The sequence below is a fragment of the Opisthocomus hoazin genome, chromosome 4, assembly GCF_030867145.1.
Source record: "Opisthocomus hoazin isolate bOpiHoa1 chromosome 4, bOpiHoa1.hap1, whole genome shotgun sequence".
Classification (NCBI taxonomy): domain Eukaryota; kingdom Metazoa; phylum Chordata; class Aves; order Opisthocomiformes; family Opisthocomidae; genus Opisthocomus; species Opisthocomus hoazin.
Genome location: NC_134417.1, coordinates 88,420,900 through 88,492,988, shown reverse-complemented (window position 1 = coordinate 88,492,988; position 72,089 = coordinate 88,420,900). Strand labels below are relative to the sequence as shown.

The 72,089-nt window shown below is 38.7% G+C and overlaps 1 protein-coding gene across 1 annotated transcript; it reads left to right on the top strand.

Annotated features, from left to right (window-relative positions):
* The first annotated feature begins 15,194 nt into the window (after positions 1-15,194).
* LOC104337205 (sodium channel protein type 5 subunit alpha-like) lies at positions 15,195-60,979 on the top strand. The gene is given in 26 exon segments (XM_075417930.1): positions 15,195-15,467; positions 16,913-17,031; positions 18,383-18,472; positions 19,544-19,672; positions 22,572-22,663; positions 24,759-24,965; positions 25,573-25,636; positions 26,271-26,415; positions 27,737-27,931; positions 29,443-29,631; positions 34,164-34,266; positions 34,984-35,222; positions 35,344-35,496; positions 36,678-37,031; positions 37,804-38,256; positions 43,206-43,317; positions 44,400-44,554; positions 49,708-49,922; positions 51,438-51,525; positions 53,651-53,905; positions 54,306-54,359; positions 55,327-55,468; positions 57,353-57,453; positions 58,252-58,516; positions 59,888-60,828; positions 60,830-60,979. Coding segments are annotated over 26 exon segments (5,283 nt in total).
* The last annotated feature ends 11,110 nt before the right edge of the window (positions 60,980-72,089 follow it).

Genomic DNA, 72,089 nt, shown 5'->3' with positions numbered 1-72,089 from the left:
TGAAAGGAAACATAATAGCAGTTTTCAAATAATGAAGAAGAAATGTGGAATCATCTTCATGTCCATGATGAGTAAATCAAGAAGTAACAGGCTGAGATGGCAGTTCAGGAAATTCAGACGAAACACAAGAAAAACCTTTTCTGACAACGAGAATAGTGAAGTACTGGAGTATGTTGCATATGATGGTTTTGGAATCACCATCTGTTGTAACAAGAGACTAGGCAAATATCTCCAGGAATTACATCAGTTGAGTTGACGGTGTTTTGGGCTAAAGCGTGAACTAGATGGCTTTAGGACACCACTTCCAACCCCATTTTTTTGGATATAATTATACAGCTACAAGTAGGAAATGTTTTTCATAAACAAAGGCCTCTTTAATGCTCCACGAAAAGCTGTGATAGGTTCTGTAGTTGGGATAAGAGCTACATAAATTCAAGATATGAAGAAGACATGCATTTTAAGCCTAGCTAATCACTGAAAAAAAATCCCCAAAGGACATGATAGATTCCTCATAGCTTGAAACCAAAAGTATTGTAGCCTATTTATAATTTATGGGCATGACTCAGATGTAGTTGTTTGAAATTACTGTATTTAGTCTGTATTTTATGGGATATGAAGCTTGGTGATCTTAAATCCTGTTTAATTTTATTGTGTGACTAAATTTCCTGGGACATAATATTCTATGTGTCTGCATAAGGAAGATGCTGAAGTAATACAAACCACTGTTTTAGACTCCATGTCCAAAATCTGCTGTGAAAGCCACCAAAATACGTTCACAGACAATGTACAATGAGCACAGTGTTTGCTGTGGTTCTCTGGAAGTGGTGTGTCTGTAACTGCACCTCCTCCTGCTGCATGAAGCCCTGGAAAGTTGCAGAATATCATCTGGAATAAAGTTGTGATTTTAGATGACAGTCAGGCAGATCCCCAGACTTGCTGTATTATTTTTCTTGCATTGTTTACAGTGAGGGAATATTTGCAGAAATCTTATGAAAAATACTGCAGATGAGTTTACAGTTGCTCTTTTTTTGACTGCTGAATGAGGCGTTAGTTTCTCTACTGGCACAGAGGGGTGAGGGAGAGTTCTTTGAGTCACTAAGGCAGTGGCATGTCTCAGCGTGTATCGCAACTGGGCCACGTATGAGCGAGAGGCTCTGCAGATAAATTGTTATTTCAGCATGAACTTTGTTTTGAATTTGCTTTCTTACATTACCTACTAAATACTGTATTCTAGTTCACTAGCATGTATAGTTTGTTTGCTTGTTTTTAATTTGTCAGTCTGTTTTGTATTATGTAACTTTCATGAGTTGCATTCTTAACCTGTTGAAGTTTAGTCTTACAGGGAACTACAGTAAGAAATAGGTTTGAAACCAAAAGGCTCAATCTTTGCTAGTGCTCTTGCATTTGACATTTCATGGCTGTGTCTGGAGCCATGCAATACAAGGTGAGACTTCAAGAATAAACTGTGTTAGCAAGATTACAGCAGAAATGCTGGAACTCTTTCAGAGATTGTAGTAGCAATATTTTGCATGCTTTTAGCATCTTACTTTTGAGAAATACAAAATTCTTCAAAACTACTGATGCTGTTTTTCAGAATACTAAGAGGAAACAGATGGAGTAACTTGAACTTCAGGCACTGAGCTAATTTTCAGACTTGTTCAGTGCACATTAGGTCATTAGACAGAAAGCTACTTTGAGTAACTGCATTTAATGTGCACTTACCATAAAAGCTATTTCCTGTTATTCTGTAAAGCCAATTAGCTTTTTACCAAATACCAAATTTCAGGTCCATATGATTTCTTATTTCATTGTGCAGCACGAAAAAAGGGAAATGACAATCATATAAATTATTATCTTCATAAATACATCATGTACTTTACACTATTAGATTCTTTTCTAAGAGGAATTGGGGTACACCTTTAGTTTATGTCACAAATGCTTATTAGCCAGAGCCCCTCATTTTTTCTGTGACAGACTCATGCCTTTAGATATTTTGTATAATACAGTAGTTCTCTGTGTGTTTTTTGGTTTTGGTTTTACAGTATACGTAATATTTAGTTATTCTGCATTCCAAGTATATCAAAGAAGATGTGTTCCCCCACTACTTTTCTTTTTGCCTGCTGTCTCATATTGCTCTTGTTCCGGGGATATGATATTTTGTAAGAGACATTCCTGGAATCTCATCTGGGTCTTGAAATCGGGGAGAATCCTGAAGCTTCTGGCCAGCAGTTGAATTAATTCAGCTCTTGAAGGATGCGTTTGAGTTTGCATCATAATAAATGTGTGTGCATTATTTAGAGATAGCTCTTAATATGATATGTCAGAGATTGTAGTGTTTCCCAAATTGTTGGCATGCCTCTCCCTGTATGCCAGTTTAGGTTGCAGACAGGAGGAAGGATCACAAATTCTCTAACGTTGCAGCTGCAGTAAACAGAAATCTCTGCAAAAAATATTCATTGCCAGTGTATCCAATGCAAATGCTTGAATTGCCAAGGATTATGAAATTTTATTGCTGAGCAATGAACTGCCTCCATTACATAAACTTGTAAGAAACGTCATTTATGAGCTGTAAGCATCAGGGTTAATAACTGTTACACTGCTCCAAATACGTGTTAGAAATAAATATTGTCCTATGAAAATCTATCCATTCTCAAACTGTGTATGTATGTATATAGAGCTAGGTGGGGATTAGAAAACAAGGGTCTAATGTAATCAAACACTAATGACATTTTGTGTTTGAGAAGGCCACAAGTGTTCACAACTTGTTTTGGTAGTTAATTGTCCATCTTGTTAAAGACGTGTGCCCTTTTTTTGGTTCATATTTGACTAGTTTCAGCTTCTGCTTATGTTTGTTGTATTGAAAAGCCATCTGCTATTAAAGCTCTAATTCATCTGCAAGTCCTTATGATGTGATCAAGTCAGGTCTCCACTTCTTATTTGAATGATTGAACGATGGAAACCATCGCTGAATTTGCCATTTTATGCTGTACCACATTTTTCAAAGATATTTACCTGAAACACATCACCAAGATGGCTTTGCTTAGCTTGTCTTCCTTTTAAACACACAAGCTTGTTTTCCCAAAATACTCTAAAGATCTATACGCAGAATGGGAGGTGTCATTTATTTTTTGTTCTGTTTGGCATCAGTGCCTTTACAAATGCGGTCATCAGGGGGACCGTATTTGTGCAGTTCCCTCTGCGTGTTCTGTGTTGCTGTCATGTGGCTGTCCTGCCAAAGGGCAGCTGAAGAGCCATTGCACCAAAAGCAGAACAACTCTCCCAGGCACTGACCAGTGATAATTCTGTTTCGAGCAGAGGCAAGGAAACTGTGTGGTTCACACTGTGTATGTTTGTATGTAGCACTGTTGCTCCAGGGCAGTGTGCAGTTTTGAGGGCTTAAGAGAAAATCAGGTTCTTAATGTAGAAAAACTAGGATTTTATATTGAGAAATTCTGTCTGTCATGGTATCACCTATGCAGGGTTGCCAAATTTTAGAAAGTCTCATTAATGAGGAGGAACTGTTTATTTTTAACTCTAAAGGTACTTGGAAAACGTTTTTCATTGCATGTGGCAGGGAGCCAAAAATAACAGCTGATTTCTGTTATTACCAGCTTTTTGCTATGATTATGGTTTGTGTTTATTTGTATTATGCCCACCAGAGACCTTCTCTATTCATGTGGTGTTGCTATCTTTAAGGAAACTAAAAATATACCATACCTGTGCTCCATCTGATATGATTTCCATTCCCTGCTCTCCAGAGATGGGGATTTTGCTACCAGGAGAGTATTTTGATGTCTGTGTTCATACCTGTTTGTCGTTCTGTGGACAGTTGAATTTTCTGTGGTTTGTGGGGTTTTCTGTGTGAAACAGTGTTTTGTGTTTGCTGATTCTAACAGAGCATCATTGACATCACTGTATTTGTCTCAGAATCACTTGTGGTCGGCGTCAGTTAATGGGCAGTGAACCATAACCAGTAGGTACAATAAGCTCAGTAATTAGCAGTTATGATTTGTCTCTGTGAGAATCTTAACCTAAATTAAATCAGTCAAAGGATACTTTACATAAGATTCAATAGGGTTCTTCATCAGTGGGTGACACGATCCAGTTATGTATTATATAATTTTGTTTTGCAGGATCCATTTCTTGAAAATATGAAATGTGGTCCTCAGGCTCGAGTAATTTCCCTTCCAACTATTTTTATTGAAGTTACTGGATATTTTTAGTGTGTAAGTAAAGTGAAGTTGATTTGTCCATTGAATTTGTTATGTGTTTCTTTTCCTTCTGTAAACGCTTTTTTACTCAAACTTTCTGTGCATGAGTGTTGTGTAAATATTACACAGAGAGGCTATTGAGTAAGTATACAAATTTCAGAATTAGATTTACAGATACCTCAGTTGACGATAGTGACTTATTTGTTTGAAATTTAAGTTCCATTCCCTCTTGCATCTGCTTGGTATCTTGTATCCATCTTATAATTTTAGCCAGTTACAGATGTAGTATCTTAAAGACCATCATCATAGAATAATAGAATGGTTTGGTTTGGAAGGGGCCTTATAGATCGTCTTGTTCCAACGCCCCTGCCATGGGCAGGGACACCTTCCACCAGACCAGGGTGCTCAAAGCCCCATCCAACCTGGCCTTGAACACTGTCAGGGAGGGGGCAGCCACAGCTTCTCTTGGCAACCTGTGCTAGGGTCCCACCACCCTCAGAGTAAAGAATTTCTTCCTTTTATGCAGCCTAAATCTCCCCTCTTTTAGATTAAAGCCATTACCCCTTGTCCTGTCGCTACATGGCCTTGTCAAGAATCCCTCTCCAGCTCTCTCACAGGCCCGTGTTGGTACTGGAAAGCTGCTCTATGGTCTCCCTGGAGCCTTCTCTTCTCCAGGCTGAACAGCCCCAGCTCTCCCAGCCTTTCCTCCCAGCAGAGGGGTTCCAACCCTCAGATCATTTCTGTGGCCTCCTCTGGCCCCACTCCAACAGGTCCAGGTCTGTCCTGTGCTGAGGGCTCCAGCGCTGGATGCAGGACTCCCGGGGGGGGTCTCACCAGAGGGGGGCAGAGGAGCAGAATCCCCTCCCTCGCCTTGCTGCCCACATTGCTGGGGATGCAGCCCAGGGCACGGTTGGCCATCTGGACTGTGAGCACACACTGCTGGGTCCTGCTGAGCTTCTCATCACCCAGCACCCTCAAGTCCTTCTCCCCAGGGCTGCTCTCAGTCCGTTCTCTGCCCAGCCTGTGTTTGTGCTTGGGATTGCCCCGACCCATGGGCAGGACCTTGCACTTGGCCTTGTTGAACTTCATGATGTTCGCATGGGCCCACCTCTCAAGATGTATCTTTAAACGTTGTGAGGAGAAGGATTAGGTTTTTAATGATCTGAATTTCAGACTTCTCATGTACACTAGGGGTTCCCTGGTCAGTGAGCTATTGAAGGAAGGTCCCAAACAGATACGAAAAGGAGGGAAATCATGCTGAATTTGTTAGGAACTTTAATAGCACTCTCATTTATATAGATGGGAAAAACAGGAAGAGAAATTTTGTATGAACCCTTCTCCCTCTAAGACAGAGGCACGCGTTGCGTGTCTATTATTCCACTGAAGACAGGAGGCACAGATTTCTAGGATTATGCCTCAGAGTATTTGTCAGTAGATAGAAGTTAGCAGGCGAGGCAGCTGGATAGAATTTGAAGATGAGAGGGTCAAGCAATGTGCACAAACTGTCAAATGCCTTGATATCTTTAATGATGGTATTTATCTGATCAGTAATTTAAAGCAGCATTTAGTGTTTGGAGTTACGGCACAGTCACAAGATACATGTAATTATGCAAAAATCTGTTTTTTCAGCTCTTGACATCTGAACACTCTTAGTCATTAGACTAATGGTGATGTATTAATGCTACCAAGAAAAGAGTATATTTCTCTTGTGCTCTGGCAATAGATGGGAAAAAGAAGAGTGCTATATTTTACAGTTAATGGAAGAGACAGACCCATGTCAAGCACATGGTGACTTAATCAACAGAGTTAGTCATTTCTGTAATGAACATTATCTTTTTATTGTTAAACTTCAGCTTTTTTTTTTATTTTTTTCGTTATACTGAGGCATAATGAATGAAACTGGAAAGAAAACAATGTTCTTGCTGTGAAGCTAGTTTTCTGCCCCATCCCCCTCCGCCTTAAGGAACTTCCCTTCTAATAGGAAAAAGTAAATTTTACATAATAAAACAAGAAAAGTTACTTGTCTAAATGTTTTGCTCTTAGTTGCAAGTCTTTAGGCTTTCTTTGAACAGCTACAGATAAAAATCCTTTTGTTTTCCATGCCTTCCTCTTTTTCAATTGTAGGTATCACAGCGTGCAAAAAGGGCAGAATGAGTGCAACTCTTTTTGCTCCTTTGGGTTCTGTCTTTGCTCCCTGTGCCCCATTTTGCATAGGGACAGGTTGAAGAAGAAGATACAGCAGAAAAAATATGTCCAGGTAAGGATCTTTTTTGTATTTAGTGATACTAGCTGGTACAGCATTATAATTGTGGCTGCTTTTGACCATAGCAGATACAGTGCCGTTATAGAATGACATTTTACTGATCTTTAAAATTCTGCTCTCTTAATTGAACTTGTCTCAAGAACATACTATTGCTTTCTGGAAAAATAACTTACACTGGAACTTAAAATGGCTTATTGTTGCTTGCATCACAGAGCACTTAGCGTTTGATTTCTTTAAAACCATCTTTAGTTGTTTCCTTTGCTGATGATACCTATCAAGCAGTTTAATCGCAATTGTTTTTCTGTTTCCATGCATTAGGGCTGCTTGGCTTTTAAGGACAGCATCATTCCTTCAGTAGAATTCTTCCAGCAAACCCCATAGTAACTCTCTTATCGTCAGGAAAGGCGATAGGAAAGGTTTAAAATCTACCCAATAAAGAGTACAAAAGTCTTTGGACAATAATAGGTTCTACTGATGTAACTGTAAGAGAAATAACTGTACTTAGCAATAGGGCTTACCATTAATGTACACCTCTTACTATCCAATACCTGTTGCTGGCAGGCTTTATACTGAACTTCTATTTAAACAAATATAAGTGATATAAGTGATTTCAGATATGAGGATAAATGTTGTGGTTTTTATTTTGCTCAAACAAGGTTCAAACAGAAGGTATAGCATAATGTGATATTGAATATATTTTGGGCTCTGATCTTGTACATAAGAGATAGTATATCTGACTTTGAGATTTTGTCTTTATAAGGTATAATGAACATACATGGTCATAGCTGGGGAGTAATAAAAAACAGAAGTTAAGGAATGAAAAACAGTAATATGTAACTCTAATTTCTAACCAAAATCCTTTAATGAAGGGCAAATTTTATGCCAATATGTAATGTATGCCAGGAAGTTCAGCTAGTTAAAACCTCAAAATAAAATGTGAAACAGGACATCGTTTGCTTTCATGAGGTTTTATGTATATGTAAGAATGTATAATATCCATGTATATTTTGCATTTCTGATTGAACAAAAAACCCCTCTTTGCTTGTAATGAACGTAACTATGATTTCAGCAGAAAGAAAATAATTGATTAATATTTAGGTGATTGTTCTTCAGAAGTATCACCCACACACTTTTTCCTTTATTACAGTGTTCCCAGTGAGATCACAAAATTTCATTTACTGCTGCCAGAACAACCAGGCTCCTCCCTCCAGCCCTCCCCCAGGCATCCCAATACAAAAGAAAACTTTCTGCATGGGAGCTGGCTAGGTAGATAGGATGAAAATGAAGACTTGCTGTCTCTTTGAAGATACAAGCTAGGTGAAATTAGCTTAAGATATCAGTGTGAAGGGTTTTTATTTTGAAGGGGACATTGTAAGTATTTTGTTTTTCATCAATATTTGTATACTATGAGAAACTTCAGTTGCTAATTTTCTTGTTTTAAAGTTATGTATGTTTGATCACAATATTCAGGGATGTATGTATACAAGTGTGTATATATATATATATATAAAGAAACGTGCACACATGTCTTTAAGTCTTGGTTGTGGCTTTATTGTAGGTACAGGTAGCATGTACATAAGAAAATGTGCCTTAAATGTAGAACTACTGTATTGCTGTAAACATGCAGCTCTTCCTATAGTTTACAAGTAGCAGTATAATATTTTACTAAACATTAGTATATTTCTCATATTGATTAGTGACTACTTTTTGTCTTGTTGTTTTGTTTTATCGGCTTATGCACAGTAGTCTTCAAATTGGCTTGGCTTTAGTAGTATCTAATCTGAGTTATATTTCTCTTGAGATAGTGGAATTTCTTCACCTACACAAATCTGGAATGTTTTTCTCACAAAAAAAACCTGGTGATTTTTTTCAGAATATTTCAGTAATGTACTGTCTAGCCTGTTGCGTACATTTCTGATTTTGGAGGTCATGAGTGAACAGATTTTATTCTATTGATATTGTGAATAACTTTTTATATTACATCTGTTAAAAAAAAACACCACAAAACCACAACACTCCCTCCGCCCCGGTAGATACTTATCCAAACACAAAGTTTTTGTCTGGGGGGAGGAGGGGAACGAGTGGGAAGTAGAGAGCAGGGGACAAAGCTTTAGGTAGAAGAAATGGCCGTGTAATTTAGAAACAGCAGTAGTCCCGTAAAATGTCCAAGTTTGATTTTACAAAGGACTACAGTCTGTTAAATCTGTTGATAATTATTAGTAGTTAAATAGAAGAAAATTTGTAATCAGAGAGCAGAAGTATTTTCTCTTTATTGAAACTGAGTAGGTGATAGCAGTAGCTTTTTGCAAGGTGTTATATAACACAGATAAAAGAATTCCTAGCCTATTTCTTAAGGTGTTGCTGTGAGCTGCTTTCTCTTTTTTTCTTATTCCAGATGAACAGTTGTTCATCTGGTAGAAAAATGTTGGAGCTATGTATAAAATAGTGTTTTGATTCCTTTTTTAATAATCTTTTTAGTGGAATGTAAGTTATTATTTTTAATAATGAGCATTCATTACAGTATACATGTCTAGTGCATCCATGGTGATGACAAATTTGGAGATGCTTATAATATTGAGAATTTTCAGATCAGTGTTTCCTATTGTATATGGTGAACTGTGAATGTAAAGTTTGAAATTTGAAATAGCTGATGCAGACCATTGGTTTTGCTGGCATCCAGTTCTGCTGTGGTGGGTCATGTAGGAAGGTGACTCCAGAGTGTTAGAGGTCTCTGTTTAACAGCAAGGAAAGTTGTGGCAGCTATGGAATGATTCAATGCAAGATTGATACATATATTAAGATGGCTAAATGCAGCTGTCTGTCTGTGATCGAGGTGTTTAATCTCCCATTACAGTCAGGGGAGATTTAGTTAATGTTCTTACTGGAGTTTTAGGTTATTTTAGTCTCCCTTTGATCATTTGAGTATCTCTACTACAGCCTTGATTGACTATACATAGCACCAGATATCCAGTGACAGCAGTGGGAGGTAGGATGCCATGTCCACATGTAGGATCTCAATGAAAATGTCTTTATCTACAGACTGTATCCAAGCATAACTTCTTTGTGTTGCTGTATATCTGGCCTATGTGTTAATATAAACTTGTATATTTTTAAGGTCCTAAAAAGGCTACAGATTTTGTTGATATAGCTGAAAAGGCCATCTTGTTCCGTGAACCAAAATGGTATGTGGTGTATGCACTGAAGTGTGATTAAGTACTTCGTAAACTACTTGGAAATATCTGGTTCTAGATGTTTTGTTATTATCATTGTCTGAACTGTGTAGAAGTTTTATTAAAATTTGATGTTAAATATGCCCACTTAGAATCATAGAATGGTTTGGGTTGGAAGGGACCTTATAGATTACCTAGTTCCAAGCCCTCTGCCATGGGCAGGGACACCTTCCACTAGAGCAGGTTGCTCAAAGCCCCGTCCAGCCTGGCCTTGAAGACTTCCAGGGAGTGGAATGACTCACTAAAAATGAGTTTTGACAAATACACAGATTGAACAAAACCAGCTTTTTTGAAATACCATGGATAAGTACTGAAAAAGAAGCAGGGCTCTGACTAGAGCATAGATTTTAATAATTCCAGTCCTATGATGGTGCATATCATGGTAAATATCACTATGTATTTTATTCTTTTTTTTTACTTAGTCATTGAAGATACTTTTTGACATGTGTTAAACATGTAGTTATTTGGTTTTGTGCTTTATAACAAATCCTGCTGGAGGGACACATTTTTATTCTTTACTCCCATGTGAAAGAATCTACTAACCAAACCAACTAAAACCAAACTAAACAGATAGCTTAGCCTTGATTTTTTTCAGATCCGTGTGCACACAGGAAATATTCAGTAGGTGGCTATTGACAAGGGAGCGGACAGAAATAATTTGAGACTCAGGATTGGTTATTATACATGCTGGAACTAGATTGAAACACAAATAAGGTAATTTTTGTATTTATGTTCCTACTAGTTTTCCTGTCTTGGCAAACTCCTCCTCAAAACAAGGCCCTTCCTGACTTTCATAGTGTTTTGCTGAGCAATTCTATTAGTTTAAATTCCTTTCTTATGGACTGTTGAATATCTTACAGTCAATAGTTTGATTGCTCTTACCTTGCTACACATAAAAGGAACTCTGCGTGCTTTTGGGAAGTTGAAAGGAGTTCAGAAATTCACGTAAATGGGACCAAATAAAGGTGTTGCACATAGGGCTTGAATTTGTATTTTTTTTTTCAGTCTAAAAGTCTAAATCTGTTAGTTGTCATCTCTAGTGATTAGTTATTACCCCAGTGAGCATTTTGTAATTTGTGTCTGTGAAACATCATATTAATAGACTCGGTTTTTGGCAGTACATTGCTATTTTAGAAAAAAATATCCTAAACAACAGTTTATCTCTTAAGAAATTTTTTTAGGATAATTGTACTTTAGTAGTGCCCATGTGTTCATTTTATTTCATGACTTGTTGTTCATCTCTTCCTAATACTTTGCAGATCATGTCTTCAGTAAATTTCATCTGTATATCTGGATTTCCTTGAGTTTTGACATAAAAAGATTCTGTGTCATTTCCACAGTACCCAAAGTCAGCCTTAAGCCAGTTAGACTAACCTAAAACTGTGCTTAGCTATATACACTGAATTCAGTTCATCTCAAGATGAAAAAAATAACTAATTTCCATTTTAATTTAAAAAAAGGTGAATTTGAAGACCTGTTATTATATTCCTGATCCTATGGAGTGTTCCTTTAGTAACTGAAAGTCCCACCAGTGCATTTGTACCTGTTACTGATGGACCACTCTCTATTATAGGACCAGAGATGTCAAAACCTGTTGTAGGATTTGCAATTCTTAATTTAATATAAATGGAAATTTCTTACATATCCTGTATTGGAAATTAATAGATCTGGACTCCAGCCTTGTATTTGCCTTCAGCAGCGTGCTTTAGGTAGTGTATTGTTACAATTTCCCCACGCTAACTTGTATTTACACACTGAAGTTTGTTCTCCCAGGTTCTAGAATAAATCCCACTCAGTAATGCTTTCGCTTACTTCTGAGAATGCTTATTCTATAGCATCCCTCCCAGAATCCTTTACCAGGGAGACTTTTATATCCAATGCGAAGTCTGAAATTATTTCTAAGGGTAACGCTTTACCTCAGTGTCTTGACTTAAAAATTCAGCTCGTTCAGCAGCATGTGATGAGGTGGCTGAGTTCAGCCGAGCTTCGGGAATTTCAAGTAGTCACTCTGTCTTTTCAAATTGTTTTCGTCATCTGTTTCACAAGGCTTTCTTAGCTTCCTTTTTCTAACCTAAGTCACAGTCTATAAATACTTGGCAGTTTCCGAGAGGCCCAAAAGTCTGTTGTTCCATATGAGCACATTGCTGGTACAAGACTTCTGAAGAAATCCTTTCGCGTTGTCTGTGAATGTTTGTCCAATTATGACTTCTAGGCACTGCTGCTGAAGGGGATGTCTATGTGTGTCTTGATCACTGCTTTTGACAGAAACAGTCTTCATTTTTTTTTTTTAAATTCTGCTCCCAAATCCTTAATGCTAAAACAATGTTTGTATTTACCAATAACATTTTCTTTGTTTCATTTATTATAGTCAATGTAGTTACATAAAAGCTCAGTCTCTCTCTGTTGTCCTTAAAAATGCATTGAAGATAAATTTAATCTTCTTAGAATTATTAAAAATTGAAAAAGAAAGAGCAAGTTGATTTTCACTTTATCTTTTGACCTTTTGATTGGAAATGGGTCTGTGTGGCTTTGTAAAGTAACAGTTCTTTGATTATGTGCTTCCAATTTGTTACTGTGGTAAATTTTGATCTCCAAGTTGCGGTCCCTGATCAGATCTGAACTTGCTTGTAAAGTTCCAGAGGATGAAAAAAAAAACCCAAATCACCTAAACCAAAGCAAAATCATTGCACAATCATTCTGGCTCCAGGCCTTTGTGCATTTTTAAAGAAACATATCTGTGCATTTAAAGAAGAGAGCTGTAATTGCAAGAGTTGATTCTTTAACATGGTCCACATGTGAGCTCACAAAACTGAAGTAGCACAGCTGTACCTCGGGCAATCAAAAATGCAGAGTGTTTTAAAGATTCGTTGGTGATAGTAAGTGTTTATTAGATGGAAGCAGTTGGTTTTGACATGAGTCACGAAGGACAAGTCATCCTGTAATGGGTCAAAATTTTCTTCATCTTTTGTGAATGAGAACTGCAGTCATGTAAATTTCTGTCGTCTACAAGTAATGTGTGTAACTGAATACTTACAGTGATTTGCCATAACCCACTTCAGTGCTTCTCATTACCTCGCCACCCTTCCCATTTGTCAGTGATTTAAGTTCAGGCAGAACAACTGAAAATAAATTGTTGAATATACTCGACTAATCCCCAGAAGAACCGCAATATTTGTGAAGATGTGAGAAGGTGAAGTTGCTTTATCATATTCACCTTTTCCTGGGCTGATATGGGAGGCAGAATTGACCTGTCAGCATGAACAAACAAGTCAGTGACTTGAATCAAAATGCGAGTAGTTAATAGTAATTAAATTTATTTCCTCTGATGTGTGGGAAAGAGTAGTTATTAAACAAATAGACATAACCAAGATCTCCAGAAACAGCAGACACTTTAGGGCAGAGCCACAAAGCATTCAGGCACCTGCAGAATTCTAGGAGAGAGTAATCTTCCTATTGACACACAGTTGTGAGGAAGGCGATACCAGATTTATGTGATGGTTTGGTTTGTAGTAGTCCTTTATGGTGTCTAGGTTGTTCAAATTCTGCATAACAGTCAGTGGGTCTGGAGCTTCACAAGAGTTAGTCAGTGGTCAGATCACCTCCTAGTGAAGCTTGTGCTGGAAGTGCAGATCCCTGTTTTTTCCACACACAGAGAATGGGGGTGGTCACAAGCAGAATTAAGCATAGCGGCTATCCCAGTTCTGTCACTGGTGTTACTGGAACTTTTTGAGAACTGTTCACTAAATGATTCGCAATTACCAAGTCATGGTGTGAAAGTATGCAGGACTCATTGTCGGCAAAGCTAGTGAAATAATATCAAGCAGCATGCTACACCTTGTAGTGTGATGCACCGTACCTTTAGTAGACTTGTGCTAAGTCATGTCAAGGCAAATTAATTTCAACAGATGTCTTGTAGAAACTTCAGGAAATCTGGAGGTATGTTTGAAACTCTGAATTTTCCCAGGTACCACATCTTGGTTTTGGCCTAGGTTTATAAAAGTTTGTAACACAGTTTGTTATTTAAGGTCAATGCAAATATCCTTTCATCAAACCAAGTATGGTAAAGCCTTAGTGGTAGACACATTCTCAGTTTGCTGTTCAACAAAATTAGGAAAAAGCCTTCTGTGCAGAGCTTTTCAGCCATAGCTAAATGGCACGAGGGAGAGCGCCTGAAGAACAGGAAGAGCAAAGCACAAACATGACTAACAAATCAGCAGAATCAAAGGAGAGCAAAGCTCAAGACCAGTAAGGTAAAACCTGCCGTTTCTTGTGTTGTTTTTACTACAAGCCATAAATGTCTCCTTGGATGTACTCGAAACTCAACTGCACAAAGCCTTGAGCCAAATTCAGTGTTGGCCTTGCTTTGAGGAGGGGATGGATCTGGTGAGTCTCAGGGTCCTTTCCAGTTAGACCATTTTGTGACCCCTGTGAGCAGCAGGGGTGGCAGAGGTAGAACTAACTTCTGTTTGCAAGAAGTACAGCAGTACAGTAATTCAGGTGCAAGGCTGCTGATAGTATAAGCTGCTACAGAGAGAAAGAGTTAGGTGATTGTCAGAGTTCTGACAGAGAAGTGATTTTGTCACTTTCTAGGTTGAAAGGTAAAGGAAAAAAGTATCTCTTCTGCAACCTGAGTTATACAGGGTGGATCCAGAATCAATTGTTGATCTTCGTCAATTTGGTTTTACGTTACTCTTTCTTCTAAGTGAATGTGTTTCTAATCTGTTTTGTTTTATATCCTGGGGTGCATCAAACACAGCATAACCAGCCGGTCAAAAGAGGGGATTATCCCACTGGTATTTAGCGTTGGTGTGACCTCACCTGGAATACTGTGTGCAGCTCTGGGCCCCACCGTTTAAGAAGGATCTGAAGGTCCTTGAATGCATCCAGGGAGGGCAGCAAAGCTGGTGACAGGGCTGGAAGCCATGTCTCATGAGGAGTGGCAGAGGACTTTGGTCTTGTCTTGTTTGGAGAAAAGGAGGCCGAAGGGTGACCTCATTGCTCTCTACAGCTTCCTGCAGAGGGGATGTAGAGAGGGAGGTGCTGAGCTCTGCTCCCTGGGACCCAGTGATCGGGCATGTGGGAATGGTTCAAAGCTGCGCCAGGGGAGGTGTAGACTGCACATTAGGAAGCATTTCTTTACCGGGGGGGTGGTCAAACCCTGCAGCAGGCTTCCGAGAGAGGTGGTCGATGCCCCAAGCCTGTCAGTGTTTTAAGAGGCATTTGGACGATGCCTTAGTAACGTGCTTTAACTTTTGGTCAGCTCTGAGCTGGTCAGGCAGTTGGGCTACGTGATTGTTGTAGGTCGCTTCCAACTGAAATAGTCCTGTTCTATTCTATTTTACGTTCGTACGGGGTTTTACAGAAGGAAGAAATAATTTATCTAAAGGTTATTAGTTTGAAGTTGTATAATGTTTCTGTTATTTTCTAATTGTCAATAGCTTTCTCTTTTAAGTTACTTCTAGCACTGGAAATGAACATATAGAAGGAAAAATGGATCCCTTGTTTTGTCCATCAGAAGCTAACAACTTTCGGCGTTTCACCCCTGAGTCCTTGGCAGCAATCAAGGAAAGAATTGCCGAGAAAAAAAAGCAGCAAGCCAAAGTTAAACAGGAGAGTAAGGGGCAAGGAGCTGAAGAAGATAAACTTACTCCTCAGCTTGATCTGAAAACCTGCAAAAAACTGCCATCTCTATATGGGGATATTCCTGTGGAGCTTATTGGGGAACCCCTGGAAGATTTTGATCCATACTACAATGATCACAAGGTTAAAGCTTTCAAAAGTGTTTTTGTATCTGATTTTGTCTGCTGAATGCTTAAGAGAGAGTAAAAGCTCTATTCAGGAGATACTGGTTTTTGATTGTTCTGTATACAGATTTTCCAACCTTATCAGCATTTTTGGGGGCATTCAGTGCTAAGGTGTGCTCCATATTATGTGATGAAAAGGTATTTTAAGTTGCAGTCAGCGATCAATTAATTCTGAAAACATGATTTAGTTGATAGATACACTTTGATGGGAAATATATCTTGGAATAACTGATGCTTTGTTTTCCAGAGCAGTTTCTGTGATATCTGTGGGGCTGAACTCACTGTCATATAAACACTGCCTGTCAAACAGTAGATCATGCTGGAATTGCTTCCTGCAGATGCTTATGCTGAATTACAAATACTATACAAATTAGGGGAGATGTATATGAGATATTTCCAGTACTCTGTATAGCAAAAACATATATTTTCATTATAGTAAATAAATTTTCTGTTATGTCTCATCAGCTTTGTTTATTGTACCATATTTATATTGCATATACTCCATGCTATTGCAAAGTGTTTTGTGTTGTTGCCTGTTGGGAGTGTGTAAAGTAGACGCTCTAGGAATCCCTTCTAAATTAAATGTCTATTGTATGATGGCTTACTATTGAGGAGGATTTGGTCTGAAGAGCAGAAGGTTCCATCCAGTCCTGTGTTGCTGTCTTCTATTTGTATCAGCAAGTCACTGGAATATAATAACTTAATCAGAAACATGCAGACAGCTTTGTTCTTCCAGTGATTTTTTTTTTCTAAAAGTAATCAAAGTGATGTTCTTGATGAAGAGATACTAAGGCTGATTCAGTTGAAGAAATTTACATAAAAGTTAGTGGACTGTGTTTTTAATAATTAAATTAATAATTAAAGAGATTTCATTTTTACTTCATGTGACAACAGTACTGAGCTGCATGGACCTTAAGGTATCTTAGAGGGAATTTACAGTGTTATTTGATAATGTAGAGATATTTCAAAATTAAAATTTTTGCTTTGACTGGGCTGGATTCTGGTGGTCCTACACAATATGTATTTTGTAAATAATCTTTTGTAGCCTATAAAACTGTCCAAGAGTAAGGTACTTTGAGTATGATTAACACGATTGTTGCAGTCCCAGAATAGTATCCTTTAATTACTTTTACTAAGTGAATATGATCCCTTGCTCTTCAGATTCACTCCCATTACTACTTCTTACTGACAGGCAAGAATGAACTTCTCTATAGCTCCTGGCTTTGTTTCAAAATGTAGTATCATCAGGTCACAGCTCCAAGTAAGAATACAGGAAAGCTTTACTTATAATTGTAGTTAAGTATAGTTCAAGATCCAGATTTGAAAACCTAAATATTTAATTTTTTGGGGAAAAGTTTATTTTATTGAAATATTTCGTATAATATGAATCTTTTTTTTTAATAGACTTTTATGGTGGTAAATAAAGAGAGGACTATTTTCCGGTTTACTGCCACACCTGCCTTGTGTATAGTTGGTCCTTTTAATCCAGTCAGAAAAGCAGCAATTCATATTCTGATCCATTCATATCCTTTTATTGGTTTCCATTATTTCTATTTTTAAATATACTGTACTGCTTTCTGTTGTTTTGTTCATATTAAGATAAATGTAAGCTCATGTGGCTGTGATAGATTTTTAAAAAGTTGTACTGAGTCTTGTTTTACAACAGCTAGGATATTTACATGGTGTTGGTACAAGTAAAAATGTCAAAAAGTTCATATTTAAAGTCAAATTTTCGTTTAGAGGCTGCTGTATTTTTAGCAGCTTTTTGTAAACTTTTTGTAAATCTCCACTGGAGTGGCAAGCTTGAATTAAAAAAAAAGAAACCCAAACAAAAACGCCAAACCAAACCAGTGACTCCCTAGTTATTAAAACATGAAGGATGTGATTTAAGGCAATGCTTTTTTGAAAGAGTCTGATGTTATCCTAAGAAATGTATTTCACACTCAAGTTTAGGAAGTTCTGAAGAGTGCCCATTTTTTATATTTTTGCAAAAATATAACAGTAGTTTGAAGAATGTAAAAATGTGAAGGATCGCAGGTGCAAAACCATAGGCTGAGTAGTTTCTGCTCTTTCTGCCAGACATCTCTTTTCAGTTAGAATTATTATTTTGTAGAAATAGGTCCTTTTGTGGGAACTTATGTCTGACTTTGAATATGTATTCATGCTGTTAGAGATTACCAAATTTTCTGTTCAGTTTCAAATAAACCATAAATTCAAGACCAATGTTTGTTTAAAAAAAAAACCCCATACTTCTATTAGGTGACAGGTGAACTTTCATGAAAGGATATTTTCTCCTTATGTATGTTTTCATTGCCTGGCACATAAAATGAGAAAGTTTTCTGAACTCGTTGCAGAGCATGGGTATCTCGTGTAGGAATGTGTATATGCACTCCCATTTTCCAAGAACACTGGTTATTGATAGTTAAGTTTTTTCACCTGGTTTTCCTAGGCTTAAAAACCTTAGTTATTGTCAGGTTGTGGCCCATTTCTCTCTATTCCATGCTCCTGCTGGAAAGAAATGGAGGTTTCTAAAGTTTCAAATAACAGTAGACAGCAGAGGACTCAGATTTGTTTCATTTATTTATGTTCATCATCTTTTCTGCCAAACATATTATGCCCCACTAATGTACTAACTTCCAAGACTATCTCCACGTGGAGATAATTCACTGGGTTTTTTAAGTCATGAAGTTTACCCAGCTGAACAGAAGTTTGATCTAACATCAGTTTCTGTGGAAAACACAAGAAAAATTCTGAGCATATTCAAAACCAAAGTAATTATTTGAGTATCTGTATGTATTTTTATGTGTAAATCAGCAACTTTTCTGAAATTCATTGCTTTACAATGTAGCACTTTTTCCATAACTTACTATTCACGTTATTTGTTAGCTTTATTCAATGTACTGTGGTCCTCAATTGTGTTTCCATGGCTGTGAATAAGCTTCCAGAAGCACTCACCTGGACTGAGTAAGTATCTCAGCTGCCATTTGTGCACTCTTTTGCTAAGGATACTAACATGTGGTACTGAAAAATTTAAATAATGTGATGATTTAATTCTGGGGCTTAAAAATTCTCAGACATCTGAGGAAGGTTTAAGATTATTATTATTATATCACACAGTCTTCAGAGCTTCAGTGCCTTTTGTTAGAGGCTTACATCATATGCCCTTTCCTCTGCGTTGGCTAATTTTGCCATCTAGTGTACATAGAAGGTTGCTCCATTTTTCCTTTTAAGGATTAAGCCTTTTAGAGAGGCTGTGCAGCAGGATTCTAACTTAAGATCTCTCATTCTAAGGCAATAACCCAAATATCTGTTATGGCCGGCTCATGCAAAAAGTATAAAGGGATAAATATTCATTCCATTCTTTCTTGCTGTTTCCTGGGTAGACCCTTAGTTCACTTCTTCGTGTTTGGAAGCCATCTATTTATAATGTCTTGTTACCTTTTGTAATTGCGCACTGTATCCAGTGTAGCTTGAGTTAATGTTCTGGAATTAAATCTTGAAAATATGCCTGGGGCCTCAGCGGTCCTATAATTTTAATTCCTCTTATTTTGAGGTAAGCATCATGATAATGATAGGTTAATTTTATGTAGGATTTCTTTCAGTTACAGAGTATTTATCAGAATAAATGTATAAAATGTGCAACTTTACAGGCTAAAAGAAGTTTTGCTGTTATCATTCTGCCAAAATGTTGAGACTTTGAAATTTTCCAGCCTGTTTTAGAACATAAACACAGTCTTAAATATTTTTCATAAGGAAATGTGAGCTATCCTTCATCCAGAAATAGTGTGGTATGCTGATATGAACATTAGTGATTATAGATTTACATGGAAATGGTACTAAAATTCAGGAAGGCATCTTCTTATACCCATGATGTTTCTGAAAGTAATATAACCTGTCTATTTTACTTCACATTTTCTACCTTCATCTCCATCCAGTGACTAAATCATAGAAAAGTTAGAAATGTGCCTGAAAGTGTCTCAATCATCTCATTAGTATTTTTATTTCTGTAACTTTAATATACACTTTCCTCCTCAGATATCTTTTTACTGGCATATATACTGGTGAACTATTAGTAGCACTGTTAGCAAGAGGTCTTATCTGGAATGAATTTACCTTTCTTCGAGATCCATGGAACTGCTTAGATCTTTTCGTTATGGTCATAACGTAAGTAAAACTCAGTTGTTCTTTTACACTCAAGGGACAAACACGCAGATAAAATGCTACTTGATATTGCTGAAGTTCTGTAGAGTGGTTGGCATCCTACCTGCTTAAGAGCTGCTGTGATTGAATCACTCTTTGCATATCTGCAAAGAGAAGAATAGTCATAGACCTTAAAGCAAGACCTAAATGTAAAGCTCAGTTTAGAATTGTTTGATTGTTCTCCATTTGGTACATATTTAGATTTTGCTAAGAAGTGATTGCAAAGACAGCTGAAATCAATCATGCCTCTTTGTATTCTCTTGGTTGTACTCTGGATCAGATGAAACTCATTTGAGAAGGATCCAAAGTGGGTCACAAGGTGTCAAATGACATAGTGGTAAACAGCAGATGAAATCCCAAGAACGTAAAGTGATGCTCAAGGAAAAAGAGACCTGGCTTTGCATTCAGTTATGGGCTCTGAAATAGCTTGCACTTGTTGGGGAGATGGAATTAAAATAGACAGTCTTGCAAAAACACCACTCCAGCATGCAGTCATGGTCCAAAAAGGAAATAGAAAATGAGGACACTGTGGTTAAGAAATAAAGAAAGAAACAGAACACGTCATTATTTCACTGTATGGCCTGTATTTTTCTTCAGGACTACGAGTAGTTCTGCTCCTGACATCTCAAAAGATGACAGAATTAAAATAGATACAGAGAAGATGCATATCTTCTATTCCACATAATAAGAAACCAAATAGAGTAGAACTCTTATGAAAAAAGTACAGAGCATGAACATGGTTGAAGTGTGTGGCACAGAGCCAAAAAGAGCATGAATAATTTCTTTTTTTCTCCTACAATGAGTCCTAGGGCACCAAATGAAATTGTCAGATGGCAGCCTCACCACCTGGTATATTCACTGCTCCCCCCCCTCCCAGCTTAGTATTTGTGAACTCGTTGAAGGCAAACTCTGTTCCATTCTTCAGGATATTAATAAAATCATTAAACAGTATTGGCCCCAGGACTGACCCATGAGAGATGCTACTAGTAACCAGCTGCCAGCTGAGCTTTGTCCCTTTGATCACAGCACACAGGTGCATGGATAATATTTCGCTTCCACAAATTTTGACACTAGACGCAGGGACCTGGGAGGCCTGAGAGCAGACTGCACTGGTAGAAACCAAATCAAGGCAGTGCTGAGTAGTTCCAGCCTTTGCATGTCCTTTGTCACTAGGTTGCCTGCCTCCTTGAACAACAGGTCCACAGTTTCCTTAGTCATCTTTTCACTGCTGATGCACTGAAAGTAGCCCTTCTTGTTGCCCTTTGCACCCCTTGCTAGGTCCAGCTTCAGCTGAACTTTGTCTTTCCTTGCTTCATCCCTGCATGCTTGACAATGTGTTAGCGTCCCTTCCCAGAGCTACCTCTGCTTGTACCTCCTGCACAATTCTTTTTGAATAGGAGATTACTCAGCAGCTCCCTGTTCAGACAGGCTGGTTTTCTGCCACATCCACTTGACTTTCTACAGAGTAGACTGCATCGTTCCTGTGCTTTGAAGAAAATACCCATAAAGATCAGCCAGCTGTTTTGGGGGCCACTTTTGCCTTTGGGACAGTTTCAGGTCACTGAACATGCTGAAATCTGCTATCCTAAAGTCCCAAGATTTTTATTCTGCTATTCATCTTGCTTAATTCTCTCAGGGTCTTAAACGTCACCATCTCAGGGGCCCTGTAGCAAAGGCTGTTATCAGCTATCAGATCCCTGCCTGGTTTTCCCTTGTTTGTAAATAGGTTGAGTACTTAGATGTCGTCACACCCGTATATATGTATATGAACAAAGATTTCTTATGGGTAATCTATAAACCACTAAGGAGCATCAGCAACTATCAAGTAGTCTGACAGTTGTATGAACAATTTCATTTTATGGTCCTACTTCCCTACCCATACTCCTAATTCGTGTTCAAGCAGATATAAACACTTTGCAATATACTATCTCCTGGGGTTTTTCGATCCTATCATGCAATAAATGAAAGTGTTTGGAAATTAGCTCAGCAGTGAGCTCAAGTACAGTTATTACTTAAGACACTTGAGAGCTGTTTAATCTTACAGCCTAGGCAAAGCCAAAGTGATCTGCTCGATAGCTGACATAAGTCATGCTTTGAGTGGGAGGTTGCCTAGGTCACCTCCAAAGGTCACTTCTAAGCAATGTTTCTCCAATTCTGTTATTGAGACTTAATATGTTACGGAATTCTGTTACCATTTATAACCTTGCCATAAGATGAGTCACAGTTCATGTTCATTCTGATGTGAAAGAAGTCTTATAAAATATGAGGTAACCTGTTAATGATAAAGTGCTGTATAGAATATGCAACTCTCAAAATCCTCATTTTTGGAAATTTTCAAATTGTTGAAATGGTTAAATTGAAACTAGTTTCGCTAGGTTCACTAGGTTCATAGATGACTGTTAAATAAAAGTTAGAGAGCGATGCCGTATAGAATTAACATACTGTAAACCTAGTTTTGCTCAACGTTCTTCTAAAGCATATGTTGTGTAGTTTTAAGATAGCTGCAACCTGTACTTGCATGTGGTCTGAATCAGATGAGCCTCTGTATGCGAGGGTGTGATTAGGATATTGAAGATTTTATATTTATTTGACTTTTTTATGGATAACCACTTCAAAATCTAAGTATCCAAATCCACACTAAGTAAAAACTTGCAGTGTTTCTTTCCAGAGGCAGTATTCAAAAGTCTCATTATTTTATATCAGTACCTAGAAATGGACTTATATTCCTAAATTTAGACACCTACTAGGTGTATAGGACATGTTTGACTAGGTGTATAGGACATGATTGACACGTGCTCAGTGTGCATGTGCTCTGAAAATCTAGACCTTTGTCGTTCAGTTACATGGTGGTTTAATTTTATAGATATATTACTCTGTCTAAAGGCACGGGCAAGATTTCAGCTCTTCGAACTTTCAGAGTACTGAGGACTTTGAAAGCTATTTCAGTAATACCAGGTAAGGAACAGCACATCTTGCTAATTTTCTCTCAGCTTCATCAGTATGATATTTCTAATTCCTCTCCTGTTCTTGTCTTCAGTATTCTGGTCGCTTTTTGTGATGGTTAATGGGATCCCAAGGTGCGACTGTTTTGCAGTCTGTGGCAACTCTCAGTGGCATCCTCACAGAGTACTTTTTATCATCTTTCCTCAAAATGTGATGCAGGCAATTTTTTTTATTTTCTGCTTTTTCTATCCCATTACTAGTGTTCAACTTTACTTAGCTCAGTGCCTTTGTCTTTTGTCTTTCCTGAGCAGCACACCCTATTCAATACATTATCTTAACATAACGAGGCTATACCGCAATATTTCTGGTTTCATGTTATACTTCATTAGCTTAATCTTTTGTGGTTCATATCCCAGAATGCTGACTTCACAATATTTCAGAGCTTTGTTTGATTACTGACCACAGTCGCTATCTGTATTGAGCGTAATACTTTCATCAATAGTATTTTGCATATGCAGTCCAGATATTTGATGTTTTTGTAAGTCATGTCACTGCTTAGGTTACCAAAGAATGGATTTCAGAATCTAACTGCAAAAGCTTGTTTGAAAATCTATAAATGACTATATATCCCATTGTCATAATATATAGTAACTTTACCATTTCTATGTGATTACAAATATATTTTTTATTTTGCTATGGAATTATAACAGGAATTAAACATATGACGTGTTTAATTTTTAATGTCAAAACCATCTATCAATACTTTTTCTTTTGTATTTACTGTGGAGAACAGATTAAATGTAACTTTCTTTTTTTATTATGAAAGACTTCAAAGAAAATCCTGGATACCACTCTCTGCCCGTGTCATATTTCAAATTCAGTTATTCTGCCAGAATATTGGTCTTCAGTTTATATATAACCCATTTTCACAGAATCAGAGAATGGATGAGGTTGGAAAGAACCTCTGGAGGTCAGCTGGTCCAGCCCCCCTGTTCCAAGCAGGGCCACTGAGAGCCGGTTGCCCAGGACCGTGTCCAGACAGCTTTTGAATATCTCTTGAGTATGGAGACTCCACAGCGCAACCTGTGCCACTGCTCGATCACCCTCACAGTAGAAAAGTGTTTCCTGATGTTCAGAGGGAACCTCCTGTGTTTCAGTTTGTGCCCGTGGCCTCTGTTCCTGTCACTGGGCACCACTGAAAAGAGTCTGGCTCCGTCCTCTTTGCACCCTCCCTGCAGCTGTTTGTATACATTGATGAGATCGTCCCTGAGCCTTCTCTTCTCCAGGCTGAACAGTCCCAGATCTCTCAATCTTTCCTCATGGGACAGGTGCTCCACTCCCTTGATCATCTTTGTGGCCCTTTGCTGGACTCTCTCCACTATGCCCGTGTCTGTTTTGTACTGGGGAGCCCAGAACTGGATGCAGTGTTCCAGATGTGGCCCCACCAGTGCTGAGCAGAGGGGAAGGATCACTTCTGCCGACCTACTGGCCATGCTTTGCCTAATGCAGTGCAGGATACCATTTTCCGTCTTTGTGGCAAGGGTGTGTTGCTGGCTGATGTTCATCTTAGTGTCCGCCAGAACCCCAGGTCCTTTTCTGCCAAGCTAGTTTCCTGCTGGGTGGTCACCAACATGCATTTATTCCCTTCCTGGTGTCATAAATGTTCTTTTGCTTTTAAACTGATGACATCTGTAAGGCATTGTCTTCTAAGACAGAATTCCTTGAGGTCGGCAGAAGCTATCCTTTATTGTCATGTAGATTTAGCACACTGTGAAGTGTTTGGTTAATGTTAATCAAGCACAGAAATCTGTCCATATTCATTAATGTTAGTAAGAGTTCGTTTAGATGGCATCTTTATTTACAGTTTTCTTGTTAGCAGAATTAGTGTTAGAAGGAACTAAAAGCCAAATAATTTATGTTTAGGAAATTTAAGTAAAAACACTTTACTCACTCCTATGCTTTATTTTACCTCTTTTAGTACTCTGAAGTTACAAAGCCATTAACACTGATTGTTTTTAACGTGCTTGCAACTGTTGTATATTGTTGTATGGGAACACTACTGCATTCCTCTTATAATTTTGCATATTATTGAATCTTATTTTTCTAGGTCTGAAAGTCATCGTAAATTCACTTATTGAATCTGTTAGGAAACTTACTGATGTGATGATCTTGACTGTTTTCTGCTTGAGTATATTTGCTCTAATAGGCCTCCAGCTTTTTATGGGCAATTTAAAATCCAAATGTGTCCTCAATAATACTACATACAATGACGCATTATGTAAGGAAGCGAAGATATATGTACCAAATAGTGAAGGTAATTTTAATTCTTTTTTCCCTTTACATAATCTGTGTATCTTCCTATGTATGCCTTGTTTTTTCACGGAGATGTTAAAATATAGTTGCATGTATTTCTCACAAGAGGGCATATCCTTACATTTGCACAAGTAGTAATATGAAGTCTCTGGGACAACTGAATGTGAGATTAGTGAATGTGGGATTTGGAGAGAGATTAGCAGTCTGTGGAACAGGAGGAACTGAGTTTTCTGTAAGCATTTGCTTCTTTACCTACGCACATTGCACAAGGTTGCTAATTTTAGGGGTACTGCACAAAGAATGATTTTTTCCATCACTGAAGCTATGTTGTTCAGGGATTTTGTCTACTTCTCACAGAGATTCTCATTTTTACAATAGATCAAATAGAATCTTACATTGTGAGTTATGCAGTTAATTTTTTTTCTTTAAATTGATGTAGGGATAGATCTGCTGAGAAACAGCGCTATACACCCTTTTCTGTGAAAGGAACCCTTCATGGAGATTTGGTCCATCAGCTGTTTTGTAAAGTGCAGTAATGTATGGTTTAATGTCAGTGTGGTAGGAACCGACAACTTCTGATTTTATAATTCCTTGAACTTTTTTATTAGATATCTGCGCCAGAATGAATAATTCTCCTGAAATACTGCTCTGTGGGTACAGTTCAGGTTCTCAGTAAGTGAACAGAACGGTTTTAGTACTTTCTTTTTTCCCCCCTCCAGATGTACTGTGGTTTTATTTTTGGCCTAAAGGAACGGTGATGATTTTTCAGGAGGGTGAAATATGTGTGTGTGTGTGTTATTAAGTTAAAACCCAGATATTTCACATCAGAAAAAGCATGAAGTAAAGTACTAGGATGCAAACAATTATATATGTTCTTTGTTGCTAACCACTGGTAATACAGTGGTAATGTGGAATGATAGAAAGGAGGAGGGGAACAGATCAGTAAAGAGTTGTGAGATATGAACAAACTCTCCTCTCCTCATCTTGGTGAATTCTTTAAATGTAAACATATTTCCATTTTTTCCCCACTCTATGTATTTGTTTGAATGCATCGTACATCAGTGGAGAGTTTCTGTCTAGTCAGAAACTAGACAGAACTACAGCTTCTGTCTAATTTGTTTGACTAGGTAAATGGCTTTCTAAGGTTTTCTGATATAGATCAGCCCTTCCAGCAGAATTATATTGGTGAATAATGAAACAGACTTTTGGATAGACGAAACAAATTTATATTTGATGTGTACTGGATGCTTTCAAGTACAATTTAATGCTGCAAGTAAGTATTGTTTAACATTTCTTTTGTGGTTAGCAATGAGTGCCCAGAAAACTATAGCTGCGTGAGGTTTGGGAAGAATCCTGACTTTGGTTATACAAGTTTTGATCATTTTGGCTGGGCCTTCCTTTCTTTATTCCGTCTGATGACACAGGATAACTGGGAGCGTCTCTACAGACAGGTAGGTACTTTTATTATCTGCTAGAATGACTTTAGACATGCAGTTTAGAGCTTTATATCTGCTAGAAAAATCTGCTCATGTTTTAACATTACTGATACCAAATTTCTGTTAAAATCGACATGAATATTAAGGCAGTAGCTTCAAGTGACTAAGTTGTAACACTTTGTGCAAGTGACGTTGGATGGGAGCAATCCTGCTGTGAATGCTCATGGTTTTGTTGGAGAACACACTCGGGTCGGTGATTAATAGTTAAATGTCAATATGTAACTACCAAAGGATTGGGGTGCGTAGCAGATCCCGCTGGTGAGCTCGCTGCTGCTGCAGGGGATACGACCACTGGTTACATACTCAGTTTCTCTTGCTTCTAAGTCCTGACTCCTCACCAAACCTTTTGGCTCAACATACACACTTACATTTCAGATTTTTTGACAACTGGTGCTAAAAAAAATTGAAGCCTTTATGTTTTGATTCAGAGAGATGAATATAACTTTTAAATTGTGTTTTTTGACAAAAATAATACAAAAATTGCATGTAGAGAAATTTCTGGAACCCTTACATCTATGCAGTGCCTTCTCTTGAAGGCAGTTATCGTCTTCCTTGCTCTACAACTTTCATATAGTCCACTTCAGCTTTTTCCCAGCAACCTTTATTAACTGAGGTTTTTTAAGTGGATACATCCTTGTTTTGCCATTTGGAGGTCACGTGTTTTTGAGTTTTTAATGTCTCAGAGCTTAACTTTGAGCTGTCCCCTCTGTTGCCATTTAAAAAATGTGAGAATAAGGTATCAGTCTAAATATTGCCTCTGATTCACTAATTATAACATCTTTCATGGTTACTGAGATAATCCTAGCTTTCATCCTTTTTACTGAGTTTATTAATTTCTTCTGTAGTCACCTATATATCTCTTTACAGCTGAATTTGTCTTCTCATGACTTAAACTGTAATGATCATTTGCCCAATTTTCTGGGAAATATTTAATTTAATTTTAAGAATGGATTTTGTTAATTCTTCTCTGCAATACATGGCATCATTATAAATGTTTTATCATCTGTTACATAAAGGGAAAATATTGTGTGATCACAGAGAAGTTGTTAAGAGCTAAATTTATGTACTTGAAGGCCAGGAGAACTCCTAACTAGACGCAATTCTAGACTTTCTGTGTGACTTAGACCGGAGGTAGATCCTACTGTTGTTTAAAGAAAACAGTGCAGTATGTTGACATTTATATTCTATAGGAAATTTAATGGTTTAAAGTTAGCTTGAAATTCTATTGTAAATGTGTTTTTAAGAATTTATTGCAACCTTTGCCCTTTTCTCGCAGACTATCCGTACATCTGGAAAGAACTACATTTTATTTTTTATGGGGGTCATCTTTTTGTGCTCATTTTATCTCTTCAATCTGATCTTGGCTGTAGTAACCATGGCATATGAAGAGCAAAATAGAGCTACTCTTGCTGAAACAGCAGCAAAGGAAAAATTAATTCAGGATGCCAGACAAATTCTAGAGAAAGAACAGGTTTGTAAATTATTATATAGAATATGTAACATGTGGTTCCTTTTGTTTTCTTCTGTTTGTGAATTAGGGAAATAAGGTTTTTAAATAAATGTACTTCTTACAGTACTTTCTCTTAATTTCTTTTTGTCTCTATCTCTTTATAAATACACATGTAAGTATATATATATCGAAATATCTGTAGACATTTCCATGATACAAACAAACAGCACGAGTCCAAGTTGAATCATACTAAGTTTTAGGATTTGAAGACCTGACATTGTATAGGAATGGCTTGCTGGCAAGTATATAGCTTTTATGGTATTGCATAGGTGCCTGTGCTTTGTGGTTTGTCCCATCCTTGTACACTACCACTACTGCTGTGTACAAAAAGTCCTTTCTCTGGATATTCCTGCTTGCTATTACTGCGCAGTCTGATGAGGGCAGGACGAGTGGAGAAATTTGCATCCATAAGAAAAGTAGTCTTTTCTACAGTTCCCTGAGAATGGAAGTTCTGCTGCCGATAGATTTCAGGATTCATTGAAAATGCAAGCTTTCAGAGAGCCACTGCACTGAGCTGTTTAAGGGGTGTCATGCCTCTTTTTGAGTGATTGCATACAGAAGGCCTACTAGTTGGCAAGAGGAGGAATTAGCCAGGCTAATGGCATTAGTTCCATATTAATGTAGAAGGGCATGCAGAGACTATGTTAGTATCTTTGCTGTCAGTTTGAAGAGCTAATAGACATACAACAGATTTCTACAGTGTTTCCTCTTGGCACAGTATTGCCTAGATTCATTCATTCTTTAGCCTGTAGGGGACTGGAGATCATCTTGTTGTTTTTATTTTATTCCTGAGAAGTGGAGCTCTGAGCTGAGGCAACAAGATAAACTGAAAGTTACTGTAAGATATTTTATCTTCTAGCTTTTTATAAAAGATACCTCTGATTTACTGCTAACAATCAGAGAAGTCAGACTTGTAAGAGGACATACAAATATTCTGTAGCAACTATCCAATTTCATCATTGAATGAAAGGCATCACCGGTTTACCAAATTCCTCCTCTACAGATGTCAACAGGCCTGTGATATTTCTCAGTCTGAAATTCTAGCTTGCCAAGCTTTACTTAGGCTTTTTCTGTTTTTCTTTCAATGAGATTAGTGGTTAAGAAAGGTTTAACATTTTAGAATTTAGTTTGAGCCCTTAGTCTTCTGTTGTCTTTGGGCTCAAGGTCCTTTCCAAAGCAAGAAAAGGAGAGTAAAAGCATACACCTTGATATTCTGTAATTCAGATACAAAATACAATGTCTAAAGTGGCGAGGACAGACTTTAATTTTAGTAGCTAATAAGTAACCCTGCTATATCTTGCAGTATTATGAATAACATTTTGTGTTATTCATAACTCTTTGTAGTAATTTAACATTTGAAAGGTAAGAATTATTATTGCAAAGCATTCAGATAGCCTAATGATTAAACGGTATATGATCCGGGTCCATTTGCCTTCTATTAACAGACCGACTTTTTGCTGTTTCTTTTACAGATGTTGGCTGCTGGAGAGAGTGATGCGGCCATGAATGTCAGACCTGAAATGTCAGTTGCTGACCTGAAAAGTTTGAAAGAAAAAGAGAATGAGAAAAAAACCCCTAATTTAAGTCAAAGCTTAATTATAGGTGATCATGGCAAAGAGGATATATTTCATTCACAGCCTGGTCACTGCCACAAGAAACTTGTATGTATTTGAAATAGAAGATATATTCGTTACACTTGCATGTGGTATGACAATTTGATGAGCAGCAAAGCCTTCTTCCTTTGCAATTCCTCGCCTCCCCCCCCGCCCCCCGCCCTTCTTGCATGCATTGGATTGACTTGTTTTTTAAAGCAATCTGAAAGTTAGATTTTGGGACCAGAGGGCTACAACACTATATGGACGTGAAAGGAAAGTGGCTGCCAGTAGCATACTTATGACACATTGTAGCCCTCCGCACTTGCCACTGTGGTAAGATCTGTTGGCATCTCTGTTGTGCTGCATAAACAACCAGATCAAATGCTGTAAGTTTTCGAATTTCCCTAATGATCTAACCTTCCTTTTTTTTGTACACACAGCTAATTCTCTGGCCTAAATGCTTAGGGTTGGATTTAGTTCAGTACGAAGACTTCTAATGTTAGGGGCGTGATTCTCCTGTCTAACTGTAAGCGTCTAATGCCATTTTGGATGTTCTTGGACAGATTGGATATCCTGGATATCTTTGGTGTCTGTGGCACATCTTCCAGCACTGTGTTGATATCTTAAATACATTATGGCATCTCAGATGTTACTAAATTCCTAGATTTAGGCAACTGGATTGTGCTCCAGGTTTTTGTTTGCAGATGTCTATAATTGATTTATGTTCTAAACTCCCAGAGTTGAATGGAGATTTAATTTTTTGGGTCACAAAATGATACCTAGTGGCATTAGAGGATTTTTAGAGTGTCTTACTTGGCCTCCACCTACTCTACAGAAGGTTACAGACATGATGTGTCATGTCTGCTTAGTCTGAGACTTTGGATGTCTGAGATAGATACCAAATGTCTCAACAGACCATCTCAGATGGCTTCAGACACTTATGTTTCAGTGAATCAAACTTATAAAAAAAAGTGCATTGATTATAATGGGATTTCAGATGCACTGTGCACATGGACAAATTAAATGCAGATGTCTGAACGTTAGACTGAATCCCACACGTGCTGTTTCATATCCTGATTACAGCAGTGACTTCTGGCTTTGGAAAAGATCCCCCTGCTCGTCACTCCTTTCTAAATTCATTAAGAAACTGCTATTAAGACTTGTAATTCTTACTTAGCTTAACCTTGGTGTTTTTTCACAGTACATTTGACACTGGCAAAATACCGTATCTCTCATGGGCAGTCCTTACTATCATGTTACCTATGGTCCAGCGTCCATGTAGACTAGGGATTTGTTACCTTTTCAATATTTAGTCCATGTGTGTATATTCACTTGGCATGACCAGTGCGTGTGTGACTGCACCTGGGCTATTTTGTCAAGTTTTGAGCTCTCCAGTAGAAGGATTATGTTGAGATATCACACAAAGCCAGTGGAAGCCGCCAAGATGATTAAAGGGCTGTAGCACATGATATGTGAGGAGGGATGGAGAAGTTGGGTTTGTTCAGCCTGACGGAGAAAAGGGAAAGGGAATAATCTGATTTTTGCTGTCTACTAATATCTAATGGGAGTATATAAAGAGGAAGGAGCCAAGATCTTTCTACAGATATACAATGGAAAGTTAAGGGGAACAAGTTGCAACAACGAAAATTGTGATTAGTTATTAAGGGGGAAAAAAAAAGTCACAGTGACAGAGGATAAACATTAGAACAGATCATCCCAAGAAATTTTTGGATCTTCGTCTTTGGAGATAATCAGAACATAGCTGGAAAAGGCCCTGCAGTTGAAGTTTGCCCTGCTTTGAGTGATGGAGTGGAAGGACTTCTAAAGGACCTTCCCAACTTTAGTTTTTCTCTGGCTCTATGCAGACATCCACATTTGGGTGCCTATATTTAGGCATTTTAATCTTGAGCTGAATCTTCTGAAATAATTCTCAGTCAGTTATTCATATTGCTGAGTTATTTTCAACAATATCTGAAAAGAAATCTTTTAATGCCCTCATCCTGGTTCAGCAACAGCCAATCTCAGTACAGGCTTGTGAGTTACACCAAATAGGGTCCACTGGAAAAACAGATGGTGCAGAAGTAGTTGTTTATGTCCAAATAATACCTTGATTGAAACTCTCGTTCCCAGCCACGCCTTTGATCATGCAGGCAGGAATTTCAAAACAGTCTTCATTCACCTTCTCAGATGTGTTTCTTCCTTCCATTTCTTTGCTTATCATTTACCATAATTGAGTAGGGTCTCTAGATGTGGAAAGCTGGAAATCATCACTTAAACTTACACTGTTCATTTTTATATTATCCCTCACCCCTCTGTCTCCCAACACATTTTCTATGACCCTCCACCTTCCCCCCATCCCGCCCCCAACGATAGTCTATTCCATCTTGTGGCAGATTCGCTCTTGCTTCTGGGAGAACATCAGAATTGTTCCCACCCATCTCATAGAAAATTGAAACTTTCCAGTTTAGGAAAGGAATAATGGCTCAACTTCCTTCCTTTTCAAAAATGTCCATGTAGGGGAGTTTTTATCAGACGTGGCATCCTAGCTAAAATTGATTAGGCTTTCATTCTGGCAGCCAGCATGGTCGAAATTTCTTCTGAATTCCATGATCCTAGCTATATTAAATTATGTGTCTGAGCCAAAGGAGTCAGAATCATCCACTTGGCAGCAACTGCCATCTGTCGTCTCCTTTAGTATAGTATTTTCTTCTTACAGAGTGTCGTTAATGTTTCCCTTGCTGTGTTAACAATGATACACCATTTTGTGACCTAGTTTGGTTCTGCTGTACTTAAAAGGAACACTGTCACCAGACCCAGCTCCAGGTAATTGTGACTGGATGAGATCCTTGTTGTAGTCTTATGCCGTCTGACATGTACAGATGATCATTTGACAGCAGAAGAAGCTATTTATTAATCACAAGAGTTCTCCACCTGTGCACTCACTTTCTCTCACTCCCCTACATCACAGTTCTCACTTTGTCCTAGAAGTGTTGGTATTTCGTATTTAAAAAAAAGAAAAAAAGGAAGGCCGAGAGCATGACCCAGGCAGGGTGAGCTGCTGTGATGTGGAGTTCTACCATTACTCAAATAAGTACAATGTGCAACAAACATGACAGTTTGTTCCAAGTTACGGCAACTACTGGTGGTACTAGCTCTGCTGCAGCTGAGGACTCTTCAAACAACGTACTCTCTACTTTAATCTCAAAGAGATGCTGAAGATGCTAAGTCAAAAAGGAAGAAGCACATTGGGTAGAAACACTTTGGTAGAACGTGATGAGTTCTATAAAAACCTGAATGGACTATTTGTCTAGTGCATATCCTTGTTTTAAATCCAAATTTGTCAAAGAACTTGTTGTCGCCGGTTATTTACTTCAGCTAAAGATAGATGAGCAGCAGTAACCAGTTCAGTGTTGATGAATGCTGTTAACCTTTCTAAAAACACTAGCTCTGAATGCTTCTGAACAGATGTGAATTTCAACAAGAAGACTGAGGACTTTAGTCAGGCTGACACACAGACCTTTCTAGTTTTCTCTCCTCTGAGGCACTAAATATTACAGAAAGGAATGAAAGGAAAAGTTGCATTGGTTACTGGGTTGTAATTAGAATAGTCTAACTGAGTCTTTTAGGTTCTGAAAAAGTACAGATAGATAAATGAACATTGCAGCACTGTATTATAAATTAATTTTATATGTCTGTTCTGTGACAGTTCTATCAGGTAAGTTTTGCTTAGCTTTTCAAGTCATTAAAATACCAGAGACAAAAATAAATAATTACTATTAAACCCCTGATGCCAAGAATATCACTTTCATTCCCTGAATAACAGTTTTATAGAATATGCTCATAAAAATCATATTAGTGTAGAAGTTTGAAGTAGTAATATGACATATCTTTACTTGTATACCCTCCCCACAAAAAGAAAATGAAGCAAATCGAGTTGTGCTGAAAGGGTATACTAAGGTACTGTGCCTTATGATGTGGTCAGTCAATAGCTCCCTGTGAGCTGGTAGCTCTTATTATGTCCTCCCTGATACTGGAATCTTTGTTCTTTCTGTTTTTCTCTACCTCAGAGTCTCACCTGTTGTTTGCAGCCACGAAAGTAGTCCCATTCCTAGTTTTAGGCAGTTCACTATTAGCATAGATCTTGACAGGCTTAATAGGTCTGGGAAAACTGATAATTTTGATTCACTGAATAACTTTTTAATAAATATATAGTTAAATAGCCAATGATTTATTAAAACTGATCACCAGTGTTCTTTTTGTATGTTCTATTTATCAGTCACTGGGAAGATGGAATGATTTTTTTCCTTTGCTCCCCTGTTAAGGAGTCTGTACTGCTTCTATAAAGTCATTATTCTTGTTGTTAAATATTTTCAGAAGGAAACAACTTCTTGAAAAATATTACTGGTTTTGATGAAATATCCTTCACAGGTGAACACATGATATTGGATTGTTTTGTTTTACATTCTTTCAGCAAGGAAAACCTTCCTTACAGTGTGTATTGAAAAAGGCATATTTAGCTTATGCAGAACATAATTTTTATATTGCCATTGCTTCATGTTCCCTTGTTACATTGTCTTCTGTTATCTTTCTAACAAAAGAAGCAGATACTGCTGTCTTACGAATTGTCAGTGGATTCTATTAGTGATCCCTTTCGAAGACAGAGGTTGATGAGTGCAGCCACTGTTATTACAGATAATTTACGTAAGTCATTCTTTAGTGTTTTTCCTATGGTGATTGTGTAACTTGATTTAAGAGATCAAAATGTCACAAACAGTCATCATAATTTTAAAAGTCACTAGGGAAAATTATGCTACAATCAAATGTAAGTTTCAGTAAAATAAATATTCTGTATCTCATGGAACTGCAACTGTAACTTGCGATTATCAAGGGTAAATCACACCTGCAACTTTTTTGTTAACTTGAGTTCAGCAAAGCTTTGAACACTGTCTCCCACAGTATTTTTTTCATCCAAATTAGGTGTTATGGGCTGCGTGGCTGGACAACCAGCTGGTCAAAAAAATGGTTGGATATTTGGGCTTGAAATGTCTGGTGAACAGGTTGTATTCTGCCTGGAGGCAAGTAACAAGTGGAGTACCACAAGGCTATAATAAAAGTAAAAGTATAAATAAAGTATAAAATAATAAGTGAAAATAAAAATATAAATATAAAGTATAATAAAAATATGAAGAGGTGGATAATATCACCTGTTTCTGTAATTATTATATTTGTTGATGTTTTCCTTTAGCCTGTGATTAGTTTGTGTAGAATGAGTGAAACAGTTTTTTTCAATGATGCCATTCTGCTCCCGTGAGATTGATATTTCTTTTCAAACTTTTCTATGACTGACTGTTTTTTCCTTCGTACTATGAACTTCCACATAAGGTTATTCGTGTGTCACTTTCCCTCTTTGTCGTTTAGAACTGCAAGAGTCAAAACTGAAATGCCCTTCATTATGGAAACGTTCTGCTCAAAAGTATCTAATTTGGAATTGTTGTCCATTCTGGAGAGTACTGAAAGAGAAGGTGAAATTGGTAATTTTGGATCCGTTTGTTGATCTCTTAATCATGGTTTGCATTGTTGTGAATACCATATTCATGGCTCTGGAGCACCCTGGCATGCATTCCAATTACCAACACATGATTTACGTAAGTGACAAGGTAAGTTAGGCCTATGTTAGAGTGAATATGGAATTACAACCCCATATTTATGCTGGAACAGTCCCATAAGGAGACATACTTTTTCAGTGACTTTTTCTGAATTTCTTTTTCCTCTTTCCAGGTCTTCACTCTGATTTTTACAGCAGAAATGATCTTGAAAATCATTGCTCTAGATCCTTACAACTATTTTCAGCAAAAATGGAATATTTTTGATAGTGTAGTTGTTATGATTGGCCTAATAAGCTTTCAAACAAATCTGTCATCTCTCAGGCTGGTAATTATTTCTTTATTCTGTTTTAAAAGTACATGTGTTATTTAGATTTGTAAAAGATCACAGTGAAATACCCTCAAATTGTTTTACTGGCAAATCTGTTAAATCAGTTCTCTTTGTTAGTATGTAGTAAGCTAACATGAACGTTTAATTATAGCAAATATGAAATGAATATTAAAGAATATATTAAATATGTTTATTTTATTGTGTATATTGGATACTACAAATCCTCTGGCAGAGTGCACCTCCTTGGAGATTTGATCTAGCAGAGAGTTCAGTGGTTCCCTGTTAGGTCTGCAGAGTGGCACTGCTCAACTACATTTCAAATCTTCAATCAGGAAAAGATACTATCTGAGTGTTTGCATGAGCGTAAGGATAGCAAAGGTTCCTTCACAGCTTTTCCTTTTGAGTTGAGATTTGTAAAATAACATAGCCTTCCTCAAGGCTTAGATTTAGCCTTGAGGTCTCCTCAAGGTTTTCCTCCATCTTAGGGAAAAGCAGGCATAGCTCTGAGATGTCTATGTATAACGTTAGTTTTTTGCTTATGTCCTTACTGTGTTTTTAGAATGCTGGATTTACTAATTATTTCTAACATTCTTTGTAGCTTTTCAGAGAAATCACGCATAGACATTCAGTTGAATTCTGTTTCTTCTTGTGTATCATGACTGAGAGATTTTAACAGCCCTGAATGCTAATTTGACTAAAAATGTCCTTTACACTCATGAGGGTGCAGAGAATAGATCCCATCTGGCTTTTCAGATCATATTTTTAGTCTGTTGGGCAAGTGGTAGAAAAAATTCTTTTTTCAAGTCTTGTCTTATTACATTTGATTTAGTCCAAAATGACTTTCGTGAGCCTCATCCGAGTACCTATAAGCCACTTTATTATTATTACTATTATTACTGCTGTTGATACTAATAGACTTACACCTGCTTGTATCTAACTTAGTGCAAACAATTTGAAAGCTTCCTTTGGCAGTTCTCTGTTCTCAGTGACATTAGCCATCTGAGCTTAAGCACAATGCTTTTGGACCAGAACAATTAAAAACCTTCCTTTGGGGGGGAAAATATGATGGTGTTACTGAAGTAAAGACAGCATGATAAATGCTGGGTCTGATTTTTATGTTTGCTGTGCTACCTATGCAGTATTCACCACTCACATTGTTCTCTTGTGTTTACTTACAGCTTAGGATCTTCAAATTGGCAAAGTCCTGGCCAGCCTTAAATACTCTTATGAAAATTATTATAAACTCGGTTGGTGCTCTGGGTAACCTCACTCTGGTTTTGATTATCACTGTATTTATTTTTGCTGTAGTAGGAAAGCAGGTTTTGGGCAATTGTTATGAGACTAATTACAGTAAAATAAGCACCAATAAGAATTTACGCTGGCATATGAAGGATTTTTGTCATTCTTTCCTGATTATATTCCGAATATTATGTGGAGAATGGATTGAAACCATGTGGGAATGTATGGAAGTGGCTGGAAAAGGGCTGTGTCTTCCCATTTTCTTGCTAGTCCTCGTGGTAGGAAACCTGGTGGTGAGTTCAACATTTTTCAGTCCCTACTGAACGCATCCAATTATACTGGCTTTTTTTTTTCCAAGGCAAACTTTGTCATTTGAAGAGTATTCACACTATTCTCTTTTCTGGATGTTACTTAATATATGTGTTTTTCTTCAGTCTTTTTTTCCTTTTCCCCTGACTTTCTCACATAAGAGGTAGCTGCTGAGCAAAATACACAAAATTATTTCTTCTATGAAAAGTGTAGAAGTGCAGTGCTTTCAATAGTTAAGTGTCTGATTTCTTGATCTTTTGTGTTGCTAGGATAAAATAACAAAACTGTTCAGTGCTTTTAATGCTTACCAACTTATATTATCAAAAGTTTACAGTACCCAGATTTTCTGTTTTGTGTGACATATACTAGATCTAATGCATGTATACTGGAAGACAAAATGTTTTTCATCTGCTTGGTTTGTTGGTCTATACCAGAACCTTTTTGATGGAGGTGTTATTAAAAGTTATGTTTTTCTGCTGGTTTTCAACATATCTACCTCCTCATACATTATGGACATCAGAGTATGCGAAAATGTATTTGATATGCCCAAACCCTCACTTCTTTCTTTTTTTCTCCTGCCTTTCCTTTCAAAAGGAGCCACATCATATTATATTCATATTCCAGTATAATAGTAAAAAAAAAATCATTGCAGTGGTTGATAAAAGCGAGATTGAGATTTTTTTAATCTAAGGAGAGTTTTCTGAAATGTCTGTTCTGTTACTTGTAATGTCTCCAACTTACTTTAACTATTTTAAGGTGCTCAACCTATTCATTGCCTTGCTGCTGAGTTCATTCAGTACTGACTCCTCAGTGGGAGAAGAGGAAACCGGACAAAAGACTAAATGTCAGATTGCCATTGCACGGATTCACAAGTGCCTGCAGTCTGTGAAAGACAGAATTTGCGATCATTGTGGCAAAATAATGAAACGAAGCCCCAAAACAACATCCAGAAAGAAGACTTTGGTGAAAATTTCTACCAAAGACACAGAGGAAAATAACTATGCCATGACAGATGTCAGAAAGGATATAGACAACAATTGCTTTGACATTGGGTATTACAATACTGAAGAGAGTTCCTCAATAACAAGGAAATATGAAGAATTTTTAACTAGTCCTAGTACCTGTGTTCCCATTGCAGTAGCAGAGACTTACGCCGATGAAGGTGATGATGAATACAGTGCATGCACAGAAATAAAATACAGAAAACCGGTAAGGAATACTAGTATTTGAAAAATTATTGTAACTTGCATCTGTAAATATAAACTCGAAGACTCAGCAGTGAATGTTATCCCTTCTGTCATTTCTGCCATTTTACTTACTTTGTTCTTCTACTTGCTTCAAAACACAAGAGCTACCAAATAGTCTTAGTTATTGAATATCTACTTTCTCATCATTCTTGCCACTGATAGCCATAATTCTGCATCTGTCTGTTTTGTTTTCATTTATTGCTGACAATTGCTAAATGAAGTTTGATCAAGACAGACATTCTTTCTTTTTGTCTCCTTTGCCTTATAGATGGCACCTGGAATTTTTGGAAGGCAGGGCTCTTGTGTTGCTTATATGTTATTTCTCAGTTGCATGGAATCCAAAGGGAATGCAAATAAAAGCTTCACCTTAAAAAATAATTTCTTAATTTTTTTTTAATCCCCTATTCACATCTATGATACTTTGGACTCCTCTTTATATTTCTTGATTTTGTTGTGTTGGGCAGGATTAAGCTAAAGTCTTAGACACTTAAATGCAGATACCTAAATATAGATTTTTGCATGTGAGCGAGGCATTTATGCTGCCATGGTAGTCAATAATGGGGCAATTCATTTGCCTGTACATAGGAGTTTAGGGATGTTTGAGATACTTCAGGTGTCTGTCACATCCACATTGGACGGACAAATAAGACAGAGGAGCTATAGAAGCTCTTTTGGGAGTCTGGAGGCCAGGAGTAAGTAGAAACACGTCAGATGACACTAGGTGTCAGACACAGATTACTCCATTTAGAATCTCAAGATTCCACATACAACTCGCCTCGTAGATGTCAAGTGCCATTTGAAGTACTGGATTGTCTCATATGGCTTCTAATTGCACCTCCAAAAAGTTGTCTGCTGGTTCCTGTAGATCCTGTGCTAGTATTTAACTATGTCATAGTATTTAACTATGACATGTGTATGTCTTGGGTACCCCAAGGTATCTTAAAAGACACAAAGCAGCTTAGGGTAATCGACTGAGTTAAACCCTCTGTGTCCTCACTGCGTTCAATAGTGTCCCTTGCTGCATGTCCATATACTTGCACATTGTCAGCTTTTCCTCTTCATGTTTTCTCCCGTTGGGCTTTCTTGATTTTTTTTTTCCTTATTTTTGCTTTCTTTTCTTCTCTCTAATGATATGTTATACTTGTAATAGAATTAAATTTTACCCGATTATTTTCCTTTGAGGGGGGTGATGTGTCTTAATGAAATTCTGTTTGTGACAGCATCATTACATTAGTTATATGTGGTGTGATTGCTTAGAAAGGATGTGAATGCTGGTTTGAGTACGATGATCCATCTGCATGAATGATTTTAGTTCAGAATCATTGGATCGTCCTCTGAAATTCTTATTCCTATATAAATTTTTTTGCCCGTGGAAGGTAAGGGTGATACCTTTTAGCCCATTGACAGTACTGCAGCTGTGTATGAAACACCCAGTAGCAGTTTCAGCTCAGCTCAGTGCACAAGGACCTCAAGCTGATGTCTTTTAGAAGCCTGCCTTATTCACAGGCATAGTAATAAGAAGCAGCAGGCTGCAATATACCTTCCCTGCAATCTTTTGTCAGAAGGTGAAGAAAAAGAATATTAACGCTTCTCAGAACTCTGCTGAAGGAATTGCCGATAGAAACTGGCTTATACAACAGAATGAGCTGTTTTGCAGATTCTTCACATAAAGCAAGACAGAAAGCCTCTTAGAGTAGCTTATGATTTTTATTGAAGTATTTTTATTCATTTCTACTTATTTCTCCAGCTACCACTGTGAAGTAGGAATGAGCTTTTCTAAGATGTTGCAACTGTGCTTTTTTTATTCTTGGGTAAAAGTGACGGTGTAAGTATCTGGCAATATGGGGTTGTAAAAAACATATCCAAATGTGTGAGCAGCAAGCTCAGGTGGTAGGCTTTGATGACTTTAATGGTCTCAAGTTGTGTCAGGGAAGGTTTAGGTTGGATATTAGGAAAAATTTCTTACTGAAAGAGTGGTCAAGCATTGGAACAGGCTGCCCAGGGCAGTTGTGCAGTCACCATCCCTGCAGGTGTTCAGAAAGCGTGTAGATGTGGCACTTCGGGATGTGGTTTAACAGGCATGGTGGTGATGAGTTGACAGTTGGACTTGATAATATTAGAGGTCTTTTGCAACCTTAATGATTCTATGATTCTATACTGTACCTAGATTAGCTTGTTAAAGATTGTGTTCTGTGCGTGTCAGTTGTGTTATGATTGTGATATCACCATGTTGATGGTTGACTTGTTGACTTGATGATCTTAGAGGTCTTTTCCAACCTGTGATTCTATGATTGTCTGTTTTAAATCTATCAGAACAGGTATTTGGATTCAAAGTACAGTTACCTACTATTATGCCATGGCAGAAAAGTCAAAAGCAGGCGTTTTCAGATGGATTATCATATGTTCAGTGTCTAGGTGGACTGCTAGGATCCATTTGCTATGTTTTTGGTCATAAGAGAAGACATTGTCAGTGGAATATCTTTGGAAAGTTCTCAAAGAAGCAGTAATTGCTGGTCACCTTAGAATCATCTGTGGCTGTTTGAAATATATTTTCCATAAGCATTTGATGACAGAAATTCTTTCACCACTGCAGTGGAATCTGGTATAGCTTGAAATTCATAGTGGCGAAAGTACTAAGAGCTGATGCAGATCACTTAGCTCTTCTGCCTGTAACTAGAGACCTGAGAGCGTTGGAGTCCAGCTGCAAAGGTTGCTACTGATCCGGTTGATCAGAACATAGTGAACTGGATGCAGGAATCCATCAGGGTGCTAAATGTAGATCTTGAGGAATGGTACATGTCCATAGCATGACCACAGGACCATAGTATTTGAAATTGAGGAAGAAACCATTCTTTTACATGCTTTTTAGAGATGTCATTTAATTACCTGTAAAAAGACAAAAATGCAAAATTTTGTAGATGGTTTAGATTCCATTAAAGAATTTTGACTTTTAAGAATGACTGTCAGGAAGAAAAATGTGGAAAATCAACTGTTTTGCATTATTTCATGCAGGGAAACAGATTAAGACATAGAGAGCAGCGCCAGAGTTCAAGTGGCTTCAGTCAGATTTCTGGGACTTCTGAAAGTATAAGTGGTTTTCCAGAAACACACCGAAAGAAAGAACAAAAAGAGGTAATTATAACTTTTATCGTCTTGTGGAGTATGCTAGAGATGAAAACTATCACAGCAGTCCTCTCGTTCAGCAACAACAGGACGAGCTGAGGTTTTCCAAAGAGTAGCGAGTATAATCCCTGTGAAGATGGTATATCTCTCTAGAGGTAGTAGTAGTTTAAAGTGTGGAGGTTTGTCTTTCAGAAACAGCCATGGTTAACAGTGTAACTTAATATGTTATTTAGTATAAAGTAAGTAAACAGAAATTAATCAAGAAACACTTACTTTAAACATATCTGATACATACCATTCATTTTTGATGATAATTCTGATTGCTGTCATCCTTGGATGCAAAAAATTTGTTCTCTAGAAACAGTTCCAAAAATAACCATGCTTTTTCTGGTCTAGAAACTTAGCTTATTCTAATACAGTATAGTTCCACATCAAAAAAGGTGAATAATCGTGACTTTCCTCCAATGACCCAGAAAATTAAATGGAAGTTCACCAGTTTTCTGGATTACTACCTCCAAAAGTCAAACCACTTTAGCATTTTCTGGTTTTAGATAAAGTTGCCAGAAGTTTTGCTTGTTCATAGAATGAATCATAGAATCATAGAATGCTTTGGGTTGGAAGGGACCTTCAGAGGTCATCTAGCCCAAACCCCCTGCAGTGAGCAGGGGCATCTGACCAGGTTGCTCAGAGTCCCGTCCATCCTGACCTTGAATGTTTCCAGGGATGGGGCCTCTACTACATTTCTGGGCAATCTGTTCCAGTGTTTCACTGTCCTCATGGTAAAAAATTTGTTCCTTATATCCAGTCTAAATCTACCCTCCCTAAGTTTAAAGCCATTGCTCCTTGTCCTATCACTGCAAGCCCTGCTGAAAATATTTTCCCCATCTTTCCTATAGGCCCCTTCAGGTATTGACAGGCTGCTGTAAGGTCTCCCCGCAGCCTTCTCTTCTCCAGGCTGAACAGCCCCAACTCTCTCAGCCTTTCCTCATAGGAGAGGTGCTCCAGCCCTCGGATCATCTTTGTGACCCTCCTGTGGCCCCACTACAACATCTCCATGTTCTAATTTATATTAATGATATTTATATTAAAAAGTTGATATTAAAACCATTAAAATGCCCATGAATTTAAATAATTGTGTTTTTGCTTATGTTGAAGATTCCCTAGAACCTTAAGTTAGTGTAGAGCAGCACGGCTGTCACAGAGGCAGTTCTTGTCCCTGTCCTCATACCTTCCCTTTCCATGTCATATGGGGCACTTACACTTTATGGGTGATAGATTGCTTTATTCCTTTTGTTTATGCTTGTTTTCCTTATTGTCCTTAGTTTTATAGGTGTGTACATTACCTACCAATAACTACAATTCTTTGAGATGCATAGTCCATACGTACATTTCTTTCCTGCTAGGCCTTCGCATCTTCAAGCCTTTTGAGGCATGGTTTGTATCTCTGAAAATGAAAAGAGAATTGGATTGGCATGAAGAGATCAGTTTTCTGTAAAGTAAAGTTGTAGCATAATATAAGCTCTTCTAAACATTTTCATTCCTGGAAGGCTAATGTAGTCGACTAGAAGAAACAAAGAAACCTATCAAATTAAAGCTGTAGAAACAAAGAGTAGGGATTAGCCTTTTCTGTCCTATTATTTATAATTTTATTTTGGTAGTTCAGAAATGTTACGATAATTCATATACTGCAGATTTTTTTGGGGGTGGGTGATAAGTTTCGTTTATGTTAAATGTGGTAACGTTAATGGAAAGCAAATAAATTGTCTTCTTTGCCCTTCTCCTGTGCAGAAATGTGATTCTGGTAGCTATTCTGAAGCCAGCACTGTGGATCCAGATGTTCTTCTGGAGATATTTTCCCAGCCTAAAAAGTCGCACTTACCTAAGGACTGTTTTGGAGAAAGTAAGAACCTTTTATGTGTTGCAGTGCCACAAAATGAACCAGTATTCAAAGATATCTGTTTGGAGTATTTACAAATTGACGGACACAGTTTGCCTGAGACACTTGTTTATAAATATGAAAATCAAATAAATGTACCCGAAGCCAGCACAGAACAGGAGCAGGGTTGGGATGGCTGAACGCAGGCATTTAGTACGGTATCAGATGCCTGAGAGTATGCAAGGCAACTGCATGAAACTGGCAGAACTGTAACAGAAGCTGTAGAATATCCAGAGAGGCCTAAAATGTTTCTAAACACCTGTGTGTAGGTAGCAAAATGCCGTCTTTGGAGTGTGATTCAGTCTTATATTGAGGCATCAGACTGTAGGTGTCTGCATGAGCAAAGGCACTCAAAGCACTTCTGAAGGGGCAGCTGGAGGCCATTTAGGATATGTATGTCAGTACCTGGTAACTTAAACGGCACTTCAGCTGACTTTGTCTGAGCTCCCAGTACAGTGGATGAATATCCAGTCACTACAGCTAATGGAATTCAGAGGGCTGTACAGCTCATCCCAGTGTGGACACCTACCTTTGATTGCCTGAACGGCTCCTTAGACTCCATTGACTCTCATGGTTCGATCCCACTGCCTTTACAGACAAATGAAGAAGCATGTTTATGGTGCAAAAGCAGTGAACAGAGAATCTAGTTGTAGCATCTCTGCAGTGCAATCAAGTGAATTAATCAGTAAAAATAATAACCTACTAAACCACTAGTATGGTAATACCTCTTTGCAAAACAAAAAGAATGAATGCAGAAAACAAAATAAGCAATTTTTTTAGATAGAAGTATTTTTTTAAAATGGAAGTAGTGGCAGCTGCTCTGCTTTTTCCATGTATGAGTTGCTCTATCAAAAGAGATTATTTTGGCCTACAAATTCTGTCCTTTCTTTAGCTTTAGATCATTTCAGCCACAGCATCACCACATAAGTAGAACAGGACATTCTTTGTATAGTCTGTAGAAGCTCATTTTAGGATGTCTTACACCTTTTAGATTCCATGTCTCCGCATTTTCCATGGAACCAATATGCTGTTCTTTCTCTTTTCAGGCTGTGTTGAATGTTGCCGGTGTTGTGTAGTGGATATCACTAAGTTTCCAGGCAGAACTTGGTGGAATTTTAGAAAAACCTGCTACAGAATTGTTAAACATAGCTGGTTTGAAAATTTTATAATTTTTATGATAATATTGAGCAGCGCAGCACTGGTAAATTTAATTTAATTTCTCAAATTTGGAATTGATGGTTGTAAAGGAAAAGAATCATACTATTATATTTAATTTATTTCTCCTACTCTCAGATTCCTTTCCCCAGGGAAAGACAAGAGTATAATAGACGTATCCCTTAGAGGTTATAAAGCTCTCCCCCACTTGGATAAGATATTTAAATATATGGAATCGTAGTCATCTTCGTAGTGCTTCATGGAACATAGTTGTTCACACACTGCTGTGGTTAATTAGGAGGCTAAACCAGGGTCTGAAATTACTTAGTAAAGCTCAAAAAAATAACAGTGCTTCTAAATTTGTGAAGCAGACTGACTGCTCGGTAAAAATTTACATTTAAAATTATCCAAACCTGAAGATGATCAGAACTTAAAAGTGAAGATGGCTGTAAACTGGTAGGTGACTTAGTGTTTTGTTGCTACTCTGATTATATCCATTTCTACCGAAGAGTAAGGGAAGATTTGTTTGATTTGAAAACATATTCACTGAGTCTACTGAAAGTAATTTGTTAAATAAAACATTGCATAGGGCAGAAGGAACATAACCAACTGGTGTGAAAGTGATCTATATGGTAGATGTCAGAATTTTGCAGATAAAATCTCTTCTGTGTGCATTAAGTTTAGGATGTCCACTGAACCATAAGTTTGAACTGTTTGCTTTAAAATTTCCATGGCAAAATCTTCAAGGGAACTTGCTGGGATTCCCACGTGGGCTCCTCTGTACTCACAGAATCACAGAATCACAGAATAGTAGGGGTTGGAAGGGACCTCTGTGGGTCATCTAGTCCAACCCCCCTGCCGAAGCAGGGTCACCTACAGTAGGCTGCACAGGATCTTGTCCAGGCGGGTCTTGAATATCTCCAGAGAAGGAGACTCCACAACCTTCCTGGGCAGCCTGTTCCAGTGCTCCGTCACCCTCAGAGGGAAGAAGTTCCTCCTCATGTTCAGACGGAACTTCCTGTGCCTCAGTTTGTGCCCATTGCCCCTTGTCCTGTCACTGGGCACCACTGAAAAGAGCTTGGCCCCATCCTCCTGACACCCACCCTTCAGATATTTGTAGGCATTTATAAGGTCCCCTCGCAGCCTTCTCTTCTTCAGGCTGAACAAGCCCAGCTCCCTCAACCTCTCCTCGTAGTGGAGATGCTCCAGTCCCCTCACCATCCTTGTAGCCCTCCGCTGGACTCTCTCCAGTAGCTCTTCATCCTTCTTGAACTGGGGAGCCCAGAACTGGACACAGTACTCCAGATGAGGCCTCACCAGGGCAGTGTAGAGGGGAAGGAGAACCTCCCTTGTCCTGCTGGCCACACTCTTCTTGATGCACCCCAGGATCCCATTGGCTTTCTTGGCAGCCAGGGCACACTGCTGGCTCATGGTTAACCTGTTGTCCACCAGCACACCCAGGTCCCTCTCCTCAGAGCTGCTCTCCAGCAGGTCCACCCCAAGCCTGTACTGGTGCATGAGGTTGTTCCTCCCCAGGTGCAGGACCCTGCACTTGCCCTTGTTGAACCTCATCAGGTTCCTCTCTGCCCAGCTTTCCAGCCTATCCAGGTCACGCTGAATGGCAGCACAGCCTTCTGGTGTATCTACCACACCTCCCAGTTTGGTGTCGTCAGCAAACTTGCTGAGGGTACATTCTAACTCTTCATCCAGGTCGTTGATGAAGAAGTTAAACAAGACTGGGCCCAGTACTGACCCCTGAGGGACACCACTTGTCACCAGCCTCCAACTAGACTCAGCGCCGCTGATGACAACCCTCTGAGTTCTGCCATTCAGCCAGTTCTCTATCCACTTCACCGACCACTCATCCAGCCCACACTTCCTCAGCTTCCCCAGGAGGATATCATGGGAGACTGTGTCGAAAGCCTTGCTGAAGTCAAGGTAGATAACATCCACGGCTCTCCCTTCATCTACCCAGCCAGTCATGTCATCGTAGAAAGCTATCAGATTGGTCAGGCATGATTTCCCCTTGGTGAATCCATGCTGACTACTCCTGAGAACCTTCTTTTCTTCCACTTGCTTCATGATGGCCTCCAGGATAAGCTGCTCCATCACCTTTCCCGGGATGCAGGTGAGGCTGACCGGCCTGTAGTTCCCTGGGTCCTCCTTCTTGCCCTTTTTGAAGATTGGAGTGACATTGGCCTTTCTCGAGTCCTCGGGCACCTCTCCTGTCCTCCAGGACCTCTCAAAGATGATGGAGAGTGGCTCAGCAATGACATCTGCCAGCTCCCTCAGCACTCGTGGGTGCATTCCATCGGGGCCCATGGATTTGTGGACGTCCAGATCGCTTAAGCGATCCCTCACACAGTCCTCCTCGACCAAGGGAAAGTCATCCTCTCTGTAGGCTTCTTCTCTTACCTCCGGGGCCTGGGATTCCTGAGGGCCAGTCTTAGCACTGAAGACTGAAGCAAAGAAGGCATTCAGTAGCTCTGCCTTCTCCGCATCCTCCGTCACCAGGACACCCTCCTCATTCAGCAGCGGCCCCACGTTGTCCCTAGCCTTCCTTTTGCTGCTGATGTAGTTGAAGAAGCCCTTCTTGTTGTTTTTGACATCCCTTGCCAGCTTCAATTCCAGGTGAGCCTTGGCCTTCCACTCACGTGGAACCAAACTGAAGTAAAGAAGGAAACTGAGTCATCAATGTACTGTAGGGTCTGGCTAAGTTGAATACAAAACTAGTTGGTATCCAGATGCAAAATAACAAAACAGTAATGATTTCTTTTCATCAATGATGTATTTTGCTGTTGAGAGCTTTCACATTTCTAAGGTACTGTTGTCTTCTTACAAAAAAGGACTTCTCCATTTTCTGTTTGTTTATAAAGTTTTCTGCTGACATGGAGTTTCCTGAACCAGATAAAATGAAGGGATACCATACCATCAGGCATGTCCATGATTTGAAAGTAAATTAAATGAGATGATGATCATAGAAAGAATGTATAGGAAAGTATGTGGGGAGTGCTCAGAGCAAAGGAAGAGTTAGTAAGAAGTTTGAAGGAGCATCACTGCTAATGAACAGGTCATTTGACTAGGAGAAGGAAATCAAGGTAGCCAATGTTAAACAGTGAAAAAGACAACGTTCAGAAAAAAGGGAGGAAATGGTAAATAGGTTTATGTACATGAATGCCAGGAGTTCTCGATTACCCACAGACAAATTGCTGGTCCTGTGGACACAGTGACAGCTCTGGTCTGTAGACGTTTCTTCTAATTGTAGCACAATTGAATGACCACTGCTTCAAAGACCACTTAGCTCCAGAAGTGGTATTACTGTTTTCTTACACTGGAGAGCAGGACTGTGTAAGTTTTACCGGTTTGTTGGTAACTATACATAGGAACATCTCTGACCTGTGTTTTTTCAGTGGGAATGTAAGATGGAAATACAGCAATGATTTTAGATCAGTTTATAGTTTCAGGTCTCACTTGGTCTAAACACCTGGTTATGCTCCTGCTCCACCTCTGAGATGGGGTTTAGTATGTCATAAACACAGGGGAGCAAACCAGGTCTGCTATAACACCTAAATAATCATCTTCTCCCAGTGCACTGGAGAGAAGTAGCAAAGGCATTCAGGTGTTTCTGCAAGATGCGGGGTTAATGTGACTGGTGATCACTTTTAACTGTTAATCACAGAAACACAGAATCACAGAATGGTAGGGGCTGGAAGGGACCTCTGTGGGTCATCTAGTCCAACCCTCCTGCCGAAGCAGGGTCACCTACAGTAGGCTGCACAGGACCTTGTCCAGGCAGGTCTTGAATATCTCCAGAGAAGGAGACTCCACCACCTCCCTGGGCAGCCTGTTCCAGTGCTCCATCACCCTCAGAGAGAAGAAGTTCTTCCTCATGTTCAGACGGAACTTCCTGTGCTTCAGTTTGTGCCCATTGCCCCTTGTCCTGTCACTGGGCACCACTGAAAAGAGTTTGCCCCCATCCTCCTGACACCTACCCTTCAGATATTTCTAGGCATATATTAGGTCCCCTCTCAGCCTTCTCTTCTTCAGGCTGAACAAGCCCAGCTCTCTCAGCCTCTGCTCATAGGAGAGATGCTCCAGTCCCCTCACCATCCTCGTAGCCTTCCACTGGACACTCTTCAGCAGCTCCTCATCTTTCTTGAACTGGGGAACTTAAGGCCCGCTGTAGCTGAGCTAATCCTTGCAAAACCGTTGAGGTGTCTTTGCTACCATGCTCCCCTGAACCAAAGGTCTGAGGACCATCTGGGTCAGTCTCCCATGTAACACAGCCTGCTAGGTCTTCAGGGGGTTGACTGTTAAAGAACTTATTAAAAAGTAATAGCAGAATAAGAGATTTCACAGTCAGGTGAGGAGCTGTTAAGTGAAGAGCTGATGTAGATTGAAACCGCATATGGATTGAGGTTTTGACTTTCTGTTTGGTTCCTGACCTTTGTCACAGGCTACAGCCATGTGACTTTGGGCAAATGAATTGGTCTCTCTACGCTTCATTTGCTTTTCTGTAAAATAAAGGTGTCGTGTTCTGATACCCTAAGGATTTGAGGTGGTGTGTTCCTCTTGAGAGGACAGACTCTTAAACTTCTGATTTCAACTTTTTTATTCATCTGATGGCAAGAAATAAGACAGAAACTTAGCAACTGCAGAGGCAATGTCAGAGAAGGGGACACAGATTTGAACGATAAGAGAAAAGGCGGTTGTTAAATGACCTGATGTGCTTGAGAGACATGTTGAGCTCTAGAGACAGAGTGTGAACAAGAAAGAGACAAGAGGAGATGGAGTAATTTATATCTAGGAATCATAGGGTGTGGGAAAGGGTGTGGTACAAGGTGGCTTCTGATATATCTACATAAGTAAGAAAAATTTTAAGTGAAGGTAATGACAGATGTGGATTTTAAGGGGAAATAGTGGTGGTGAAAATGGATGGATAGATCATTGGAGATGTTGGCAGCAGAAGAGTTGCTTTTTGAATAAGTGTAAACAACTGAAAGTATGTGATCTTTCAACCAACCTGAAAATTAGATTGTACTTATTTTACAATTTAGGTTTTTACTTCTATGTATAAAACTAAGTGGTTCACCATTGTGAAATGGTTATGATAAGCCAAACTGTGTATTCTTGTGCAATTTAAAAATAATTTGCCGTGAAACTACTGAACTGTTTTAAAACTGAATTCTGAAATTCCAGGCATTTGAAGATATTCACCTGCAGGGGAGAAAAAATGTGAAAATGGTCCTAGACTATGCTGATAAAGTATTTACCTACATCTTTTTTATGGAGATGCTTCTGAAATGGGTAGCTTATGGTTTGCACAGTTATTTCACAAATGTCTGGTGTTGGCTTGACTTCATCATTGTATGTGTAAGTATTATATTCAGCTTGTCTTACATTTTGATTTTTTGATATTTTCTATACAAAGAACTACATGTAAAGTGTGATTATGAATAAACACAAGTGTAAAAGAGAGTTTCCAAAAGCTGAGAAAAATTGCAATCTAAAGAGACTTTAGGACAAATTTAAACGGAAATTGCAAGTAGTAATCAGAAGTCGCTTAAGAAAAATTTACTAAGTATCACTGTTATTGAGGGCCATGTTGGTTATAAAAACCTTTTAGAATGTAGAGAGAAAGTGCAAGTAGTGATCAGAAATAAAACTGAAATAAATTAAGATGACAGAAAGATGTGAAGCTGCTGGCAGCTCTAGCATTTAGAAACACAAAAAAGTAGAGTTGCTTCCTTAAAGGAGAAGAAATTAAGGTGGTAAAGGGAGTTGAAAAGTATTGTTGGAAAAATCATTTACCAGAGAGTACAAGATGTAAGAAAGAATGTTTTGCTTTGCAGCTAAAGAAATCCGAGCGATCCTTTACATAGTGATAAAGAGAAATGCTGAAATCATCAATAGTGAGATGGAGGAAGTACAGTGTTCAATATATACATTTTTATTCTGAATTCAGGCAAAGTTAAATAATATAATCTTGCCATATAAAAATGAAATGTTTTTGCTTGTCAACAGTACAGTGGGAAGATACTGAAGTTAAATATTTTAAAATAAAAACAACTAAACAGCTGAATTCCAGTAGCATCAAAGTAGCTGTTTGACAGCCTATGAATAATTAGCATTGAAAGTTGTTAAGTGCTAGAAAATTACAACAGAAAAATCTAATATTAGGACTATTTACAAAAAATATATAGCATGACTTTAGTGATTACAGTTCTGTGATATTAATAGCAGTGCTTTCCAAAACAGAGGATATGCATGAAAATATCTAATGGCTTGACAGTGAGACAGCAAATTCTAATAGGAAGGAAGGGGCAAATCAGTGAAAAAAGTGAAAAAAACCTTAATTATTGAAACAATTTTCTAATATTTTCACTTCATAGTCTGTCTAACAAAATTTTGAAATGAAGACTGGATACCTTTTTAAAAATAATTTTTTGTTTCTACATCACCATCTTAAGTTATGATAAGGGATTACTATACACACTTCTGAGAAGAACGATCCAGAAAATGGGAATATCTAATTTGAATAATCCCTTCTGTTCTTGTAGTATATGAAATTACCATAGTTACCAATTTGGTTGTTATACTAGAATCCCCCCAAAATTTTACGAACTTTTTTTGGAAAAAAAAAAAAAAAGAAAAAAGAAAAAAAAGTGTTTCAAATTAAGGTGAAAGAATTGCATTATTTTTAAAATATCAGGAAAGAACGAAGTAAAATTGTCTTATGGTAAGTTTGAATGTGTGTTTTCTTCATTTGACTTACTGGTCAAAGATACTGTAACATTCAGCCTATGACTGTCTACTGACACAAATAAATAATTTTTTGTATACCATTTAATAATCTCCGTTTCAAATCAATGAACACAGCTGTCATTTGCTTCCTGGGGACTGAGTATGGTTTCTAAAGACACATCACCTTGTTCATCTGGGAGTGCCCTGAAATCTCTCAGGACTCTTAGAGCGTTGAGGCCTCTACGAGCTTTGTCAAGATTTGAAGGGATAAAGGTAAGGGTATTGGGAGTGTGTGTGCGTATTTTGTAATAGCTGCATGTGAAGTTTTTGTGAAAATTACAACTTGAATCTCTATGTGGGACTGGATGGCATTAAGATGGTTCAGATTGTCTACTTATATCTTATGGTTGTTATTTTGAAATAATACCTAATACTTTCACAGAAATTTATAAATACAAATGAAATAAGGCAATTGAATTGTACTATGCTACCACAAGGAATTATTACATATAGTAATGTGTACATTTGAACAGTTTCCCATGTTTCCAGTTTCAGTGCAATGTGCGAAACAAACTAAACAAGAATTTTTTTTGATAAGTACTTTCCTGAAAGCCATTCTTTGAATTTACGAAGAGCAATTTTTGCCTCTCAAACCTCAATGTCTTCTGTGATGAGATGGCAGAGGGAAGGAAGAGCCATCCATGGTCTCAGATGTTGATTGTATCTGGTTTGGATAGGTGAGCTATAAGCAAGGCAGAAAATTGGCTGGACTGCCAGGTTCAATGTGCAGAGATCATCAGGATGAAGTACAACTGGCAGCTGAATACTAGGGGCTCAGCGGTCAGACCTGGGACCAACACTGCTTAACAGCTTAATTAACAACCAGAAGAATGTGGCAGAAATTGTCCTTATCAAGTTCATGGATGATACCAAATTGGGGACGAGCAGTTAATGCGCTGGGGGCAAGGCTGCTCTGCAGTGAGAGCTTGACCGACTGGAGATATGGGCTGCAGAAACATCAGACAGTACAGCAATAGCAAATGCAAAGGCTTGCACCTGAGCCAGAATAACCACACATAACCGTGGCACACTGCAGAAAAGGACCTGGCGTGGACAGCGTGTTAAACCCAAGTCAGCAGAGAACAAAGAACACTTGAACACTGCCAGGGAGGGGGTAGCCACAACTTCCCCAGGCAACCTGTTCCAGTGCCTCACCACCCTCAGAGTAAAGAATTTCTTCCTTATAGCTGGTCTAAACCTACCCTCTTTCAGTTTAAAGCCATTACCTCTTGTCCTATCACTCCATGCCCTTGTAAAAGTCACTCTCCAGCTTTCTTGCAGGCCCCCTCAGGTACTGGAAGGCTGCTGTAAGGTCTCCCCGCAGCCTTCTCTTCTCCAGGCTGAATAGCCCCAACTCTGTCAGCCTTTCCTCACAGCACAGGGATTCCAGCCCTCTGACCATTACTGTGGCCTCCTCTGGCCCCGCTCCAACAGGTCCAGGTCTGTCCTGTGCTGAGGGCTCCGGAGCTGGACACAGGACTCCAGGAGAATGGAGCAGGGGGGCAGAATCACCCCTGGATAACAGTTCTCAAACTGGAAACAAGCGTGGTCCTGCCTATCAGCATCAATGTGCCGGATTCACAAATACAAGTTTTTGTCACTGCTTGCATCAGGTCCCTTGACATCACCAGCACAGACACCAAAATCTTGAATCCCATTTTCACTGGTACTTTTGCTGGAAGAGGCTTACTGCTCATCATGGGCTGGCATTCACGTTGTCCTCAAGCAAGCGTAAATGAAGGGAGAGTGCTGACCAAAACAACTCAGTCTTCTGGAAGTCAAACTTCTCTTCTTCATGTGCTGTGTGCAGTCAGATGCCAGTGGTTATGGGGTGAGGTTCATTTTGTTATGGAGAGCAAGCTGTCGTTCTCTCACAAAACCCCTCGAAGATAGAAGATGGGGTTATTTATGATATTGTAGAAAATGCAGATCATACAACTTATTCCCCTATACCTGATTTTTGGATCTCATAGCTACTACAGATGGATAATCTTATTTTATGTCTTTCTTTTACCCAAGGATAATTCTGGTTGCCATCTATTTTACTTCCTTCCTCAAAAGGCAAGACAGATACCACAGAGTTACGTAAGACAAGCTTGAAGGTGGGCTGAATCACAGAATCACAGAATCATAGAATCACAGAATGGTAGGGGTTGGAAGGGACCTCTGTGGGTCATCTAGTCCAGCCCTGGACTGCTGACTTTGAGTTTGTCATCTGCTAGTTTTTATATGGGTGAGAATCTGCAGTAGGTACAGAAGAAGAAAAAATAAGTGCTTTTTATAGGAAGGCGTTCTACTGAATGTGAATAATTCATTCTTTTAATTTGTTTTATTTAAGGTTGTTGTGAATGCACTCTTGGGAGCTATCCCCTCAATCGTGAATGTTTTGCTCGTCTGTGTTGTCTTCTGGCTGCTGTTTAACATAGCAGGAGTAAAATTGCTTGGAGAAAAATTTTGGAAATGTACACTTGAGAAAGGAAATTTAAGTCTAATTGAAAACAAAAGTGATTGTATTTTCTATGGTGGAACATGGACAAATAGTGATGTGAACTTTGATCATGTTGGGATGGGGTACTTGGCTCTTCTCCAAGTGGTAAGTTCTATAAAATCATGCTCAGTTTTGTTTTCTTCAAGGAAATGTGTTGAGCAGCCCAGCCATGGGGCACCACTACGCTTCTGTTTATCTCCCTGAATTTAGGAATTTTCTTAGCTTCCATAAATATTCTCCTTATCTATCGGCTGCTCAGTTCCTCCTAAAGAACACTTTAGCATATGCAACCTTATGTTAAAATCAAGCACCGTGTTTCGTGGCTTGTCCATTTTGTTTTAATTTTGATTAACATACTAAGGCTGAAATAGTCTGCATGTTACCAGATTTAAAGGTTTTTTTGAACACTTTTCCACAACTCTTAACACATTTATATTAGCTTCACCTATTTTTAAAATTATTTTTTATTTTAGTGATAATAACCTTAATAGTGCATTTTTTTCAGGCAACTTTTAAAGGTTGGATGGATATTATGTATGCAGCAGTGGATTCACGAGAGGCAAGTCACTAAAATTAATTTTTAGTTCTTTTCCCTTTCCTTCTTTCCTTTTCTATCCATACAATTAATTTTTTGGCTCTGTTTGCAATATCATGTCAGAAATACAAGCGGATGAGTGCTTCAGACTGTACAGTGAAACAATAATCCTCGAAGTACCAAATATCTGGAACTTAGACAAAAGAAAACTGGTCAAAATAGTGTGATGCCACACAAATCCCTACTGTATCAAGAATGCAGAGGGCAAAATGTTGCACGTTTTCGACAAGTCTGTTTTGGAAACAGAGTTCAGAAGGTCTGGGAGGGACTGTGCCTTTGAAGCAAATTTCCTTCTTTTTTAAAAGTGTACAGTAGTATTTAAATAGCATGCATCTTTAGCAGTTATTGCTGGAGGTTTGCTTCCCTATATTTAACGTCCTTACTATTTCTTCCCCATTTCCATGTGTTGTTTCTTGCTTTCTCACTAGTACAGTGTGTTTCATCTTTTATATGTTTAATTTTAATTTGCATTTTCCATTTTCATTCAAGTGCTGTACTCTTGAATGTCATGAAATAGCTACTAATTAAAAAGATCGTTCCTTGTAGGACTGACCATAGTGAGCTGGCTTTTTAAAACTGCTTTTGTCTGGGATAGCATTCAAGGGGATGGGGGTTCACCACTGTGTTTAGTCTGAGCTGTTTTTCTGATCTATGCATTCACAGTATCACTGCTGACTGGAAAAGTTTATCGATTTTGTAAGAATTTGCTAGAGCTGGATTTATCTATAGATCTTTGTAATTATCTTTACAAACAGTAACAATACAGAACAAGACAGTTCTACTTGTACGTCTAATAAAGTTTTAAATGTGTTGAAATAATTTATCCCTCCTGACAGTAAAAAAGATTTGTTAATATAAATTGGAAATGATAAAGCTGTGATTATCCCATTTTTACCAATATTATTTTTCTGTTTTGATTTTTTTTTAACAGATAAATGAACAGCCAAAGTTTGAAGCATTTTTAGCCATGTATATGTATTTTGTGATTTTCATTATTTTTGGATCTTTCTTCATGCTGAACCTTTTCATTGGAGTGGTTATCAGCAATTTTAACCAACAAAGGAAAAAGATAAGTACTACATGAGCTAATTTAGGAAAATAGGAATCCCCCTTTCCTCAAAGCTTTTAGTAATTTACCTGTAAATTCTATTTTCATACCAAGTCTTTAATTTGTTCTAAGTAGGAGGATGAGGAGGAAGGATTGGGTAGTTTCAGAAAAAAGAAGTCAAAAAGAGTCATATAGACTTTTCTACAGGAGGGTGGGATTCTTTTCTACTGCTTTGAAGATTTACTTTGGAGAACAGAATAATCGTTTTTGCTTTTTTCATTTAAAAATGTGATAAGGGTAACCAAGAAACACTATGGCTTATGCGGTAAGTAAGCATTGTTTTCCTGGTAGAGACACTTGAAAAGATCTTCTTAATCCGAACTTCTTCTAGAACTAGCTACATTTATAAAATCCTGTCTTCAATAAAGTAACTCTACAGATTTGTTTACTGGGGTTTTTAAAAATTTCTGCATTGAGATCCAAGCCGTGGCCCCAGGAAGAGGCTGTCTAGACATTTAAAAGTTTCTTAAAGCCCATGGAGCACTGACTGCGTCCAGTTCTCTCTTCATAGTTGTTAAGATTCCCTGTTCTTTTTATTCAGTAAGAAATAGAAGGCAAAATCTTAGAATAGAAAATGCAACAACCAAAGAAAAGCAACAGTCAACCTTCCCTGGTGTAGTTCAACCACTTTGTGCCAAGCTTCTTCATCAATTGAGTTCTCTCCCTGATTCATTTAGGGGCTTAAATTACCCAGAATATCAAGGGAAGTTGAGTCAGTTACTCCACTTGGGAGTCTTGAAACAAATAAGCATTAAAAAAATACAACAAAAGCAGACCCCAACAGGAGCTGTACAATTTCAAAGTTCATAATTGGAAGACAGAATTTCTACAGGAGCAATTTATTATTTGCATAGACTGACTTGTACACCAAATCTTAAAGAATTACTGCCTTTGATAGAGATAGAAGGCAATAAGGCCTGCAAGAAACTCTTCTGCTCTCTGCGTTTGAACAGAGAAAGGATATGTAGGGGCTGAGGAACAACAGTCCAACCTCACTATAATAATTTCCTTTTATAACAAAGTCCCAGTTATAATAATTCCAACAGACAGGAACAAAGCTGGTGAAGTAGCTTATGAGCCTGAACGCTTTCTAGATGTTGATGTGGGCGCAACACTTTTTTGTTGTGTCAGTACATGCTGTAAGACAGCATTTTTTCCTTTTTCATTTTTTTGCTACTTCCTGGGGATTTTCATGGACATCCCACATAGTGAAGTGAAATTGAACTTTCAGAGGCCTTGCCAGAGTGCTTCAAAGTGCAGATGGCCTACTGAACATTGTTACATGTTTGTTTTACAAAATGCTAATCATTCCATGCTTTTCTGATGAGGGGCTTCTCCTGAATACTCGGTTCAAAGTGATTGCTAAGCAATACAGGTGGCATAGATGGTAACGAGTACCAGAAATTCATTATCAGGAACCTCCCCATAGAACTTGGTCCCCAAGTGCTTATTCATAATCCTCCATTTACTTACTAGCCCAGCAATATACTTCTGTTCCTACCTTTCCCAAAAGTATAAATGGAAAGTATTTTACTTGTTGATGAGTCTTATGTAATTTTTAAAATATGAAATTGATTTATGAAGCTTCAGAAAGGCTCTCACATTTGAGGAAACTGACTCGGGAACACTGCCTAGACTAGACTTTCATGACCAAACTCTGCTTTTTGCAGTACAGCTTTTCAAAGAACCAGGGGAAAAGAAGAGATGGTGATGACACATTTTGTCTTTGTGCTCTTAGATCCCACTCATGACAGCTGTAACTTACTTCTTTTTACACAAACTTGCTGGTATTTATTTAGTTGACTGCTTAAACTTCAGCTGAACAACAGTATTCTTTCTCTTTACTTAGGTGGAAAAGATCTATTTTTGACTGAGGAACAGAAAAAGTACTATAACGCCCTAAAAAAACTTGGATCCAAGAAACCTCAGAAACCAATCCCAAGACCATTGGTGAGACCATCTTAAATAAAATATGATGGAAGATATAAAGATGGTGACCATATTTAAACTCAGTAGCCAGGCATATGGAAATAAACTTCACGTTAGATCCCATTATCTTCCTCATTCAATACAGTATTTACATTTTACTGTCTTTTTCTTAATTCTGCCTAATGCAGTCTTTCTTTGTGGGTATTAATTTAAGGAAATTTACAGCCTATTTATCACCTATTCAGATGTGCAACCTATTTATAAAGGTTCATATTAAGTATTTGCTGTTCACAACATGATCTTGGTTACTTGCATGATATTGCTTCTGCAACTAGATTGGATTATAGCAGGTGATAATGAATAGGGGACAGTACATGTCCCACGGCTGTTATTTACTCTTAAACAATCTTAGGCTTTATTTCTTGCAGTTTCTTAAATTTCATTCCAGGCATGGCTTCATATAGTAACTATACAGGGTTTTTCTTGCTTATGACATTTTAATTAGAATTGCTTATCCTAAGATGTCTGCTCCAATAAGTATTTCTATTAAAAGACCAATCAGAATGTACTCTGAATCTTTTCCTGTGGTATAATTTTTTTCTAATGAAGTGTGGTTGCATGATACCTGAAAATACTTAGCCAAGTACTGAGTGTTTTCTTTCAAAGTCTAAAGAAATCACCTAAAAATGCTTCTAGTAAGTTATTGTTAAAATTATATTCTCTTAAATACTCTTTCTAAGCACAAAATGCTGATTAATATTTGAATATAGTCTGGGTCTTACAGGCAGCATTAAGCAGTTTTTCTCATTCTCTCCACAGAACGCGTTCCAAGGACTACTGTTTGATATAGTATCACACAAAGCATTTGACATTACTGTTTTGGTTTTCATCTGTCTAAATATGGTCGTTATGATGGCAGAAAATAGCCAGAATGGCATCAAGGATATTCTTAATAAAATCAACTATTTTTTTGTGGCAGTATTTACTGGGGAATGTGTCCTAAAAATACTAGCCCTAAGACATTACTTCTTCACCAGTGGCTGGAACGTATTTGATTTAGCCATTGTGGTCGTTTCTCTAGTTAGTAAGTATCAACTGATATTAGATCGTGTAATGTGTCTTACCAATACTAAGCCAAATTTCAGTATGAAGTAACTACTTACATATATCTGATAAACAAATTCTGGATCCATTGTACTTTTTCAAACTGTCTGCTATGTGATTCTTTCTAAAAAGATCTATTTTTGTTTTCCCTTATATTTTTGCAGAGTAGTAAGAGGTAAATGGTTAGTTTTCAAATTTTTTTATGTATGAGTTTTATTGAGTAATTAACAGAATAGGAATTTAATGCAATAACATCTTGTCTAAGTTATTGTACTTAAACTGTTGTCTTAATGTTTTTCTGCTTTCGATGTACGTGTAACCACATTAACTGTTATTTTCATGGTAAAAGTAAATTTGGGTTAAAAATACATTTATATGAAAAATGGGAAAGATTTATTTCATTTTCCAAGACTTTGTTTTAAGAAAGGAGATCCTGAGGGCTGATTTAGAAAGCTCAAGAGAATTTAATTTCTCAGCACCATTCTAAATCTGGGCCACTATTTGTGACTGTGAGAAGTCTTATTAAGAATGGCTTGGTTTTGTTTTGCTTTTCAAATAAGGCTAGATGCTTCTTGTTTCCTCTACAAAGGCTCATATATAGCTCTGTTTTCTTGTACAGTGTATTTGGTCTGTGCTTCCTGCTCAGGCTCAGGTTATATTATAGAATAAAGGACAGGAAAAAAACCCTGATCTGAGTTCTCTGCTTCGTCCCTGTGCACAGGGATGCTACCCCATGGAATACAGAAAAAAGCTGACTTCTTAAGTCTTCCGTTTGTAATCATTTAAATTACTACTGTATCACTGAAGGTATTCATTACTCTGATAGTAGGATCATAGAATGAGGTGTGATGGAGGACGAATACTGAAAGACAGTTTTCCTTTAATTTTTTCTTGCTCTTCTCTGATCTCATTCACGTACCAAGCGTTGATGGAAGTCTCACACTTAGCATGTGGCTTAGGCCTGTAGAAGAAGCAGCAACCAGATAGCAGCCAGGAGACAAGCCCCATAGCTTCCAGCACAGGAGCTGAATGGATTTAAAAGGATTTGTTAAGTACTTGAGCAATGCGTAATTTCATCCCCTGAACTGGAAAAATCTCAGAGAATGCAGTTTCCAAACTATGCACCATCTTGATACCTCCTTAATATTTAAAGATATTACAATTTGTCTTTCTTTTCCTTAGCTCTTTTGTAAGCAATTGCAGTATTGATGATAATGTTTTTGTTGAAAGCGGTGTAATATGATCAATGTTACTTTCAACACCTGAAGCATAGAGTGTAACAAAATGGACATAAATAGGGAATTTCACTGATATGGCTTGACAACATTTTGTTTTCTTTTGCATTTCAAAGGTATTGGACTTTCTGAAGGATTTAAAGCTGTGTTCTCTCCTACACTTCTGAGAATTTTTCGTTTGACACGAATTGGCCGAATCCTGAGATTAATTCGAAGAGCCAGAGGAATTCGAACGCTTCTTTTTGCATTACTGATGTCTCTTCCTGCACTGTTCAACATTGGTCTTTTGCTTTTTCTGGTTATGTTCATTTATGCCATTGTGGGCATGACAAATTTTGCCTGTGTTGGCTGGGAAGGGGGGATTAATAACCTTTTCAACTTTCAAACCTTTGACAGTAGCATTCTCTGTCTTTTCCAAATTACAACATCAGCTGGCTGGGATGGTCTTTTGCTCCCTATGTTAAAAGGACCGGATTCATGTGCTCCCAACTTAAATTTAACAGCTGAACAAAAACAAAATTGCACAAGTAAGACAACTGGTATTTTATTTTTTGTAAGCTATGTCATTATATCATTTCTCATTGTTGTAAATATGTACATAGCTGTCATTTTAGAGAACTTTGGTGTTGCCACTGAAGAAAGCACAGATCCTCTTTGCGAGGATGACTTTGATATGTTTTATGAGACCTGGGGAAATTTTGATCCTCAGGCAACACAGTTTATTGAATATTCTGCTCTTTCAGACTTTGCAGATGCTCTGGCAGAACCCTTACGTATTCCAAAGCCTAATAAATTTGAGCTCATATCAATGGACCTCCCTATAGTTAGTGGAGATAAGATCCACTGCTTGGATATCTTGCTTGCTTTCACTAAAAGGGTCTTAGGAGAATCTGTGGATTTGGGTGGTCTTGAATTACACATGGAAGAAAGATTTATGGCTGCCAATCAAACTAAAGTTTCTTACAAGCCAATTACTACTACCCTTAAAAGAAAACAGGAGGAAATGTCGGCTCTCGTTATTCAAAGGGCTTTCAGGAGGTATTTGATACAGCGTTCCTTTTAAAACTAAATCTTTCTTATACCATCATAAGCATTCTAACAGTGCTGTCTTTGAAGAAGAAACACAGGAGAAGGAAAGGCTTATTGCATCAATGCTTAACGAAAATGATGGTAGGAAGATAGATAAATCACAGACTACATCTTCATAGAATGATAGAATGCTTTGGGTTGGAAGGGACTTTTAGAGGTCATATAGTCCAACCCACCTGCAGTGAGCAGGGGCATCTTCAACTTGACCAGGTTGCTCAGAGCTCTGTCCAACCCGGCCTTGAATGTTTCCAGGGATGGGGCATCTGCCACCTCTGTGGACAACCCGTTCCAGTGTTTCACCACCCTCACGGTAAAAAATTCCTTCCTTATATCCAGTCTAAATCTACCCTCCCTTAGTTTAAAGCCATCGCTCCTTGTCCTGTGACAACAGGCCTTGCTAAAAATATTTTCCCTGTCTTTCCTATAGGCCTCCTGCAGGTACTGGCAGGCTGCTCTAAGCTCTCCCTGGAGTTTTCTCCAGGCTGAATAGCCCCACCTCTCTCAGCCTTTCCTCGTAGGAGAGGTGCTTTATTTTATGATGGTATTACTGAAACAGATAGTGATAATGTGGACACATAAGGTTGCCTCAGGCTGCAGCATTTTTTATTAAACCAGTTATCAGTTATTTTCAGATAGATAGAGAAAATATTTTGATCCCAGAGCGTAATACTCAGAATTTAGAATAGTGATGGCAGCCTTAAAGTATCGTGATTGTTCAATTTTGCAAATGCTCCTTAAAACAATTGAGATTTGCACAACTATGTCATAAATATTAGAGAAATATCAAACCATGGAATTTTTATCCTTAGCTATTGGAGTAGGCAAGTTAATTTTTACACCTTTTATATTTTGAATTACTTCATTTTTCTGTGTTTACAGAAGATACCGGTAGAAGATCAGTTGTAACTGTGATATGATTTGTAAGCACACAAGGCTGTAGAACAATGTGTATAGCTTTAGAGAGAAAGCCTGGTTTGAAAAATTGGTTATTGCAGCAAAACTGAATATTTACTGCATTTTCTGTGAAAGAGCTCACTCAAGACACTTGAGTGTAATCAGCTACTAATTTCTGTGTTGTTTGGGACCATCTTCATCCTGGTGCCCTTGGATGGATGTGTTTACGCTTAAGACTTTTTGAGGTGTCTTTACACGTGCACCTAAATGGATTTAATATACCATCCTCAGGTGTCTGTGCTTGAAAGTTGTACATAATTTGTTCTTTGTATCATTCAGTGTATGAAAATTGTGATAATAATAGTTACCAAAATCAAAGGATGTTATGCAAGAGGTATTGTTTCCAGAAAATCTGAAGAATTATTGTACGTAAAATTTCATCATTACACTTCATCCAGATGTCATAGAAAATATTACTTAGTAGTCTGAAAAGGAGTTCGTGGTATATCTTACGAGATAACCTTTATTGAAGTTAGAGGAAGTATTTATTTTGTTTGTTCTGAAAAATCATATATGAACAACAGGTATTACTAATACTTTTACTGTTTTTTTGCAGTTTAGGTTGGTCAGGTGAAATGTCATGGTGGCCACAGAACTACTAATGAAACAGGACTATTTTAGATTCTTCAATAAAGACTTGAGATGCTGAACGCGTTTTTGTCTGTTTTATAAGAGGTATCTTTGGTTCCAGTTTGGTACGAGACATAATCTGTTATTAGAGAGGTAGAACCACAGTGATTTTCCAAAGATAGCTACTTGTTAGCACAAGAAAACTGAAAATGTTTTACTTTTTAAGGGAATTGGAAAAAATTTAGCATTTTCAGGGCAAGAACAGCAGGAACAAGGTAATTACTCAGTTTTTACTGTCGTTACCCTTGTTAAGTACTGTTAAAATACAACAGATACAGGCAAGTCTGGCTATTTGAACAACAAATAAAGGCACATGAAAGCTGAGAGTTAAGAGTTCAGATACAGCGAGGTTTGAACTAATTTTCTTACATCTAGAACCCGCTTCTGTTCAGAAAAACAGCTGAGGGAGAAGGTCCGCAGACCTCTTAGGACAGCTCAGCAGTTTGCGCTCCGTGTCAGCAGCTCCGGGAGCAGGATGCAGAGAGGCTTGGTGGGTCTGCTGGAGCCCTGCTCCCGGCTGGCCTGGACAGCTCTTGTGCCTGCGGTGCGCAGTGATGCTTTTCAGGTGAAACTATTTATTCTGTGCGGTGTCAGCTGGAACCAGCGACAGCTTTTGGTCAACGACCAGATGCCATTAGATGGCAGCATTTACTGCAGTTTAGAATATAGCCAGTCTTAAGTGAAATAGATGTCGAACTCCTACACTCCAGCACGGAGGTATTATATTAATTGTAAATAACTACAGAAAATAATGTCAGAACTCTATTTTTTTCTTCCCTGGGCTCTCAAGGTAGCCGCAGTTCTCAGTGGGTGCTTGTTCGCTTACTGTTTTTCACATATGACAGGTTGACAGAACTTAATGATGGTGGGGGAAAAAAAAATGTTCTTTGATCAAAAAATGTGCTTGGATCTTCCAGGGGGTAGTTTCAATGTGATACCTTGATATAGCACCGTAGCCTGAGATGTTTGTTATGAAAGAGGTAAGAGTGCTTTGTTTTTGCGTATTAGAAAAGAAGGAAAGACTGGAAAAGACATATGAGAGAATTTTGAACACTAATAACATGTAACAAAATGCTGATTTTTTTTTTTTTTTAGAATTAATCTGATCTTTAAAATGGTGTTGTTTGAATGCAACAGCAGATGTTGTGCCCTGGTTCAGAATTCGAAATACCTTGCCATTGTAGGGACACCAATTTTGGACAAAACCACACCTGGCAAGAACACATCCTTAGTGATTGTTTTACCCCAGAAGCATACAGAAGCACCTGAATTCATTGCAGCGCAAATTTGAAAGCCTGACCAATTTTTTATTATTGCTTGAGCATTAAATTAGCCTTAGCACACAGTTTCAGGGTTGACAGAATGGTGATACCCAGCTGTGGCAGCTTCTTCATGCTAGAATTGCCCAAAAGCTAATTCAGCTGCAGAGACAGCACAGGGTTGCTTTAAGCAGACTTCATATGGTGATGAGTTAATGGCAGTGAGCAGGTGGGAGTTTTTGATAATTCTGGGATCTGGAACTGTGAATTCCTCCAGTAAAACTGCCTGGATGTATGGATCTTCATGAGAAGTGGTCAGGCATGCTTGGAACAGTGGAAGAATACTCCTTTCTGTTTATGAAATTTGATACTTAAATCAGAAAGCAGCAAAACGAAAGGATTGGTGGATCCCTCCAGTTGGGAATCACTGTGCATGTAAAGCTGCTGGTGAATTCCTGAGGACCCGCAGTACGATACACAGCAACATTGCCTCCTTAGTGGTGGGGCAGATCTCCACTAGTACATTTCTATTTATCACTTTCTTGTGTAGAAATAGTTAGCAACTGACCACCAGCAACTAAGAGGTTTTTCATGCGTTTGTGATAGCCCTGTGAACAGGCTCCGTAAAGGTTTTGTGGAAACTGTCCTTTTTCTTTCTGGAGCTCTTCAGTTCCCGCTAACCTTGCAATATTTGCGCTATCCATAGTGTTTCTTCAGGACTCATATGTAGTTATTAGAAATGTACCAGAAAGAGCATTTCATCACAGCGTCTTTTCCCTGAACTCACCAAAGATTGTTGTATCTGACAAGTGTGTCCTCTGCAATGTCACTTTCCAAAGCCATCAGTGAGGTGAACATTCTGTCTCAACTTGAGAGCTGAGACCACAGAGGTCCCTTCCAACCCCTATTACAGAATCACAGAATCACAGAATAGATTATTCTGTGATTCTGTAACTTATGACTTGCCAAAATATGCGTTTCTAACTCATATTTAGAGTGAATGTTCCCGTAAGAATAGCAGACTCAATGTCCGTAGCAGTTTTAGGCCGAGGTCAGGATTATTACTAGAAATGCTGGAGGAAAGGTCTATCATATTATGCTGAAACTGAGTAGAACAATTTTTTCAATATTTAGGAAAAAAGTTACAAATATGGAGGAATTCTTTTTACATAGTATTGTTAACCACCACCAGCTAATGGCAAGTCTGACGTAGACTTGCGTCAGCAGACTTTACAGGCTTACTTTCTGAAGTGTCTGTCTCACCTGCCAAGGAAATGTTCTGGCAGTTGCTTCACAGAGATGAACTATGAAATGGACCTGGTGTGTGCAGAGCTACACATCTCATTTGCTCCTCAGAGCATGGATTGCCTTCAGCACCAACACCCTAGACCCTATCCCAGAACATCTGCTGATCAGTAATGCCCATTCCAGCTATCGGTCGCCTCCTGCTTTGGAGTTGCTTTGGAGATACCTTGGAGCACTGAACAGAACCACAGAATCACAGAATGGTAGGGGTTGGAAGGGACCTCTGTCGGTCATCTAGTCCAACCCTCCTGCCGAAGCAGGGTCACCTACAGCAGGCTGCACAGGAGCTTGTCCAGGTGGGTCTTGAATATCTCCAGAGAAGGAGACTCCACAACCTCCCTGGGCAGCCTGTTCCAGTGCTCCGTCACCCTCAGAGGGAAGAAGTTCTTCCTCATGTTCAGACGGAACTTCCTCTGCTTCAGTTTGAGCCCATTGCCCCTTGTCCTGTCACTGGGCACCACTGAAAAGAGTTTGGCCCCATCCTCCTGACACCCACCCTTCAGATATTTATAAGCATATTTTAGGTCCCTTCGCAGCCTTCTCTTCATGCTGAACAAGCCCAGCTCGCTCAGCCTCTCCTCGTAGGGGAGATGTTCCAGTCCCCTCACCATCCTCATAGCCCTCCGCTGGACTCTTTCCAGTAGCTCTTCATCTTTCTTGAACTGGGGAGCCCAGAACTGGACAGCGTACTCCAGATGAGGCCTCACTAGGGCAGTGTAGAGGGGAAGGAGAACCTCGCTCAACCTATTGGCCACACTCCTCCTAATGCACCGCAGGATCCCATTGGCCTTCTTGGCAGCCAGGGCACACTGCTGGCTCATGGTTAACCTGTCATCCACTAGGACACCCAGGTCCCTCTCCGCAGAGCTGCTCTCCAGCAGGTCCGCCCCAAGCCTGTATTGATGCATGGGGTTGTTCCTCCCCAGGTGCAGGACCCTGCATTTGCCTTTGTTGAACCTCATCAGGTTTCTCTCTGCCCAACTTTCCAGCAGATGTATTGTAGTCACAAAGACCCAATTCAGCAGCTTATTGCTGTCCTGGCAGCTAGGTTCACCATGTTTTGGGCAGGCCTCACTCCAGGGAGCCTTCTCTGTGGTTTCCCAGCCTTCTTCCTTTTTGCTGTTTAACATTAGGTTAATGTCCTCCCTGCCAAGTCTGTGTGAAGGAAGCCCATGCAGAGACTGCCTGTACAAGCCAAAACTTACGGGCATATAAGTAATCAGCTTGGCTTTTACATGTAGATAAAGCTGTGGAAGGAAGATCTATTCAACTTTCTGTCATCACTCCCTTCTCCTTTATAATATCTGAAAGAATAAGATGGTTTATCAGTTAATCCTGAATTTGTGTAACTCCTATCAGTTTTAGTAGCTTAACAGTTGCTGAATTCACAAATTCACAGTTATTAATATTTTTTAGTATTATCAAAAAGTCATTGCCCAGCTTACATTTCATCAACACCAACAATAATATGGAATCATAAAAGGAAAATTAAAATAGGGTATCAGTAATCCCATTAGGCAATTCCCTCATCGTGGTATCTCATCACAGATGCAAGATAAAGGTAAGAAAGTGCCGCAGATTGTGATGACTAACCAAACAACAGCATAACAATCCTCCCCCTTTGGTATCCCTAAGTGTCATCAATTTCTAGCAAGAGGAAGATAGCCTGAAACAAGAGATTAGAAGAACAAGAAGTGGTACAACTAATAGGTCAGATTGATTGTTCAGAAGCAGCTGGTATGAAAGAAACCTTGAACAGGGAGTAGCTGTTCAGGAAAAGAGAGTGGAAATGGATGGGGAGAAGAGATGAACTTTGAATGAGAAAGGACTGTCTGGTGTGTTGAATACCCACTTCAGGAATCACGTGCAATCACTTATTGCCTGGTAAATCTAGGAAGGTTGAAAAAAGCATCCTTTATGGTTTCCCTGCCTGAACCAAGCATCACATAACAAACAGAACATTTTAGTTCCAGAGATGAGAACTATATCATGAAAAAAGACTCCACCAGTATCTTAGAGCTCTATATTCCTAAGAAATACATAAGCAGTTCCCAGCAAACTATTTGATTTAATCTACACTGGAAGGCAAAATGTCCAATATTTCTGCTACTTTGAACAGAAAGAGTATTCCTACTTGATCCTCAATCTGGCAAGAAAATAGCCTAAGTTTTGCTTTAAGCAGGCTCACAGTTTCCCAGTTCATCTAATGTTTTACTAATTCAACCACAGCTTCCCAGTGCTCTCCTACCAAGTGGTAGTCATAAACAATTAAGAATCAAATTCCACATCTGTTGCAAATTAATGGAACTGCAGTAGTAACCAGTTTTGGGCTCCTCAAAACAAGAGACATATTGAAGCAAATCCAGTAGAGGCCCATTGAGATTTTGGAGCATGTGACTGTGGTGGTGCAGCCCCACATGGTGGGCCACCTCACGATCTCAGGATAAGACAACACTGCATTCTTGCCATGGTTACAAGAGCAGTGAGCTGGGCTGACTTGGCCCTTTTCTTGTCTTTGTTACAAGAGCAGTTAGTTGGGACAATCAGGCACTCTCTGACTGTGCCTGAAACTTGTGCCGCCTGGACCGTAGCCCTTTCTGTGAGACGGCAGAGCTGGACAGTCTGTAAAGTACTGCAATTGTACGATTGCTGCTAAGATACCTGAATCACCCAACACTGATTGTAGCCAAAATAGAAAAAGAATGACCAAAGTCAATCATCTTGTGACCTTATAAACAGTCGTCCAAAGGGAGGCCCTTTGAGCTCTGCTGCGCCCAGCATCTCCCTCTGTGTGGGATGCCTCTCGGAGCTCGTGGAGTCTGAAGTTTACAAAGTTTGGAGGACCATCACCGAAGACTGACAACGGGACCTGGGCTGAGACCCTTCACTCCCTGAGGCTCAACACTCCCCTGGTGAGAAATGCCGAGACATATGAAGTTAAAATTTCACTGAACTTTAGGGGATTTTTTAACAGGTATATCTTTATACCTTTATATATCTTTGCGTCTGTATGCATGCTTATGTGAATTGATTTAGGTATCTGACAAGTATAGTATAAATATTGCTGCTAAAGTTCTTGTGATCCACCTAAACTCCAAGTAAGCCCTGTATAAACCACTCTAACTTGATTCTAACTCAATTTTCTTTTGTATGTTCCGTCCATGTAGTGAGTAATAGAGTGAACCTTTCCATCGGACTTTGTTAAGTCACACTTATGTGAATTCCTATTAAAACCGCTTTTGCTAATACCTTTGACAGTGATTCTGTAAGCGGCCGAAACCGCTCATTCGTGGCAGTGATGTACGAGGGAAAGCTGAAAGATTGGTTTGTCCAGTCTGAAAAAGAAGAGGTGAAAGTGTGGATCTTACTTTTGACTTCAGCTACTCAATGGGTGGTTGTAGAGAAGTGAGAGCCAAACTCAGCTGTACACAGTGTTACAGACAGGAGTCCGCAGGCACAAGTTCCGACAAGGGAAATTTTGGTTAGGCGTTAGAGAAAAAATCTGCAGTGAGTGTGGATAAACATTGAAACACATCACCAAGAGACATGGCATCATGGTCCTTGGAGAAATTCAGAAGTTAACCGTTCAGGACACTGACCAGCCCGACTTAGCTCCACACTTGAATCTGCCTCGGAAGGTGAATCTGCCTTGAGTTGGGTTAGTTGAACTTCAGAGGTCCCTTCCAGTCTAAACAACTCTATAATTCCATGACAGTAGCCATGTGCTTTTCATACTTAAACAGTATGCCTAAAGAAAACTTCTCCACATGAACAACAGCCACTTGTATTATCTGGGAGTCTGAGTCTATACCAGTCAGTATTATTTTGGGTATCCAGTTCTAGTCTCTCTGTACAAGAGGGTGACAAATTAGTGCAAATTAACAAGAGATTTCTTACCTGTCGACCTCTGGGAACCAAATGATGAATTCTCTGTAACTTCTACAACATCATATCAGATTTCTTTCAGAGAGTTTCCTCAGTACCTGCATACATTATAAATATTTGGATAAAGATACTGAGTGATTTCAGAGCTGAATGTGGTGGCACAAGTTTAGGCTCTTTGCCCTGCCATTTCCAGAGAAAATATGTGAAGGCATCTACTTCGTAAGTGGTTTTATTGATCTACGGAGACTTTTAAAAGAGCAGTAGAGAAGTTTTTGGCAACTCCTCAGGAAAATATAGATGTTTGGGCAAATCCGTTGCAGTTATCTGCTTTGTGGTTCCACAGAGCTAAGACGTGACAGGCCAAACTGAATCTGAGAATAGTCATTACCTCAATGCAAAGCTGCTAGAATTCTGGGCAGATTGAGGGCCATGCAGTTTTCTCTTCTCTCCAGGTTCCGGGGAAGACAGGCTTACGCAGGAGCATTCAAATTTAGAGATTCATAAGTTAGACTTAACACAACCCCCACCCTACCTGGCTGCCCAAACACTGAGTGGAATTTGTCCCCAAAGATACATTAAAATAGTCACTAAAGATCAACTCTTCTGTAAATTTTCTTTTATATATTCATAACCTTCTTGAAATGAAGAGAGTAGAATTAGAGATGGTATTTTAACAGTGGTCCTACTATGTTACCAGTCTTAGTATTCTCTACAGCATTTATCAGCAAAGATTTCACACCACTGCTTCACTTATCTATTTTTTGTGTGGCTCTGGGTGGAGTAATAACACAGACATAATGAGGAAAATAGAAAGTAATCCTTTTGTTCTTCACTTGGTATGTTTGCTGCTGCTACTAGTGAAGCTTGTAACTGCTGCATCCAGAAATACGTTTGTGTAAGAAGACAGAATCTTTGATATCTCTACACAGAAATTCACCAAAATGCTTCCAGCTGCTGCTTCCCCCGCCCTTCTGAACAGCATCTGTACAAAACTTCACCCCGTTTTCCATGAAACAGCAGTAAGTTTTAATCCAAGTAGTAGCAACGAGACCCCACCACAGCACCTTCAGAGAACGGCACACAGTTTCTCCCTACACATGTGTAGTGTCCATCACTCATTTCTGAGACTCTCTGACATCTCATTCAGTATAAAACTTGTGCTTATGTCCATTACATCCACCCTACTTATCTTCAGCTTCCTTCTATTGGTTGTTTTGTCTGCCAGCTGTGAAAAAGGCAGACTATCTGATGGCTGTGAGAACATCAGATGTAATGGGTAACAGTTATGGTCTTAGAATCATAGAATGGTTTGGGTTGAAAGGGACCTTATAGACCATCTCATTCCAACCCCCCTGCCATGGGCAGGGACACCTTCCACCAGACCAGGTTGCTCAAAGCCCCGTCCAACCTGGCCTTGAATGTTTCCAGGGATGGAGCATCTACCACCTCTCTGGGCAACCTGTGCCAGTGCCTCACCACCCTCAGAGTAAAACACTTCTGCCTTATATCTAATCTAAATCTCCCCTCTTTTTGTTTAAAGATATTACCCCTTATCCTGCCTCTCCATGCCCTTGTCAAGAGTCCCTCTCCAGCTTTCTTGCAGGTCCCTTCAGGTACTGGCAGCTGCTCTAAGGTTCTCCCCAGAGCCTTCTCTTCTCCAGGCTGAACAGCCCCAACTCTCTCAGCCTTTCCTTACAGCAGAGGGATCCCAGCCCTCAGATCATTTTGATCACCTTCTTTCCCCTCAGAAGGGGGCTCATCCCTTCACAAGCATGGATAAAGTCAGTGCAAGCTGAACTTCTTTATACACCTGGAAATCCACCAACAAAATAGAAAGTGATAGGATAAATTAGAGTTTTGTTAATTCTGCTGCACATGTGACTGGTTGGTATGTATATGAGAGTATTATATCTAAAAGTATGTTTGCACTGTATGTTCTGATCAGTTTACAGCCTGCAGTTTCAGCCTAAAACATGCTTAAAATGATAAATGCTTAAACTGCTTAAACTGATATTCTGCTTCAGCTGAATACCATCTCAAATAAAATAGGAGAGTATTTTTAAATCAAGATTTATCTCAGTGTTATTTTGTTTGGTTATGTCATATTGTTTCATTATGTGCATGCTGACACACATAGTGCCCAACTCAATTTTCTACATTTACCCAATTTTTAGTCCAGGGCAAAAGTATTTTCTTCCTGTGTGACTGCCCAATAAAATCCTACAATGGAGAAAAGCTCAGAGGCAATGGGCAAGGGTGATGCACCTAGGAAGCTCAGGAAATAATGCAGGGTGTGACCGACTACAAGCTGTGTGAAAAAAGCCAACTTGACACAAATGGGCTGGAGGGAGCCCTTTGTTTTAGATAATCAGCAATCAACAGTTGAGTGGCTCAACCGACAATATTAGCAGTTGAGTGGATCAGCTGGTGGTGTAAATGTTTCTCCGGAGTTCACCAAAAGGGAATGTCTCCCTGAGTTAGTGAGAGCGGGACACATACATACGGACACACACGCACTCTCACCCTGTATACACGGCTCAGCTCAACACAGAGCATAAAAACTGAGCACCTAACAAAAGAATTTCAAAGAAGGCAATGGCTCGAGCTACTTCAACCCATATACTTCCTCCCAGTGACTGGAGACGCCCAGCATCATGACGGTGAGCATATTATATAGAGGGTAATGGAGATCACATTGATATTGTGATTGAACTATGTTTTGTATTGTGATTTCAGCATATTGTGTATCACCCTGCTAAATCAAAACTCCCATGTGACACCAAATATCTTCAAATAGGTAAATTTGCTATTAAACATCACGCTCTCTGCACGCAGAATATCTGAAAGAATCTGATCAGAGAGTGTTAGACTCTGCCAGCCAGGCATGGCTGTTCCTCCTTCTGCAATTATCCAGAGTCAAGAATATAAATGAGCAAACATTTAGAGAAAGTGTCTTCTATTCGTTAAATATAGGGCAATGGCGAAAGAAAAAATTAAGATTTTAGAACCTATTGGCTCATCTTAATGATTATAGAGACAGTGACAACAGCCATCTTCATTTAAGGTTATAAATTTTGTATGTTTATCTATGTATACAGAAACAGGTATTTTAATTGCAGTGCAATTAAATTAACTTCATAATGTTTCATAGCATGCAATGAATAATATATAAGAAGTAAAGTGAAATCTATCTCCA